Source organism: Medicago sativa, chromosome 4, assembly GCF_051527215.1.
Source record: "Medicago sativa cultivar Bolivia chromosome 4, Bolivia_mono, whole genome shotgun sequence".
Lineage (NCBI taxonomy): Eukaryota > Viridiplantae > Streptophyta > Magnoliopsida > Fabales > Fabaceae > Medicago > Medicago sativa.
Genome location: NC_140752.1, coordinates 39,039,774 through 39,111,862, shown reverse-complemented (window position 1 = coordinate 39,111,862; position 72,089 = coordinate 39,039,774). Strand labels below are relative to the sequence as shown.

At 34.2% G+C, this 72,089-nt stretch overlaps 2 protein-coding genes, 2 long non-coding RNA genes and 1 other non-coding gene across 6 annotated transcripts; all 5 read left to right on the top strand.

Moving 5' to 3' along the window:
- The first annotated feature begins 26,382 nt into the window (after nt 1-26,382).
- LOC146929304 (heat shock 22 kDa protein, mitochondrial-like) lies at nt 26,383-27,371 on the top strand. 2 transcript variants are annotated; one of them, XM_085701261.1, is made up of 2 exons: nt 26,383-26,670; nt 26,772-27,371. In XM_085701261.1, exons 1-2 carry the CDS (start codon nt 26,466-26,468, stop codon nt 27,194-27,196), a joined length of 630 nt encoding a protein of 209 aa, XP_085557387.1. In that variant the 5' UTR covers nt 26,383-26,465; the 3' UTR covers nt 27,197-27,371. The 2 variants fall into 2 exon arrangements, with proteins under 2 accessions (XP_085557387.1, XP_085557385.1); XM_085701259.1 differs by having other exon boundaries at nt 26,383-26,673.
- A 7,051-nt stretch (nt 27,372-34,422) lies between these two features.
- Nucleotides 34,423-35,095, top strand: LOC146929303 (uncharacterized). Its single transcript, XR_015005985.1, has 3 exons — nt 34,423-34,537; nt 34,659-34,777; nt 34,858-35,095. It is a non-coding gene; the product is annotated as an uncharacterized LOC146929303 (long non-coding RNA).
- Nucleotides 35,096-40,309: 5,214 nt separating this feature from the next.
- On the top strand, nt 40,310-41,360 carry LOC146929302 (uncharacterized). The gene is made up of 2 exons (XR_015008255.1): nt 40,310-40,463; nt 41,025-41,360. It is a non-coding gene; the product is annotated as an uncharacterized LOC146929302 (long non-coding RNA).
- Nucleotides 41,361-42,424: 1,064 nt separating this feature from the next.
- On the top strand, nt 42,425-44,346 carry LOC146929301 (uncharacterized). The gene is made up of 2 exons (XM_085707287.1): nt 42,425-42,937; nt 44,224-44,346. The coding sequence occupies exons 1-2, from the start codon at nt 42,425-42,427 to the stop codon at nt 44,344-44,346; spliced, it is 636 nt and encodes a 211-aa protein (XP_085563413.1).
- Nucleotides 44,347-70,282: 25,936 nt separating this feature from the next.
- LOC146929300 (small nucleolar RNA R71) lies at nt 70,283-70,389 on the top strand. The gene has a single exon (XR_015009151.1). It is a non-coding gene; the product is annotated as a small nucleolar RNA R71 (small nucleolar RNA).
- The last annotated feature ends 1,700 nt before the right edge of the window (nt 70,390-72,089 follow it).

The window sequence follows — 72,089 nt, the reverse complement described above, 5'->3', positions numbered from 1 at the left end:
TTGGACTATGATTGTTGTTTTTCTGTTGAGCGTCAAGGAAGAAGTGGTGGTCTTGCTTTATATTGGAAGTCTTCTATCAATTGTTCTATCCTTAATTATTCCAGCAATCATATAGATGCCGAAATTCTTGATGTCACTAAAGGCAGATGGCGAATGACTGGTTACTATGGTTTTCCTTCACATGGGCGAAGAAGAGAGGCTTGGAATTTCCTCAGACAACTTGCAAGTTCTTCCAATTTACCGTGGTGCATCCTAGGCGATTTCAACGACATTCTTTCACCAAATGAAAAGAAGGGAAATAATGAAAGAGCTAATTGGCTTATTAACGGTTTCCGTAATGCAGTTACTGATGCTGGTTTGACAGATGTATTCACTGAAGGGTATTTATACACTTGGTTTAAATGCCTTGGTACTGTCAGGGCTGTGGAAGAGAGGCTGGATCGTGCTTTAGCTTCTGATTCATGGCAAGGACAATTCCCTAATGCGGTTTTAGAAAATTTACCTGCACCTTCATCAGATCATTATCCAATTATGCTTCTTTGTGAACCAGGAGTGCGGCAACACCGTAATCATTCACGGTTCAAATTTGAAAATGCCTGGTTGATGGATCCAGAATTCAAAACCTTTGTTAATAATAAGTGGTCATCGTATGGCAATTTCCCAATTACCGAAAAGCTTGAATTGTGTGCTGAGGATTTAACTAGATGGAGCAGGAATAACTTTCAACATCTAAAGCGTGATATTGATGATTGCCGTAAACAACTTGAGCAGATGCGTGTTCAGGTGGACAGCGACAACATCGATTGTTTTAACAACTTGCGAAACCGTATGAACAGATTGTTAATTCAGGAAGATGCTTTCTGGAGACAAAGAGCTAAAACACACTGGTTGCGGGATGGAGACCTTAACACCAAGTTCTTTCATGCAGCGGCATCCTCAAGAAGAAAGGTTAACAGAATTACAGCCTTAGTTGATGAAGATAATATTCGAGTTACAGATGAAGCCAAGCTCTGTGATGTGGCAAAAAATTATTTTGATAATCTATTTATGCCGCAAGTCAGTGACACCGCTCCTGTTATTGAAGCTATTCATGAAACTATCACCTTGGAGGACAATAATTTACTCACTGCACCTTTTGCCATCGAAGAGTTTAAAACTGCGGTGTTCTCGATGAAACCTGATAAGTGTGCCGGCCCTGATGGATTTAATCCGGGATTCTTTCAAAAGTTTTGGCCAATTTGTGGGGAAGAGCTATTTAATCAATGCTGTAGCTGGTTGACGTTAGGGACCTTCCCATCATCCTTAAATTCGACAAACATTGCCCTTATTCCGAAAGGGGAATCTCAGTCAACAATGAAAGATTGGAGACCAATCGCTTTGTGCAATGTGATTTACAAGATAGTTGCAAAGGTTCTAGCCAACAGGTTGAAGAATGTACTGGATAAATGCATTTCTGTTACTCAGTCTGCTTTTGTCCCGGGGAGATCTATCTTGGATAATGCTATGGCTGCGATAGAAATCATACATCATATGAAGTCGAAAGTCAAAGGAAAGATTGGAGAAGTGGCTTTGAAACTGGATATAAGCAAGGCATACGACAGAATCGAGTGGAAATATCTTAGGGAGGTAATGATAAAGATGGGTTTCTCTCAGCAATGGATCAAATGGATTATGATATGTGTGGAAACCGTTGATTATTCTGTTCTTGTCAATGGTAATGTCACTGGTCCCATTATTCCTGGAAGAGGTCTGAGGCAAGGTGACCCTTTGTCACCATATCTATTTATAATCTGTGCAGAAGGGTTGTCCGCTCTCATTCGGAAAGCAGAATTTAGAGGTGATATCAATGGAGTAAAGATTTGTAATAATGCACCGATCATTTCACATCTCCTCTTTGCAGATGATTGCTTCTTATTCTTTCGTGCAACCCAGACTCAAGCATTGAAAATGCGGGATATTCTCTCTGTTTATGAGAAGGCATCAGGACAAGCTATCAATCTTCAAAAGTCCGAGATATTTTGCAGTCGCAATGTTTCAACGGCTGACCATAATAATATTGCCAATATTCTAGGAGTGAAGGCGGTTCTGGGTACAGGCAAATATTTAGGACTTCCGTCTATGATAGGAAGGAGTAAGAAAGCAACCTTCAATTTCATTAAAGACCGAATCTGGAAGAAAATAAACTCATGGAGTAGTAAGTGTCTATCGAAGGCAGGAAGAGAGGTTTTGATTAAATCTGTTCTGCAATCCATCCCAACCTATTTTATGAGTTTATTCACACTCCCATCATCTTTATGTGATGAAATTGAAAAGATGATGAATTCTTTTTGGTGGGGTCATTCTGGTTCGAACAAGCGAGGAATACATTGGATGTCTTGGGATAAATTAGCAATGCATAAAAATGATGGCGGTATGAGTTTTAAAAGTCTAGGAACATTTAATCTTGCAATGTTAGGAAAGCAAGGTTGGCGAATTTTGACAAATCCTGACACTCTTATTGCAAAAATGTATAAAGCAAGATATTTTCCGAGGTGCAATTTTCTGGAAGCAAGTATAGGGCACAACCCAAGTTTCGTTTGGAGGAGTTTATGCAATGCTAAGTTCATTCTCAAAGCTGGAAGCAGGTGGAAAATTGGTGATGGCACATCTATTCCGGTTTGGAACAACTATTGGATGAAGGATAATGTTACTCTTTATCCTCTTGAGGATGTGGCGTCCACTCTAGCCAACCTTCGTGTCTCAGACTGTCTATTGCCGAACCAGAAATCTTGGAATCTGCCCTTTCTGTGTTCAGTTTTCAATCAGCAGGTGGTGGAGCATGTTGTCAACACACCTTTGTATCCTTCAGTGCGCGAGGATCGCTTGGTTTGGAAAAAGGAAAACAATGGAGAATATTCAGTTCGGAGTGCTTATCGTTTATGTATGAACGAGCTGCTGGACACTTCACACTTTAAAATGCAAGGTGCATGGGATTTAATATGGAAACTCAACGTGCCACCGAAAATAAAAAATTTAGTTTGGCGTATTTGCAGGAATTGTCTTCCCACGCGATGCAGGCTTCGAGATAAAGGTGTTAATTGCATAGCTAGCTGCGCTTTATGCAATTCGAGTGAAGAAGATAGTTTGCACTTGTTGTTTCAGTGCGCTAACAGTCTGTATATTTGGAATAGATGGAACATATTTCCTTCTGTCAGCGCTTTCTTTAGCCAAAATCAAGATGTAAGAGGCGTTATTTTTAGTTCCCTACAGGTATTAACAAGAGAAGATGCAGCTGTATTTTGTTGTATTTTATGGAGCATTTGGAAACAACGTAATAACAAAATATGGAACGAAGTGACGGACACGCAGGCTTTGGTTTTTGATCGTGCAAAGGCATTGATACAAGACTGGAATTCAGCAAAATTAATTCGAGGAGTTTCATCTACCCACCAACAATCAGAGCGTATTTCCAAATGGGTGAAACCGAGTCCAGGTCGTTTTAAGTGTAATATTGATGCATCCTTTTCAGAGGCTTCAAACATGGTTGGGATAGGAATGTGTATCAGGGATGAAAATGGCACTTTTGTTCTAGCTAAACAAGAATGCTTTAGTCCTATTTGTGAGGTGCATATTGGTGAAGCGTTAGGACTTTTGTCCGCATTAGATTGGGTGCATAATTTAAACCTAGGGCCTGTAGATTTTGAGCTGGATGCTAAGAGAGTGGTTGATGGTTTCAATTCCCAAAATTGCGGTGTCACTGAATTTGGGAATATTATTGAACATTGTAAATCTCTCTGTAGCGAATTTTATGTAAACTCATGTGTCGAGTTTGTGCGGAGACAAGCAAACGAGGTTGCCCATACCTTAGCAAAGGCGGCCTTGTTGTCAGCTAGTTCCCAATTGGTGGTAGAAATACCATATTGTATTGAACACATTTTGATGAATGAAATGCTATGACTTTATTTCTCTCAAAAAAAAACATTTATTATTTGTATGTTACTTTTTGTTGTGATTTCTTATGTTGTTATTTTCTATTCATGTTCTCTTTTAAAATTTTCTTTTGGTGTTTGCTTCTATATTCTTTGTTTTTGACCGGATCTCTATTCATGTTTCTATTTTCTTTTGTATATACAAAAAAAAAATGTTTTTATGGCTCCTTTGATTTATTTAAAACAGACAACAACAAAACTAATATTTTATAATTAGAAAAATAGATATTTGAGTGGAAAAAGTTAATTAATTGATGAGCGTATAAATAAAAAACAAAAACAAGACCTTGCGTTAGTGTATAGTGTTTTTGATTTTTTGAGTTTTATTTCCTTCATCTTTATGAAATATTTAAATGAATTCATACTATTATTAAAATAATATTCTAATTAAAGATTATTATATTATTATATTTTTTTAGAAAAAAATATTAATGTTTTATTCAACTCCATATCTTTGTATTCGTTCTTTTTTTTTTTTAAGGAGCATTCATTCTAATATTAAAACTTATAACCACAAATGGTTTAAAATCGACTCCATATTTAATTCTTTCCACAATATTCGTTCATCCTTGACTTCTACGGAAAAACAATTCTTTCAAAACACTTCTACAAACTTGAAAAATTAAAATTGATTAATTTTGAAATTGTAATCATAGTAATTTAAAAAAAAAATACGAAAACCAGGTATTTTGGCTCAAGTTGTTTATGAACTCCATCAAATAATTTTTTTTGGAAAACCCGAATTTTAGTTACTTCGCAGTTGAACTCTTCTCTTAGAAAACGTAGGATTAACAAAAATAAAAATATAAAGACACATAAATACCCATTATTGTTATTTTCGGGAATAAATGCTCATTATCATTTTTCCTAAAAATAATCATATAATATACAACAATATAATTTCCACTAAAGGGTCTTTATTACTTTTCTAAAAATAATAAAATTGAATATGTCATCATATTTTTACAGCTATTCCTTTTTTTAAAAATGATATTGCATAGGTTTGTACTACATACAAATTTGCTTCTTTTTTTTTCATGCTACTAACAAAGATTGATTTTGTTATACAATAAAGGATCAAGCTGCACTAACTTACACAAGTTAAGAGATCAATTTGACTTATATTAAAATTAAGGGACCAAACTGAGATTTTAAAATAAGTTTATGGGCTAAATTGACCAATTTTAAAGGGACTAAATTGAACTTTAAAATTAGTTACAGGCCCAAAGTGACATTTAAGCCAAAGAAAAAAATTAACAATATGGAAAAATCATATAATTATAGAAATAGTAATAACAACAACATTTAAAAGGAGAATTGAATGATGTTATTAGCATTAATATTTGCTATCATGTTTTTTTTTTTAAATATGGTAACATGTCTTTGATTTTTTTTTATTATAAGTTAATACTAAATTACTAATGGTAGCATTACAAAGGAAGGTAGACTCAATTGGTAAAGAATTGACTTAATTGCAAGGTAATGGATTTAACTTATGGTGCCTGCGCAAGGACTTCTTTAGTGAATGATTTACAAGTACCTCTCTAAATGCTCTTTGAGCCATGAGATTTGTTCTGACCCTGATGAGCTTCCGAAGCCTAACTCATCTAAACATTTTATCATTTTTTTTAAATTGTAAATTTAAAAAAAACTAAAAATGAAAAATCTCAACTTTTTGATTCAAAATGAAAGCCTAAATTTTAACATGTTCTAAAAGAAAAAAGATTAATTGAAAACATTTTTTAGGAAAGAATATTCAATAAAATGGAAAAATCATATAGTTATAGAAATAATAATAACAAAGTTTTGAAGAAGAATCGAATGTTACCCAAAATTAATTGATCTAACCGATAATTTTTATAAATTCCAATTTTACTGATTTTCTACAAAGTCTGTATTGCAATTTTTTTTAAAGTACGTTGTGTATTTTAACAGCATAACACATGTAAATGTCTTTTAATAACAATTTTTTTAATGCATTTATGTCTAATTTTATAAATAAAAATGCACATGGGATAACTCTTTAATGATCATTGCACTAACAATTTTTTCGGTATAATATTTAACGAAGTTAATAAAATAAAATAAAAAATCACAATGAATTTATTTTTAATAAAAAAATATGTCGACGAATGTTGATTTTGTGAAAGGTATGAAATATGATTTCATCTATCTTCAATGATACTACAGTGTTCAAAATTCAGAACCTCTAAATCTAAAGTTTGTCTTTTTACTACTAGACTAAACCCTGAGAGTTTGAAAATCACAATTAACTAGACTAAATCGTGAGAGTTTATCATAATGTCGGGATTTCCAATGGAGCCTACATCGGGTTGGGTAATCATGTTAGGCCAATAGCAATCACGCAAGTTAATTTGACACTACATCTTCACGCGGAACCTTAAAGCCCTACCAATCTGATATGATGAGAGAAATGCTCTACCAATCGTAACCTGCTATAGCAAGTAAGTTGTTGAGGTGCACCAATGGTCCTTTCAAATTGAGGTTCATATTAGGGGCACCCAAATAATATATGCCTCATAATATTATTTTTTTTGGAAAGAGTATCAACCAAAATTTTTTAATTTGAAATCGAGTGAAGCTAAATATGTCATCCTTTATGATCAATTTCAAATTATTCCCTTCCATTTAATTTGAGTAATAAACAAGAGAACTCAGTCATAAATGTTGTTTAATTTTCAATTATGTTGATTAATCTCTCATTTATTTTGTGTTTCATGATAAAAAGATCCTATAAAGGAATAAGTTCATTACATCATGTAATTTACATGACTGTATTATTTTTATATTATGCTGAATTGCAAGAATTACGTGAAAAATCTCAATTCGTATAAAAGAATTACATAAACAAAAATATGACTTATCAATTATCTCTCCTCACTCCCTTAAAAAAAATGATCTTTCCTCACTTTATAAATTATTAATAGTCAAATGTAACTGAGATTATGAGTATTTCAAAAAGTTTCTCAGTATGTTAAATTATCAAATTGGTCTCTATTTAACAACTTACTATCAATTAAGTCTCTATATTTTAACAATTTGGTTCTCTATATTAACTTATTATACTATCAAGTTGGTTCTCTATTTATCCACTTACGATCAAATTAGTCCTTAGTATATTCTTTTAGGGTTAAGATCTCCTCCATTCTATTTCTTAAAATAAAAGGAGAGCTCCATTACTATAATTTTATGTGTATAAATCACATAAATGCTTATAAATGTCACATGTTTTAGAAATATGCATGAACAACAGCAAACTCAATCACGAAATCAGAATGAATTGATGAAGATTTGAATGTCATTAACTTAATGAAGGAAGGACTTTCTCTCACAGTGTAAAAAAATTAATAAAATTGTTTAAATAATAAATTACTAACATTTTATAAATTACTCAAGAACATAAGAAAATCGAATAATTATAGAAATAGTAATAATGAATTTGAAGGAGAATTAAAGGATATTAATATTATTAATATGTGCTAGCCTGTTCTATTGTTAAGTATGGTAACATGTCTTTGATTCACTCTTTTTGTTATTATTACTAATAATAACGTTATCAATGAAAGTTGAATCAGTTGGTAATGAATTGACTCAACCACAAGGTCGTGGATTCAATTCCCGCTGTAAGTGTGAGGACCTCTTTGGTGTGTGATCTATAAATACCTTAGTAAGTACTCATTGATGTATGAAGCCTGTCATGACTCTGATGAGTTCCTAGAGCTCAACTCACTTAAATTTTTTATCATAAAAAATGGTTTTATTTGAAGTGTAAATTCTGATAATAGTCATTTAAAAACCTCAATATTTTATTCAAAATGAAAGTCTCAAATTTGACATTTTCTAAAAGAAAAAGATTATTCACGAACAAGGGAAAACAATATAATTATATAAATACTAATAACGACAATATTTTGAAGGAGGATTAAATGATACTCAAAATCAAATTTGAGAAATAACCCAATTATTTTTCAAATTTAAATTTAATTAAATACCTACAAAGGTTGTCTTGAAAAAAAATGAAAGTATGTTATGTCTTTTAATATCATAATGCACATAAATACCCTTTTTTGTTACAATGAAGGTCTTTTAATACAAAAAATATATTTAGTACATTTATGATTAATTTTACAAATAAAAATGTATATGGGATACTTTTTTTTGAAAGAATATGGGATACTTGACAAAAAAATATGGGATAATTTCTTAAAGATTATTGGACCATAATGATTATTGAGGTATGAAATTTAGTGCCTTGAATAAAAAAACAAATCACAATGAATTTCTTTTTGGTAAAAAAAATTAAAGCTGAGAGAATGTTGATTTTGTACAAGGTAGAAGATCACAAACATATTTACCTTTACCTATTTGTCAGGGTACTAGCAGAGCTCAAAACCCATAATGTATATATCCAATGTCTATCTTTTTACTACTAGACTAAACCCTTAGAGTTGAGAAATTGCGATGAACTAGGAAATGAATTTATATATCAAACTAATCATGACAGGTGACCTATTCGTTATACCTGAATAATCTCTCATCTTGATTTTTTTTATCAATAAAATTATCGATTTAATTGTTCTTGCTGATTGCGATTGTTCAGTCAAACACATTTTTCAAAAGTTATTGGTATTTTATTTTTATGGGTTTGTTGAAAGAGTTGAAAATTTCTTGATAATTAATTTACCAAATAACAAAAAAAAAAAAGAAATAATTCATAATAATTTTCGAGTCTACAATTAGAGGTGTCAATATCATGGGGCCTTGAAGTTTTGGCCCCAACCCACATAGTAATGGGGGCTTAAAAATCCACAAGATTAAAAGGCCCACATTCATGCAAGCCCACAAATCAAAAGCCCTCAAGGCCCCAAGCCCCAAAATTTCTATAAACATTTTCTTTTAAAGTTTTTTAAAAAAAAAAACTATTTTTAAAGTTTTTTTTATTCAAAACAACTTATTTATACAAAATAGCTTATTACGATTTCATTTTAAAAAACAACTTATTCAAAACAACTTATTTATGCAAAACAACTTATTTATACAAAAACAACTTATTTATGCAAATCAGCTTATTCGAAACAACTTATTTATACAAAATAGCTTATTTGTGCAAAACAGCTAATTCAAAACAACTTATTTATACAAAACAACTTATTCGAAACAACTTATTTATACAAAACAACTTATTTGTGCAAAACAGCTTATTCGAAACAACTTATTTATACAAAATAGCTTATTTGTGCAAAACAGCTTATTCCAAACTGCTTATTTATGCAAAACAACTTATTCGAAACAACTTATTTATACAAAATAGCTTATTTGTGCAAAACAGATTATTCAAAACAACTTATTTATACAAAACAGCTTATTTTGAATAAATAAGTTGTTTTGAATAAGCTGTTTTGTATAAATAAGTTGTTTTGAATAAGCTGTTTTGCACAAATAAGCTATTTTGCATAAATAAGTTGTTTCGAATAAGCTGTTTTGCATAAATAAGCTGTTTTGAATAAGCTGTTTTGCACAAATAAGCTATTTTGTATAAATAAGTTGTTTTGAATAAGCTGTTTTGCACAAATAAGCTATTTTGTATAAATAAGTTGTTTCGAATAAGCTGTTTTTGCATAAATAAGTTGTTTTGCATAAATAAGCTGTTTTGAATAAGTTGTTTTGCATAAATAAGCTGTTTTGAATAAGTTATTTTTTAAAATTAAATCGGAATATGCTGTTTTGTATAAATAAGCTGTTTTGAATAAGCTGTTTTGCACAAATAAGCTGTTTTGTATAAATAAGTTGTTTTGAATAAGCTGTTTTGCACAAATAAGCTGTTTTGCATAAATAAGTTGTTTTGAATAAGCTGTTTTGCACAAATAAGCTGTTTTGCATAAATAAGTTGTTTTGAATAAGCTGTTTTGCACAAATAAGCTGTTTTGCATAAATAAGTTGTTTTGAATAAGCTGTTTTGCACAAATAAGCTGTTTTGCATAAATAAGTTGTTTCGAATAAGCCGTTTTGCACAAATAAGCTGTTTTGCATAAATAAGTTGTTTCGAATAAGCTGATTTTGCATAAATAAGTTGTTTTGCATAAATAAGCTGTTTTGAATAAGTTGTTTTGCATAAATAAGCTGTTTTGAATAAGTTGTTTTTTAAAATTAAATCGGAATATGCTGTTTTGTATAAATAAGCTGTTTTGAATAAGTTGTTTTGCACAAATAAGCTATTTTGTATAAATAAGTTGTTTTGAATAAGCTGTTTTGCACAAATAAGCTATTTTGTATAAATAAGTTGTTTCGAATAAGCTGTTTTGCATAAATAAGCTGTTTTGAATAAGTTGTTTTACATAAATATGTTGTTTTGCATAAATAAGTTGTTTTGAATAAGTTGTTTTTTAAAATGAATTCGTAATAAGCAGTTTTGTATAAATAAGCTGTTTTGAATAAGCTGTTTTGCACAAATAAGCTGTTTTGTATAAATAAGCTGTTTTGAAGCTGTTTTGCACAAATAAGCTGTTTTGTATAAATAAGTTGTTTCGAATAAGCTGTTTTGCATAAATAAGCTGTTTTGAATAAGTTGTTTTGAATAAGTTGTTTTTTAAAATGAAATCGTAATAAGCTGTTTTGCATAAATAAGCTGTTTTGAATAAGCTGTTTTTAAAATAAGATCATAGTAAGTTGTTAAGAAAAAAATTATAATATGGGGCTTTATTAGGCCCACAAATAAATAGATTTTATAGTGGGCTTGGCCCCAAATAATTCTTTTCAATTAGGGGGTTTTAATTTAGTGGGCTTGGTGGGGGCTTTTTTAAGTGGGCTTTGAAATTTGGGGCTCTATTGACACATCTATCTACAATGAGTTAGATCATTAAATTAGGTTAAGAGGAACCACAGAAGTGAGATTGGAATCATATATTCAACTAAAACCTTAAGACATTAGGTATATTTATTCTCTCATTTATATGTTGGTCAACATCTACTTTTGCATAAATTGTAAAACTTTAACTCACACATGACACAATTTATCTCTCCCTTAAGTGTGAGACTCTACGCGTAAGTGATACTGAAACATAGCCATATGCTAAAAAAGGTGGGTTGGTGGTGGTCAATACAAGAATATTTTTGTTCCCTTCTTTCATGAAAAGAGAAAGGAAATTCAAATAAGGGAAAAGATGAAAAATGAATTAACATGATATAAATGATAAAAAAAAGTGTGTGGTTTGTTCGTAAGAGTATAAAGAATAAAGTGAGTTGCTGGTAAATTTATGTGTTTGTCTAAGGCTCTATTTGCGAAATTGGAGAGGAAGGGAATGAATGAGTTTGATGGGATGAGATTAGAGGAAAAAATGAGAGAATTCTTTCAAAAAATTTGAGCGAGAGTTTTTGCAGAAAATGATAAATTAACACTTATGAGTGTATTATAACAACATAGATTGGATTTTAAAAATTTACCCAAACCCCCTAAAATCCTCCAAATTCATTTTCCAATACAATTTTTTAGTCACCCAAACTTATGAAAATTTTGTATTATGATGAAAACTAAACTCTCCAAAGCTCTCTCCACCCCTCAAAACCTCAAAAGAGAACATAATGAGTTGCAGATTTTTTTTGGTAATTATTTTACCATAAAATTAAACTCAATTAAAAAACGCCACATCATTTTAAAATGTTTAATAAATATTTATTTTGTCAACTCATCATATGTATTTTTTCCAATGTCACATTCTACCAAAGACCAAATGTGTAGGAATTTGAAATAAAAAATGTTTAATAAAAAAATAGCATGAAAAAGAAGGACATCCAAAAACTACATTATAAGATTACAAAATAAAAAAAAATGACACTCAAACTAATCATGAAAAATGAAATATCCCATATACCTAAACAATATCATTGAGAGAAATGATAAGGAAAAAGGAGTATGTGCTTTTTGTTTGAGAGTATAGGAAATAGATTCAGATACTGATAATTACTATTTTGATTAAGGAGTTGGAGATTTGTGAGTAAATATTTAACCAAAAAATGAGACTAAATAAAAAAATGGTGCAATATTTTAGAATTTCTAATAAGTATATATTTTGTCAACTCAATAGAACATGTATGCCTTTTTCTATTGTCAAATTCCACAAAAGACCAAAAGTGAAGGAATTTAAAATAGTAGAAGTTGAATGAAAAAATATAGTATGGAAACGAATGACATCCAATAACTAAATTTGAATATAAAAAAATTAAACAATTGACATCCAAAACCTAATAAAACAACTATCATCATGTTGGCATAATGCTGAGACTTCTGGGCGAGTATTAACTAGGTTGGATGATCATATTAGGTCAATAACAACTTTTAGGCAAATGAGATTGACATCACATATTCACATAAAATTTTAAGGCATTGGGTATTTTGTTCATCTCACTTACATGTCGTTCAAAATATATTTTTCCATCCAATCTATAACGTTAACTCACACTTGACAATTTAATATATCCTAATTAAGTGTGCGACTATCTGCGTCCGTAATTATTTAACGTAATCAAACAAGGTCAGATTGAGGCACAACATGTTCATAAAGGTTGATTGGTGATGATTTCATGGAGGGAGGTTTATGTTCCTTTCTTTCATAAGAAGAGAGAAATGCAACTAGAAAGAAAGAAAATACGAATACAAAATAAATTTGAACATGAGAGAAACAATAAGAGGAAAATATGTAGTATATATTTTATCCGTGAGAGTATAGAATAGATTGACTTACCAATATTTATATGTTTTTGTTGAAGAAGTTGAATATTTTAAAATGTCTAATAAGCATATATTTTGTAAACTCATCATAACTCATGTGCATTTTCCATTGTCACATCCACAAAAGAGCAGATGTGAAGGAATTTGAAATAATAGAGGTTGAATACAAAAATAGAAGGAAAACTAATGACATCCAAAAATAAAGTTTTATAAAAAAAGGTTAATTAAGTAAATATTCTCTTTAAATATGAAGATTTTTTGTTTTAGTCCCTAGAAATAAAATCACATTTTTTAATCATTTTAACATTTTCTTTTGAAGTTTTTATGGAAAAAATTGTTGACAAATTTTTTTATAGGACTAAAAATGCTGATAAAAAACTAAACAACGACTAAAAATGGTGATGAAATTTTTTACAATGACCGAAAAATGTGATTTATTTTTGTAGGAATTAAAAATGACAATTTAGTTAATTAACTTTACAAAAAATAGCAAATGACATCCAAACACCAACAAAATAGTTCATCATAATGTTGAGTGTACAAAGGAAGCCTACATTTGGTTGGAACATCATATTAAGTTAAGAGGGATCACACAAGTGAGACTTACCATATCTTCACTTAAAATGTCTACTAAGTATGTACTTTGTCAACTCAACATAATTGTGTGTACCATTTTATAATCTAAAATAATAAAGGTTGACTAAAAATATAGCATCAAATCGAATAGCATCCAAAATGTTGTGAATTCCAGTGGAGCATAAGCTGAGTTGGTCAATCACATTAGGTTAAGAGAACCCAAAAAAGTGAGACTAACATCACACGTTCATTTAAAACCTTAAGACATTATGTATATGAGTCATCTCACTTATATTTTTCTCACCACCTACTCACTCATACATGACAAATTAACTTCTCTCTTAAATGCGAGACTCTCTACATATGTAATCTGGTAACATAACCAAATAAAGTTATATTGAGGCACAGTACGGTAAAAAAAGATAGATTGGTGTTGGTTCCATGAAGTGATGTTTATGTTCCTCTCTTTCATGAGTATAAAGAAAATAAACCAGAAAAATAAATAAGAGGAAAAAGAAATTTTAACATGAGAGAAATAGTAAGGAAAAAAAATAAGGAGTGTGTGCTTTGACTGTGAGAGTATATGGAATAATGATTGTTGTTGGTAATTTTGCGGGTTTGTTGAAAAATTTGGAGATTTTGAGGTAATTATTATACCACAAATTAGACTCCATTAAATAATCGCAACACCAATTTAAAAATTCTATTAAGCATATATTTTGTCAACTAAGCAAAACACAGGCATTTTTTCATTATAAAATTCTACCAAAGATCAAAAGTGAAGAAATTTGAAATGAGGAAGGTTGAATAAAAAAAATGAAAATAAATGATAACCAATAACTAAAATTTAAGATAAAAAATTTAAGGGAAATGTTAATTTGTGCCCTCAAGGTACAAGTTAAGAAACTAAATATAGAAACTTTTTATTGGAAATTGTGCATTTCATGTTTTAGAAATTTAAAGTTTTACATTTTCAAGACAAAATTTATACTTTAATTCCATTTTTAACTTCTTAACTTGTGCCCTTAGGGCACAAGTTAACATGACCCAAAATTTAAATAAATGAGATCTATAAGCTAAAAAAACAATTTATCTTAGTTTTGGGACTTTCAAGGGATCCTACCTTGAGTTTTATCGCCACATTAGACTAAGAGACAACACACAAGTGAGATTGATATCATATATTCACCCAAAACCTTAAGCCAATAGGTATATGGGTCATCCCTCATATATGTTGTTCAAAATCTACCCGTCCATCTAATATAAAATTTTAACTCATATTTGACATATTAACACCTCTTATTAAAGTTTGCAACCCTCTCCGTGTCCATAATTAAGTGACATAGTCAAATAAGATCAATGGAAGATGTAATATGTTTAAAAAAGTTTGTTGGTGATGGTTTCATTGAAAGAGGTTTATGTGCATTTCTTACATGAGAAAGGGGAAAGGAAATTAGAAGCAAAAAAAAAAAAAAAATACCAAAAAAGAATTTGAACATGAGAGAAGCTAAGGGAAAAAAATAAGCAGTATGTGTTTTGTTTGTGAGAGTATAGGAAATAGTATGAGTAGTCGATAAATCTATGAGTTTGCTGAAGGAGTTGGAGATTTTTAGATAATTATTTTAACAAAAAAAATTGATTCAATTTAAAAAACCCACATAACTATAAATATCTAATAAACATTTGTTTATCAACCTGACATAACAAATCTTCGATTTTCCATAATCATTTGCCATTATCAACCAAAAGAAAATAATTTGAAATAATAGAGGTTAAATGAAAAAATTCACAAGAAAGAGAATAACATCCAAAAACTAAATTTTAAAATTGAACTATTAAAGACTTAATTGCAGTTTTAGACTCCTATTTTTAGTAACTCGCGAAATTGGTCCGTTTATTTTAAAATTACTCAGTTTGGCCTCTTTCTTATATCATTGTATAAAATCCAATGACATTATTGTTGTGCAAAGAACAGGCCGAGTGATCTATTTGTTATAGGGACTAATATGTTATACGGAGTAATATTTTAATCCCTTTTTGACAATATTTTGATCTCATATACCTTCAGGTGCTGGTTTTGTGCTTCAAGTGATGTGGTATCATTCTGATGTACACAGACTGACTTTAATGGAATTTCTATGGCATTCAAATATCATTGACCAATTGCAATAGGTGCAATGCATTCTCTCCGGCTCCAAAATTAACACTGTCTGATACAGTAAGGTGTTTATCTGCTGAAACTTCGGTTTTTCTATTATCTGATAGAGCAGCTCCAATATTCGCATACTCGGATTAATTTTATTTATAATGTCAGTATCCTTCTGATCTTTCTCATTTTTCCTAATGTAAGTCGTAACTCTTTCAGTGACCATATTATCGGCTATATGTTCTGCTTCATTCTTGATACAATATGTTATATATCCATCTTTTTTTTTCTTGGATCTTTGGAGCACCTATGTCTATGTCTATGTGCATGCACATGATAGTTTTGTAGTCTCTTTTTCAAGCATATTCTATTGTGTTTTTGGTGATGGGTTATTTTATAATATCCTTAGTTAAAAAATGTGATAGATAGTTGGTGTCTTTGTCGCTGTTTGTTATGCTTATTTGTTACATAATTGAATAATTAAAAATTCGTGTTAATTGTTGTATAGATGAAGCAAGTGTATGCATAACATTAACTTTGTATATATAAGGGTATCCGCTATATAAATCATGGAATTTGAAGGGAAACTATATATAAGGGCATCTGGTAGAGACGATTTGTTAGATAGGGACAATTAATTGTATATGTAGTGGTTGCCCTCGAAACTGCAACACCCCCAGTTATATGCAGAACATAAAAAAAAAAAAAACTCATGTCTCCGCGATCAATTTTAGTCATCCGAGAAAAATATTCCAACGTTAAATACTAATATTTCGACTTTACATCCGTTAAATCATTCCTGTTTAACGATAGGAGAATCCAATTAATTATATACACGATGATATTTGTATATAATATGCAATAGAAAATACGATAACGATGCGTTCTAATGATATATTGTGTATAAAATATTCAATTTGCCGATTAATTAGATTTTATAAAATAAAAAAGTAGTCGTAATTCTAGCCCGTGCTTGGCACAGGTTTCCAAACTAGTTAATATGAAATGAAATCTCTCTAAGCGGGTGTATTGGATTAGGATTCTGAGGGATTTTAAAAGACTTTTTAATTATGAAAAAGTCTTGTGGTATTCAATCAAATCTCTTTGCAATTTAAAAAAAGTCTTGTGGTATTCAATCAAGATTATTTGTCATTTTAAAAAAGTCTTGATGTATTCAATCAAGACTTTTCATCACTTAAAAAAAGTCTCATGGTATTCAAATTTCAAAGGATTGTTTAATAAATTAGATTTTGATGGATTTTGTGAGATTGTCTAGTGAAATTTTAACAAAAAAAGTGTTTCATGTAGACATAAGATTTCTTGGGATTGTTTTTCTTTAAAAGTTTTTACTATCTTTTTCTTATCCCTTCTTCCTTCCATCTCTCCTCTCTTTTCTCCCTCCCCTCTCTCTCTCTCTCTCTCTCTCTCTCTCTCTCTCTCTCTCTCTCTCTCTCTTCTCCCTTCTCTCTCTCTCTCTCTCTCTCTCTCTCTCTCTCTCTCTCTCTCTCTCTCTCTTCTCCCTTCTCTCTCTCTCTCTCCCCTCTCTTTTCTCCCCCCTCTCTCTCTTCTCTCTCTCTCTCTCTCTCTCTATATATATATATATATATATGGGTTATGTTACAAGACACCTTCATAAAAAGTAGTGTGGTGTCTTTTATCAAGTCACACCTCAAGGTGTGATTTTCACTTTTTTAGTTATAACTTTGATAAAAGACACCTTCATAAAAAGTAGTTGGTGTCTTTTAACAAATGCTCATAGAGTAACTTGATAAAAGACACCTTCACAAAAGGTGTCTTCTATCATAACCCTATATATATATATATAGGCCAAAATAAATAGATATAGAGATCTATAGAGAGAAATAGAGGAGGGAGGAGAAGAGAGGAGATAGAGGGAGAAGATATATATATATATATATATATATATATATATATATATATATATATATATATATATATATATATATATATATATATATATATATATATATATATATATATATATATATATATGGGTTATGATAGAAGACACCTTTTATGAAGGTGTCTTTTATCAAGTTACTCTATGAGCATTTGTTAAAAGACACCAACTACTTTTTATGAAGGTGTCTTTTATCAAAGTTATAACTAAAAAGTGAAAATCACACCTTGAGGTGTGACTTGATAAAAGACACCACCAAAGGGTGGCTTGTAACATAACCCTATATATATATATATATATATATATATATATATATATATATATATATATATATATATATATATATATATATATATATATATATAGGGTTATGATAGAAGACACCTTTTGTGAAGGTGTCTTTTATCAAGTTACTCTATGAGCATTTGTTAAAAGACACCAACTACTTTTTATGAAGGTGTCTTTTATCAAAGTTATAACTAAAAAAGTGAAAATCACACCTTGAGGTGTGACTTGATAAAAGACACCACACTACTTTTTATGAAGGTGTCTTGTAACATAACCCATATATATATATATATATATATATATATATATATATATTTTCTCCCTCTATCTCCTCTCTTCTCCTCCCTCCTCTCTTCCCCCTCTCTCTATCTCTCATAAAAATAAAATAAAAAAATAAGAGTATGTATTCAAAATATTATGATAGAGAGTGTGTTGTAATCATTTCTTTTCAATGAGTCCTTAAAATTCATAAAATCTTTTGAAATCTTATAAATCCATAAAATCCTTTAAAATCCTTTAAAATCTTATGATGTAAATCCATTGAAATCCAAATTTAAAATCATGATTGTCTTTTAAAATCATAAAAGTCATTAAAATCGTACAAAATCTTTTAAAATCTTTGAGACTTTTTTAAGCAAAAATTGTCCTTCAAAATCCTAATCCAATACACATAAAAAAAAAAGTTGTAATTAGGTCCTAAACTATTTTATTTTTTTAATTAGATCATTCTGTTAGAGGACCATTAGACGACGTGACATACTATTTAAAAAAGTTTCGGAACTAATTAAAGTTTTTAAATAGGTCCTTGAACTAATTTACATTTTTAAATAGGTCCCTAAGAAAATTTAGACATGTAAAAGTTGGTCAATCCTTTTTTGGTGGTGTCCGGAGTTCGAACCTTGTATATATTACGTGTTGCATGGACCTTGTATATATTACACGTTGTAATTATCAACTGAGTTAATCTCACGTGGACAAAAAAATTGGTCAATCTAAAATGAACTTGATGGACAAAAAAATTGGTCAATCTAAAATGAACTTGATCACCCTAAATACTAATAAATAAATAAATAAAAAAACAGGGTTAAATCTAAGTTATAAAACAAACTAACTAAAATTGATCGTTCCTTAAAAAAAAAAAATTGATTGTAAAAACTCTTCACGAATATCTCTAACATTTTCGTCACCTATAATGAGCTCCATATGTTGATTCTCATTTCTAATAGTCACAATCCAAGAATCAAGCACTATAAATCATATTTTCCAAATGTCCATATCCATTTTGAGATTCTTAATGTAGTCTCTTGACATTGGAAACAGGGGACGGACCTGGACAAGGTCCGGTGTGGCAAGTGACACACCAGCCCATACCCAATTATTTAAAAAAAAAATTGATACAGAAGCAGAACAAAGTGCACACTTTCCTTTCCTTCAATTTCTTTTCCTTCTTCCATCTCACTACATGCGCATAACACAAACCGGCCACCTACGACAACCCCTTACCGACGTCTGCCCCTGATCGACCACCACCGTCCACCAACTGCAGAACCATAACAACACCACCACCATCTCTATTTTAGGTCATATCCACCGTCTGCCCCATACATATTGGATTACGAAAAGGCCATTGTCAAGGGTAAAATGGTATTTTGTATGCACATTACTTTGATAGATTGAAAGTGTCCGTCTTGGAAGGAGAAGCAATGGCCCTATTGGAGGCAATCAGGTTTGTTAGCAGCAAAGAATGGCACAATGTCATCTTTGAGTCAGATTCGTGCACTCTTGTGAATTCTTTACCGTCTCGGTGTAGTGGAGTTTTTGAATTTTATATCATACTTTCGGTTATTAATGACCAACTATCTCTAAATTTCAACTTCGATGTGAAGTTTATTCGGTGACAAAAGAATATGGTTGCTCACTTGTTAGCTAGGGCGACCAGTTTTTGGACTAGTCACCATGTTTTTGAGTTTTCTCCTTTTTGTATTGAACCCTTTCTTATTAATGATATGAGTTAATTTTGCCTTTGTAAAAAAAGGGATGTGCATGAGTTGAGTCAACCCAAAAATTCCGCTCAAACCCACCCAAGAAACCCAACAAAAATGTGTTGGGTAATTGAATGAACATGATTTCTAAAAATGAAAAACACATAAAAAATAAATGGGTTACCGTTAAAACCATTCCTAGACCCAAAAAATCCATTTATTCAATAATGTCAACATTTTTTTTTATTTTCATAGAGAAGAAAGAAAATACGAAAGGTTTTGGTCATAAACCAAGTCATATTTTCAAAACTATCGTAGTGCACCCTATATATTGAAATTGAAAATCAAAACATGTTATAGTTATAAATTAAGATGTTGCACTTTTTAGTTATTTTGATGCTAATGCAATTATATGTCATACAACTTTAGTTTGTAGCAAATATTTCATGATGAAGTTTATTATTTGATATTATCATGCTAAAAAAGAGTGAAAATAAGTTACACAATTTTTTTAAAAATAAAAAAGTAGAGCAATTTTCACTCCCTCAATCAAAAGTAGAGCAATTTTTATGAAAAATTATGCGAACTCATCATTATTAATTTAATTTTAAAATAGAATTTTTTTTGGTAACCCACTATCCAATCCAATCAAATCCAAAAATTAAAGGATTTATCCAAACTGATCCAATATATTATAGGTGGTTATGTTAACTTATCCAAACCAGAGTAACCAATTCAAACCGACGAAGGGTCTGTTTGGTAAGCCATTAAAATGAGCTTATAGCTTTTAGCTTTTAGCTTATAAGCTCGTTTGACAAAAAAAGCTCTGTTTGGTAACACTTTAGCTCTGTTTGGTACAACGAGCTTATAGCTTATTTCAGGAGCTTATAAGCTATTTTTCAGAAGCTACTTCGGCTCTGTTTGGTAAAAATAGCTGATAGCTTATAGCTGATAAGCTAATTAAAGTGTTTGGTAAAAATAGCGGTTGAACTAGCTGATAAATGTAAAATTACATAAAAGGACATTATTAATTCATATAAAATTTATACTACTATAAATTAATATTTAAGATATTTAATAATTTAAATTAATCAATTTAATATATATATATTTTATATATTAATAAATTAATATTTTATTTTTTGGTCAAAATACTTAATTTCTTTTTATTTTAAAAACAAAAAGAAAAATCGAATCCATATGTTAAAAAACAAAAATATTAAAAGTGAAGAGGAAGAACAACAACAAAAAATTTCCTCAAAAAAAAAAAACAACAACAAAAAAAAATCAATTGGATAATTATTATATTCGTGTACTGATGAAGGACGGAAATTGTATAGGAATAAAAGTAAAATAAAAATATGGAATTGGGGAAAGGAATGGTAAAAGAACGCGTCACACTCACTTCCAATCCAAGAAGGAATGCTAAGCTATGAAGAATCACCACAACGGTAAGGAAGCCATTGATAAGATTCGATAGACAAGTTCTAATCCAAGAACTCAAAGAGGAGAAAACTCTCACTCAAAACACACATAGTGTAATTTTTATCAAAATTCTACATATCTTATTTCATAGAAAAAGTTACAATTTATAGAGTTTTGGCTCTAATAAACTCAACAGTCCCTAATTAATTCAAATAAAACTTATAAATTAAATCCTAATCTATATGGCATATAATCAGCCTTACAAAAGTATAGCCATCAAATAATTCACGTGACTTGCTTGTTGTTATCTTCATTTCCAATTGATAGAAGCTGCTCCAAACAAATTCCAAAACCGCTACAAGCTGCCACCTTTAAATGTAATTACTATTAAGCTGCCACCTTTTAATTCTAAAACCGTTACTTCCATAGAATTATTCTCAACTGATGAAAATTGGCTTTTCAGTAGTGAATGAGAATTACACTTCTAATGATTATGATTAAAATTTGTAATGCATGTGTGGTCCTAAATATATGAAGTGCCAAATAATTTTTCCAAATGATGTGCAGCGCTTCATCATCACATAAAATCATAGTAGTAGTAATAAGCCACTTGATTAACAACCAAATTATTATATTTGAAAAAATAACATGCTGACTTGGAATTAAAATGAATAAAATATTCATTTTTCATGCATTTTTTTTTATAGGTTTCCTTCCACATGCTTAAGGAACTCATGATCACATCATTCACCCTCTCTTCAAAAGGATTTTCCCTCAAATCCAAACCTGCATACAACGAGAGTGAATCATGTAAAAATGTTTTTCCTTTTTTTTCTCCACTTGGTTTTTTATGGTTACCTCCTTCATTTTCCTTATTCATAAAACCTTCATTTTTCTCAACAATAAATCCATTTTGACTATCCTTTTTCTCTTCCTTTTCCTTCCCACTTTCATTTTTCTTTTCCTTTTTCTCTTTTGTTCCCTCACAATTTTCATTCTCCTCTACTTCTTTCTTCTCACTTTGTTTTCTTTCTATTTCTTTCTTCTTTTCTAATTCTTTTCTTTCTTGATCATATTTTTCTCTCAATTTCTTTTGATCTTCTCTCACCTCACTAGGACTCAATGGTGCAAGAATAATCTTTTTTCCATGATAAAGAAATGAATATTTATTTAAAAATCCATCATGACTAGTCTTTCTATCAAATTGCCAAGGTCTCCCTAACAACAAGTGACTAGCCTCCATTGGTACTACATCACACAAAACAACATCTTCATACTTACCAATTTTAAAACAAACCTCTACTTGTTTATCAACAAGCATATCCACACTTTCACTAAGCCATTGAAGTTTGTAAGGTTTGGGATGTGATTTAGTCTCCAAGTGAAGTTTAGTAACTAAACGTGTGCTAGCAAAATTACTACAACTCCCACCGTCAATAATTAAAGCACATACCTTTCCTTGTACTAGACATCTTGTTTGGAAGATATTTTCTCTTTGAGTTGTATCATCCTCCCTGACTTGGCTTCCCAAGATTCTTCTCACCTTGAAGCATTCTCCACTTGCAATTTCTTGAGACATTTTTTTTTTCTAGTTTTTTTTTCTACTCCAAAGAGAAAATGAAATGAAGGAATGGTAATGGCAACAATCAGAAATGAAAAGAATTTCAAATTTGAAACAAAAATTTGTCCCAAAACGAAACTGTGCTCTGAATACCAAATGATGAAGGACGGAAATTGTATAGGAATAAAAGTAAAATAAAAAAATGGAATTGGGGAAAGGAATGGTAAAAGAACGCGTCACACTCACTTCCAATCCAAGAAGGAATGCTAAGCTATGAAGAATCACCACAACGGTAAGGAAGCCATTGATAAGATTCGATAGACAAGTTCTAATCCAAGAACTCAAAGAGGAGAAAACTCTCACTCAAAACACACATAGTGTAATTTTTATCAAAATTCTACATATCTTATTTCATAGAAAAAGTTACAATTTATAGAGTTTTGGCTCTAATAAACTCAACAGTCCCTAATTAATTCAAATAAAACTTATAAATTAAATCCTAATCTATATGGCATATAATCAGCCTTACAAAAGTATAGCCATCAAATAATTCACGTGACTTGCTTGTTGTTATCTTCATTTCCAATTGATAGAAGCTGCTCCAAACAAATTCCAAAACCGCTACAAGCTGCCACCTTTAAATGTAATTACTATTAAGCTGCCACCTTTTAATTCTAAAACCGTTACTTCCATAGAATTATTCTCAACTGATGAAAATTGGCTTTTCAGTAGTGAATGAGAATTACACTTCTAATGATTATGATTAAAATTTGTAATGCATGTGTGGTCCTAAATATATGAAGTGCCAAATAATTTTTCCAAATGATGTGCAGCGCTTCATCATCACATAAAATCATAGTAGTAGTAATAAGCCACTTGATTAACAACCAAATTATTATATTTGAAAAAATAACATGCTGACTTGGAATTAAAATGAATAAAATATTCATTTTTCATGCATTTTTTTTTATAGGTTTCCTTCCACATGCTTAAGGAACTCATGATCACATCATTCACCCTCTCTTCAAAAGGATTTTCCCTCAAATCCAAACCTGCATACAACGAGAGTGAATCATGTAAAAATGTTTTTCCTTTTTTTTCTCCACTTGGTTTTTTATGGTTACCTCCTTCATTTTCCTTATTCATAAAACCTTCATTTTTCTCAACAATAAATCCATTTTGACTATCCTTTTTCTCTTCCTTTTCCTTCCCACTTTCATTTTTCTTTTCCTTTTTCTCTTTTGTTCCCTCACAATTTTCATTCTCCTCTACTTCTTTCTTCTCACTTTGTTTTCTTTCTATTTCTTTCTTCTTTTCTAATTCTTTTCTTTCTTGATCATATTTTTCTCTCAATTTCTTTTGATCTTCTCTCACCTCACTAGGACTCAATGGTGCAAGAATAATCTTTTTTCCATGATAAAGAAATGAATATTTATTTAAAAATCCATCATGACTAGTCTTTCTATCAAATTGCCAAGGTCTCCCTAACAACAAGTGACTAGCCTCCATTGGTACTACATCACACAAAACAACATCTTCATACTTACCAATTTTAAAACAAACCTCTACTTGTTTATCAACAAGCATATCCACACTTTCACTAAGCCATTGAAGTTTGTAAGGTTTGGGATGTGATTTAGTCTCCAAGTGAAGTTTAGTAACTAAACGTGTGCTAGCAAAATTACTACAACTCCCACCGTCAATAATTAAAGCACATACCTTTCCTTGTACTAGACATCTTGTTTGGAAGATATTTTCTCTTTGAGTTGTATCATCCTCCCTGACTTGGCTTCCCAAGATTCTTCTCACCTTGAAGCATTCTCCACTTGCAATTTCTTGAGACATTTTTTTTTTCTAGTTTTTTTTTCTACTCCAAAGAGAAAATGAAATGAAGGAATGGTAATGGCAACAATCAGAAATGAAAAGAATTTCAAATTTGAAACAAAAATTTGTCCCAAAACGAAACTGTGCTCTGAATACCAAATGATGAAGGACGGAAATTGTATAGGAATAAAAGTAAAATAAAAAAATGGAATTGGGGAAAGGAATGGTAAAAGAACGCGTCACACTCACTTCCAATCCAAGAAGGAATGCTAAGCTATGAAGAATCACCACAACGGTAAGGAAGCCATTGATAAGATTCGATAGACAAGTTCTAATCCAAGAACTCAAAGAGGAGAAAACTCTCACTCAAAACACACATAGTGTAATTTTTATCAAAATTCTACATATCTTATTTCATAGAAAAAGTTACAATTTATAGAGTTTTGGCTCTAATAAACTCAACAGTCCCTAATTAATTCAAATAAAACTTATAAATTAAATCCTAATCTATATGGCATATAATCAGCCTTACAAAAGTATAGCCATCAAATAATTCACGTGACTTGCTTGTTGTTATCTTCATTTCCAATTGATAGAAGCTGCTCCAAACAAATTCCAAAACCGCTACAAGCTGCCACCTTTAAATGTAATTACTATTAAGCTGCCACCTTTTAATTCTAAAACCGTTACTTCCATAGAATTATTCTCAACTGATGAAAATTGGCTTTTCAGTAGTGAATGAGAATTACACTTCTAATGATTATGATTAAAATTTGTAATGCATGTGTGGTCCTAAATATATGAAGTGCCAAATAATTTTTCCAAATGATGTGCAGCGCTTCATCATCACATAAAATCATAGTAGTAGTAATAAGCCACTTGATTAACAACCAAATTATTATATTTGAAAAAATAACATGCTGACTTGGAATTAAAATGAATAAAATATTCATTTTTCATGCATTTTTTTTATAGGTTTCCTTCCACATGCTTAAGGAACTCATGATCACATCATGTACTGTTTTTTGTTTAAGAAGTTTAATTCATATTACGATTCATATTACGTAAAACTCATTCATTGCAAAGTGTCGTAAAAAAAGTTACTTATATTGCTAAATGAAAAAAAAATCATGTGACAAAAAAATGGGATTGAAAATTGTTTCAGCATTAACGTAAAAATATTTCAGATTGTAATAAATTATAAAGGGTAAAAAGGGATTTTAGATAAAATAGCAAGGGCAAAAGTGGAATAAAATACAATAAGCTATAAGCTATAAGCTCAAACGCTACTTGAAGTAGCTTCTGAAAAATAGCTTATAAGCTCGTGGAAATTCGTGAAATAAGCTATAAGCTCGTGGTAAAAGATCGTTACCAAACAGAGCTTTTTTTGTCAAACGAGCTTATAAGCTATAAGCTATAAGCTCATTTGGTGGGCTTACCAAACAGAGCCTTCAAGTAGCTTTTGAGCTTATAGCTTTTAGCTTCTCATTTTTTCTTCCATATTTACCCTTATTATTCAAAGCAAAAGCTATCAGCTAATTTTACCAAACACTTCAACTAGCTTATTAGCTAAAAGCTATCAGCTAGCTTATCAGCTATCAGCTAATTTTACTGAACAGAGCCATAAGCTCAATATTTTTGGGAGGAAGATCACATTAGGCATTGGCAAAACATGGCCACGTGAGCAGCCATTTATTAACTCTTGCTATCCAATCCATTAGTAAAAAAAAAAAAAGAAAAAAAAAACTTCTATCCAATCCAGTCTAAAAAAAAGAAAAAGAAAAAAGAAATTGACTTGCTTCCCAAGTCTGTAGATCTTTCGAGAACCTCTCACAAGTCACAACCGAATATTTGAGCTCTGGAACCTTCCAGTCATTTCTCCAGTACCTTCTAGCCTCTCCGATTCCCTCCCTTCAAATATCACTCCTCTCCCCTTCGATTCTCCACACATACAAATTTTCACTATTCACTTCACTCTCTACTCTCAAACAATCGTTCGTCAATCAATCACTTCCTTCCAATCTCCCAATGGCTTCTTCTGTTGCAGTCAAGCGAATTTTCTCCTCCGGCCTCCTCTCCAGGTCTCTCCGTCCTGTTGCCTCTTCCGCTTCCCGTTCATTCAACACCAACGCCATGCGCCAGTACGACGAGCGCTCCGATGAGTCCAACGTTGCCGATCGTCGCGGTGCCGATCGCTCTTTCCCTCGCACTCGCCGCGACGATTTCCTCTCAGGTAGTTGTTATCGCTCTTTCACTCAATCAACAATTTCACTATTTTATTTAATTGATTTGATTAACTAATACTGACTAAATACTAAACTCTTTTGTTTTTAGATGTGTTTGATCCGTTTTCTCCAACTAGGAGTCTGAGTCAGGTGCTTAACATGGTGGATCAGTTAATGGACAATCCATTCCTTTCTGCTTCACGTGGAATTGGAGCTGGTGGAGCTCGACGCGGCTGGGATGCGAAAGAGACAGAGGATTCTCTGCTTCTTCGTTTGGATATGCCTGGACTTGGTAAGGAAGATGTGAAGATCTCTGTTGAACAAAATACCCTTACCATTAAAGGTGAAGGTGGTAAAGAAAGTGAGGAAGATGAAGAAAATGCGCGTCGATTCTCTAGTAGAATTGATTTGCCTGAGAAGCTTTACAAGATTGATCAGATTAAAGCTGAGATGAAAAACGGTGTGCTTAAGGTTGTTGTGCCTAAAATGAAGGAAGAGGAGAGGAATGATGTGATTAATGTCAATGTCGAGTAGGTTAAGGTTTTCTTTTATTGGTTATTTTCACCAAGACATTTTGTTAGTTGTGAACTAGTTGATGGATCTAGGTTTTGTTGGTGAGTTATGTTGCTGTGTTAAAGCTTTTGAGACCTTAGCTTTTCATTGTAATAATCGTTTGGAAAGTAACGAGTTTGAGTTTTTCTTTTGTAAATCTGATTTTATATTTGCATTACAACCTTATTTCTCTGAGAAAGTCGTGTAATGATATCTAGTCATGTATAATGTCGTGATGCTATTCCAACTATGATCATACCAGCTTATAAAAGTTGGACTAATATGAGTCTCGTTGAGTATTTGGCTATGTTTCGAACCCTTACCCCATTAAGTGAAAGGGCTGGCACAGCACAAGTCATAATTTTGAGGGATTGCAATCGCAAATTCATTGATAAAAATTGTTTCTAAGTTTAGGATTTAACATGTTTCGAATTGCTTGATTACGAGGATTACAGTTAATCTTGGATACATTTTATACCATCTTAGAATCTGGCGTTTTGAGTGTGTAGGATTTTGCTTGAAATTGTTGAGGGATTTAGTTATTCTCATTTCTTGGTGAATTTGTGGAATACGAGTTCTCCTTGTCACACAGTTGGTGAGTCACAGGATTAATTCTGCCAAACAGGTTTTGCAGGGATTTGTTACACTTACAGTGTGTGACGGCTCGATATCAGAGAGTTTGAGCATTGTGTCTGAACTTGTGTTTCTTGATGCTTTTGACAGCAATCTTTAAAGCATGGTTTTGATAAATGATCAAAAGTGATCTTTAAAGCATGGTTTTGATAAGTGATCAAAAGTGATTAGTGTATGCAAGGTGTGTAATGGATGCAAGTTACATTGAGTTTGGAAAGTAACGAGTTGAGTTTTTTTGTAAATCTGATTTTGTATTTGCATTACAACCTTATTTCTCTGAAGAATGTCATGTGCTGATATCTGGTAATGATCATATCAGCTTATAAAAGTTGGACTAATATGAGTTTGGTTGAGAATTTGGCTTTGTTTCGAATATATTCCCCTTACCCCAACAGCACAAGTCATAATTTTGAGGGATTGCTATCGCATATATGTTGATACTTGTCTTGAAATTTGATCAATTGGGTCTTATACCTATAATATATCAGTAGGATTAAGACTATAGACAAATTGTTTCTAAGTTTAGGATTTAACATGTTTCGATTTGCTTGTTTACGAGTATTACAATTAATCATCTTAGAATCTGGCGTTGAGTATCTTAGTGTAGGATTTTGCTTCAAATTCCTGAGGGTTTTGGTTATTCTCATTTGTTAGTGGATTTGTGGAAGACAAGTTCTCCTTGTCACACATGAGTGCTTGTCACACAGTTGGTGAGTCACAGGGTTAATTCAGCCAAACTCGTTTTGCAGGAATTTGTTACACTTACGTTTCCCAATTTGACCGACTGAGGAGCATGTAGGGAATGAACATAGTGTGTGACTGTTGGAACATGTGCGGAAATTGAGTTAAAAAGACTAAACACAAATTCCCATGTTGGGTAGAACTAGTGTTGTGTGAATTGAAAAAAGTGGAAGTCCCACATCGGATGGAACACACACATTAGTAGTGTTTATATATTGGGGGTGTACCTCTAATTAATGGGGGTACATAAGCACTAGAGAAAAAAAAATATATATTGATATATATTTTATTATTTGGAAATGATAAATTTAATAATTAATTTAATCATTATTAGAAAGTGTTTTCTTAGTCCCCAAGTTTTGCTAAAATATTTTGGTACATAATATAATATATTTTTGTACTAAATTTAATATATTTTATTACTCAATTGAGATATTTTTGTACTAGATCTAATATGTGAATTACTTAATGACAAAGTAATGTATTACTTGTTCCCAAAGTTTCTCACTTATTAGTTGTGAGTTTTCCCTATAAATAGAGAACTCACATAGTGCATTCCACACACCGAAAAGAATTTCATTGAGTTGTCGGGAATTCTTTTCTTCTCTTCTCCCTCCGACTTGTGTTAACAAGTTTCTTCTGCTTCTACTCCGTTCTGTCCCTTTCGGTTTCAAATAGTGCGCTTACGCACCGTATCGAGTGGCTTCGATCAATCGATTGAACCATATTTTAAGAGTGTTCTTAAGACCATAGTCCCTTTTCGGTTTAATGTCCCTTCGGAATTAAGAATGGTCTTAAGTTCATAGTCCCTTTCGATAATATATGTCCCTTCGGAATAAAGAGTACTATTAAGATCATAGTCCCTTTCGTAATAATAATGTCCCGTCGGAATTATGAATGATCTTAACAGTATATAAATTATTTAAATATTTTTCTATTTGAGGAGAAATGGTGGTATCACCATATTTGAGTGGTCGTAGTATCATATTGAAAGTTTGGAGAACTTAAAAATTAGAATGGTGGAAACACCATATTTGAGTGGTCTTAGCACCATAATAGAATGGTAATAATACCATATTAAAGTGGTTTCAGTATTAAAGAGTGGTCTTAGTACCATATTTGAGGGTGTAATTCTCGAACGATTTTCTACAGTGCAGTAGTTAATCGAACAGTTGTAGCTGGGCTTGTTTTATCCTGGAGGCGGCGTGGTTGATAGTCTACCTTGCACAATTTTGGGTAGTGCCACGAAACGTCTTAAAGAGAGCGACCTGGTCGTGACTCAACCTAGTAACAACTTCGGTAGATAATAAAATTTGGAAATTCAAATACAACAGTTTGAAAATCCAAAAACGACAATTTTAAGACGTTTCGATATGCTATGTCTACCGAAGAAGTTACTTATTGAGGTTAAGTTGTCTCTAAATACAAGAAGGATAAATCAAGCTATAGAAATACATCTTTCGACTGAAACGAAGAAGTGTTTGTTGTTATAACAACAACACTAAGAAATTCACATAGGCGACTTTGAAATTTATTTTCAAAAATCAGTGAATAGAACCTTGAAGTGTTGTTGCATCGTCCTTAATCTTCTACTTGATCCTTGACAATTGACATAGACAAATATTTAGCGTAACAAACGGTTGATCGGTGGGACAAAATTATTTGTCAAGTATTGGAAATTTTTGGACAATGCAATAACAAGTGAAAAGGACGTAAGGTTTTAATTGAAAATTGAGTGTACCTGGTTAGAAGCATCGTGTCCCTACTCTACCAAAAATTGCTTCAGTTCAGCACATGAACTAACTAATTTACTTTTGGTAAATTAAACAAGAACATATATTTATGTTATTGATTATAAACTATTAGCTGGAGCACCAATTTTTGGTATACAGATATAAACTCGAGCACTCAATTATTTTAGGATGTTCATCCTATAAGAACATGTCTAGTGACTTGTACTCTATGCATTCTTATGAGAAAAGACTGCACTTTGATGGCATGATCAAAATTAAATTCTGCTTCTATTTTATTAGTTGTGTGTTTTTAATATTTCACATATCAAAATTGATCACGAACAAGTGTTTAAAAACTTGAGTAACTTGGAATTAATTCTAAAGTTATATGATTGAACAATTTTATTTATTGCAGTCAAGATATATGAACCAAAAGTTCATATAAATCAGAATTTAGAGAATATGAATCTCTAAACATAATAAATTATGAAATGTGTGAATTTGATGACACATAAATTAGAAATGATAAAATGATGTTTTTATCATATTTATTGATGACTGTGAATTTTGAAAAATAAAATTGATATGCTTGAATGTTCAATTTTTATAACGAAAATTGAAATTTATGTTGGCTAGAGTACCAAAGTCTAAGAACAAAAATTCTAATTAAGAAATTTTTGAAGAAAAGACAATCCAACTTGTCTTATTTTTGAACTTGGGATTGTCCGGACTATATTTGGCTTCAAGACCCCAAGAGAGTTAAACTCACTAGTAGAGCCTATGAATGTGTATTCATTAGGTATGTTATAAATAACGAAGCATATAGGTTTTAGGACCTAAATGTTAAAGTGATCATAGAATTAAAAGATGCTGATTTCTATGAAGTAAGTACCCCTGTAAATTAAAGAATAGTGGGGGCACTAGTGGGGGTAAACTAAATTCCCTTCTAAAAATTAAGAACTAGTGGGGGCACTATATCTAATCACATTCATGTAATTAGAAATAGTTATGAAAACATCATACGAGATGTTATAGAACCTCAAGGAGGTAAGAAAGCTAAAAATGCTAAAGAGTATGAACTTGGTTTATACATTGGAAGAAGATCCATTAAGCCTTAAAAAGCTATATCCTTAATGGATGCTGAATTATGGCAAGAAGCAATAAACGATGAAATGGATTTTCTAGAGTCTAACAAAACATGACACTTGGTTGACTTGTCTCATAGTTGCAAAACCAATCGGTTGTATTTGGATTTGGAAAAGGAAACTAAAACCTCATGGGACGGTTGATGAATACAAGGCTCTCCTTGTAGTCAAAGGTTTTAGACAGAGAAAAATATAGACTTCTTCGACATTCATTCACCAGTCACGAAAATCATATCCATAAGAGTACTAGTCCCTTTAGCCGCCGTTCATAACTCGATAGTACTCCAAATGGATGTGAAAGTTGCCTTTTTTATGGTGAATTTGAAGAAGAAATCTATATGAAACAACCTGAACGTTTTGCGATTCATGGACAAGAAAACAAAGTCTGTAAGCTAGATAATTCTTTGTGAGGTCTAATATAAACTCTTAAGGAATGACATGAAAAATTTGGCATTCTAATGCTATCGAATGAGTATAATGTGAATGAAAGTGACAAATAACATTTGCACGATCATATGTCTCTATGAAGACGACTTGCTCATATTTGGTTTAAAGATTCATGTTATGAATTATGTGAAATCATTGTTTATCAACAACATTGATAAGAAAGACCTAGACAAAGTTGAAGTAATTCTTGGTTTCAAGATTACTAGATCATAAAAGAGAACTTTTTTGATAAATCTCACAAAGTTGAGAAGATCTTAAGGAAATGTAACTATTTGACATCCTTCAGATGAGTCTTAAAGCGACCAGTGACTGCATATTGAGCATCATTGGAGGAGTTATTTGTTAAAACAAATGATATTGACTCAGTCCACTATGGAATGAATCTGAGATGAGAACACTAGAGAAAACTAGTGGAGAAGCAAGTTGACAAGATGCTTGCTAGTTGAGATCCCTTAGTGGATAAAACCGTTTCCAGAAGTGTTAAATCATTGTGATAGTCTGCAGCTATTACAAAAATTAAGAATCGTTAGAGACGATAATTAAGGCATGAACACATAAAGGATTAGAGAGCTAGCTACTCTCAAAAGGAACGGTTAAAGTAGATCATGTACGTACTGATAAAGAATTAGTTAATCCTTTGACGAAAGGAATTACTAGAAAGAAAGTCCTAAACACATCCAATAGGATGAGACTAATGCCCAAAGGTCACAAGTGATGGTAACCCGACCTACATGACTGGAGATCCCAAGAAATAGGTTCAATGGGTAATAACAAGTCACAAGTGATAGAACATGCTATGATAAAAGTAAGAAAGCATGATTCCTGCAGTGATAGAAGGATGAGATAATAGAAACTCTTAATGAGATCTATACTCTATTTGGAGTGGAGTACATAGCTACAGGAGTACTCTTGATAGACTCACCTATACGAATGTGGAACTAAGGGCCGGTTCCTATGGGATTCGGGGCAGAATACCTAGAGCGTTCGTTAAAACCGGGATACACGTGCAAGGCCATAAACGCACGGGCTTTTAGAATACACCTTATGAAAAGGTTTGTGTGTGGGTTCTATGTCTGAGATAGAGTTCAATGCTGTAAGCAACTCTTGTTAAATCAGAACATTATCCGCTATGCAAAGGTTCAAGTTGTTGGCGACACCTTTGTTTACTAGCAAATCTTATTGAGACGTTTTTGACGTTATTTATGAAACCATTTTTTAAATTCAAGTGGGGGATTGTTGGAACATGTGTGGAAATTGAGTTAAAAAGACTAAACACAAATTCCCATGTTGGGTAGAACTAGTGTTGTGTGAATTGAAAAAAGTGGAAGTCCCACATCGGATGGAACACACACATTAGTAGTGTTTATATAGTGGGGGTGTACCTCTAATTAATGGGGGTACATAAGCACTAGAGAAAAAAAAATATATATTGATATATATTTTATTATTTGGAAATGATAAATTTAATAATTAATTTAATCATTATTAGAAAGTGTTTTCTTAGTCCCCAAGTTTTGCTAAAATATTTTGGTACATAATATAATATATTTTTGTACTAAATTTAATATATTTTATTACTCAATTGAGATATTTTTGTACTAGATCTAATATGTGAATTACTTAATGACAAAGTAATGTATTACTTGTTCCCAAAGTTTCTCACTTATTAGTTGTGAGTTTTCCCTATAAATAGAGAACTCACATAGTGCATTCCACACACCGAAAAGAATTTCATTGAGTTGTCGGGAATTCTTTTATTCTCTTCTCCCTCCGACTTGTGTTAACAAGTTTCTTTTATTCTACTCCTTTCTGTCCCTTTCGGTTTCAAATAGTGCGCTTACGTACCGTATCGAGTGGCTTCGATCAATCGATTGAACCATATTTTAAGAGTGTTCTTAAGACCATAGTCCCTTTTCGGTTTAATGTCCCTTCGGAATTAAGAATGGTCTTAAGTTCATAGTCCCTTTCGATAATATATGTCCCTTCGGAATAAAGAGTACTATTAAGATCATAGTCCCTTTCGTAATAATAATGTCCCGTCGGAATTATGAATGATCTTAACAGTATATAAATTATTTAAATATTTTTCTATTTGAGGAGAAATGGTGGTATCACCATATTTGAGTGGTCGTAGTACCATATTGAAAGTTTGGAGAACTTAAAAATTAGAATGGTGGAAACACCATATTTGAGTGGTCTTAGCACCATAATAGAATGGTAATAATACCATATTAAAGTGGTTTCAGTATTAAAGAGTGGTCTTAGTACCATATTTGAGGGTGTAATTCTCGAACGATTTTCTACAGTGCATTAGTTAATCGAACAGTTGTAGCCGGGCTTGTTTTATCCTGGAGGCGGCGTGGTTGATAGTCTACCTTGCACAATTTTGGGTAGTGCCACGAAACGTCTTAAAGAGAGCGACCTGGTCGTGACTCAACCTAGTAACAACTTCGGTAGATAATAAAATTTGGAAATTCAAATACAACAGTTTGAAAATCCAAAAACGACAGTGACGATATCTGAGAGTTTGAGCATTATGTCTGAACTTGTGTTTCTTAGATGCCTCTAAAAGCAATCTTTAAAGCATGGTTCTGATTATCAAAAGTGAAGTTAGTGTATGCATGGTATTGGATGCAAGTTACATTGAGTCATTGTTACTTCATTGACTGTTGTTTGTATGGCTAATATATATATTGTTAATTTTTCATGTGCCTTTTTGTTGATGTATTGTTTGTGTCTTGCAAGTGTTATGCTAGAATTCTGCAATGGAAATTCATAATGGCTAGTAGTGAAAAACGGGAGGGGAAATGCTACAGTTGTTTTTTTCAGGTGTGTTTCTTACGGATATAATAGTGACAGTCCAAGTGAGTTGAACAGTCACAGCGATTATTATCCTAACTCTTTTCATGTTTTGGAAAATCTTAATTTTAGTTTTAATGCACAGAGCACTCAATTTTACTCCATCCGGCTGGTTCCCATTTTGTTTTGTCATAACTAGATGTTTTCTCTCAAGGGAACTTTTGGATCAAGTATCACGTTAGAGGTGGTTAGACATCTAAAGCAATCGCTAGTAAAACTAAGAATTCACTATGACGATTGGGGAGTACGTGCATGAACCAGATCTTACAGGCCATGATGGATCATTTATATGAAGTTGATGAAGTCAAATTTTTGATGTTCAATCCGTATTTGGTTTGTACAAAAGAGTTGCTTGTTCATTGTTTGCATGAGATTGGGTAATGTTGTATCGGTGTGTGTGTGTCTATATATATATATATATATATATATATATATATATATATATATATATATATATATATATATATATATATATATATATATATATTTTATTTTTATTTTTGAATGGCAAAACTTATTAATAACCACTTCTTTGCACAAGACAAACATGGATCAACAGGAGAAAGTATAAAACAAAGGCGTTGTATATAGCGGAACACCTAAATGAAAACTCTTACAAACATCAATTCATAAACCATCTAATTGAGGGCTGCTGCCAACATCAATAATAAAAATTAACCACCAAAATCAAAATCAACACTTAAATCAAAGCCAATCTTCCACACTTCATCGCGAAAGACCAGAGAAACAAAATTCAATTACCTAATGATTGCTACACACCAAACCTCATGTCCTTCTTCTTAACCAACAAAACTGGAGCACCCCACGGAGAAACACTCGGCCTGATAAACTGCTTCTCAAGCAACTCTTCCGACTGCTTCTTCAATTCACCCAACTCTGATGCTGACATCCGATACGGCGCAATCGAAATAGGACTCGTTCCTGGTACCAAATCAATTGCAAACTCAACTTCCCTCTCTGGCGGTAACTCGGTAATGTCGTCCGGAAAAACTTCTGGAAACTCTTGCACTACCGGCAAATCACCAACTCTTTTCTCACTACTCTCCTTCAAGGAAGCAAATATCATGAACACACTAGCTTCACCGTCCAAAGACTTCTTCATTTGCTCTGCGGTCAAGAACTTCTCACCCATCTCAGCTACCGGCTTAGAAAACGTTACACTCTTGGTCAAACAATTAACGTTAACACCAAAAGTCAACATCCAATCCATACCAAAAATCACGTCCATATGCTTCAACGGAAGACACACAAGATCCAACTCAAAATCAACATTACCAAAGCTAATAGGACACTTAGCACACACTAAGGAAGTAGTCACCGAACCACTAGCCGGGGTGTCGATAACCATCCCTCGCGACAACGGAGTCACAACCAAACCCAAACGCTCAACACAACTAACAACGATAAAAGAATGAGTAGAACCAGTATCAATAATTGCAATCAAAGGAGTACTATTGATAAAACACATACCTCGGATGAGATTATTCGGATGCTCCACCTCTTCCGCATTCAGTGCAAACACCTTCCCCGCCACCTTCTTTGGCTTGGTACACTTAGTACTAAGATGACCCTCTTCACCACAGTTGAAACAAGTAATATCCTTCTTGCACTCAAACGCCTTGTGACCCTTCTGCCCACACTTGTAGCAACTTTCTCCCTTCTTGCAATCACTAGAGTAATGACCCAAGATTCCACACTTGTAGCATCTCACCTCAGCAACATTCGGCTTAGAGCCTCCACCAGATTCCTTTTTCTTTCCTTTGTCCCTGTTGTATGGCTTCCCAAATCCATGACCCTTTCCTTTCTTCTCATTCATAGCCTTATAATGATTCACCTTGACCTTTCCAGCTTCATCAAACATGCGACACTTGTGCACCAAAATGTCAAAATCTCGGATCTCCTGAATACACATATACTGATAGATATCGGGCCTCAAATCGCTCTCGAACTTCACACACTTAGAAACCATATCATCCTCCGCATTGATGTACGGACAAAACCTCGAAAGCTCCTCAAACTTTGCAGCTTACTCAGCCACTAAACGGTTCTCTTGCTTCAAGTTCAAGAATTCCACTTCCTTTTTGGCCCTCAAATCCTCAGGAAAGTACTTCCTCAAAAACTCAGTCTTGAACCTAGCCCAAGTCACAACTTCACCACCGACCTCAAGTCTCCCCTTAGCATTGGTCCACTAATACTCAGCCTCCTCAGCAAGCATATGAGTAGCCATCCTGACCTTCTGATCCTCGCTAGTCACCATAGCATGAAAGATCCTCTCCATGGCTTGCATCCATGTCTGAGCTCCATCCGGGTCATACCTACCCTTGAACGTCGGCGGACTGTTTCGCAAGAAACGATCAAGCCTCCGGTCCTCAGCTTCTCCAAGATCACGATGACCAACCGCCGCCTGCTCGTTAGCTTGAGCCAACGCCTGTGCCATTGCAGTCAAAGCCTCTGCAATCGCTCTATCATCTCTACCACCAGCCATCTCACTTCTACACAAAACCAACCAACAAATAAGAACAACAACACAACAAACAAGTACCGAAGGTATCTCATTACCATTCGCGTACAACAGGAAAATTCAACGGATGCTAGTCCGGACAAGACTGACCACAGCTCTGATACCAACTTGTAACGCCCTATTTCTATTAAAGCGATAAAACACGCGAATATAACAAATATTCAAGAAATAGACGCTACGTCTCAACAAAACTCCAAAATGATCATGCATATATAAAACATCTCGACAGTCACAGCGGATACAAATCATATATCTCTAACATATACATGCCATGGTCAAAAATACATCATCATATAAAAATTCTCCTAGTCCAAACAAGTGGACAAATCTCAACAAAATAAAACAAATCCGACAATAAACATAAGACACGACAATCCTAATCAGAGCCTAAACCTACGACTCCAAACGATAGCGGAGATAGCTCCCGCTATCCAAGCACTCACCAAAGCGACAACTCCTACACAACGTCTACCCATCCATACAGACAGGTAGGCGGTCAAAACCACTGGAGGTTAACATTACATTAATCATAATCAATACAAATAACTAGATACATTTATATATATCATTTCAATTCTTCACTTAATAAATGAATAATTAACCTCCACATATTCATTCACATAACTTTCTCAATAACACAAATATATGCATTCATCACACATACATCAACTACACCTTCATCACATTCATCATTAAATGCAACATTCAAGACTCATGCTATAATGATATGCGCCTAACTCGACACATATATGCATGTGGTACCAAATCTCCTCAAGGTCGTCACCCATGATGCAACAAAAACATCATTATCAACGGCTATAGTCAACGACAATATGGATATAACACCCGACACGACATATGATGCATGAACATATGACTCAATCCACTATGCATATGTTCACAACAATTCAATGACTATATTCAACGGCTATAATCAACGGCTATCATCAACATTCAACTTTATCATAAAGTTCAACAACTCCATTTAATACAACACATGATAACAAACATCATATTTTTCACCTAACAATTATTCAAACATCTTCTTACAACCATATCAAACTATCCATAGAGGATTTATAAAGCATTCGGCTCATAAAACCATTTTCATCAAAGTTCGTCTCTAACTTCACCATTTTAGAATAATTGAAGCTTTTGAACCAAAACCAAGTAAACAAGATTCAATGCCTTAACTAAGTATTCCTCTAGACCACATATAAGTGCAATAGAGCATACAATTGCGTTTCACCGGCTAAACACGACGAAATCATGAAATTCCCAAAGTTCGTCTCTCTTTGTCATTTTTACAAAAGAATCCCATTTTCAAAGCAAAACATGTTAAGACTTGATGAAACCAATCACAACCATTTTTAGAAATCATATAAACATTATACAAACTTAACCCTACTTCAATTTCACGAGAAAAGCGAGTTTCCAGAAAATTGACGTTTTGGACCATTTTTCAAAAGTTAACTGAATTTTACAAAATCAAGTCCAATTTGATTCAAATGAAGTTCTAGTAGGATTAATTGTATAAACAGAGGTTAAACAAGTCAAAAGAAACATTTTAGAAAGCCCGGATTGGTCCCTAAGTGCACGAAGCGAAGAAATAAAAATGGCTGAACTGAGTGTTGCACGCTTAAGCGTCCAACTTCCAGTAGCTTCTGGGAGTTACTCGCTTTTGGTACGCTTGCGGCACGCTGGTGTAGCTCGCTTAAGCGTCCTCTGCACGCTTAAGCGTCCTACACCAGAAGTTCAAAAACCAGTTACGGGTTCCAACCCTTTTTACCCCAAAATCCCCTTTTTGATCTTTCCAAACCCCAAAACTTAATCCCAAAGATGTTTATAGGTCTTATACACTTCAAAACACTTAAACATACACAAGTTTTGAGATTAAAACATCAATTTAACAAAATTCATCAATTCACCAAAACTTCCACAACTTTCAACAACAACAACAAAACCTCATCATAATCCACCAATTCATGATACCCGATGTATCTATTCATCAACAACGCATTCAACAACAACAACAACAACAACAACATTTGAACATGAATTCATCATCAATCTAACAACCACAACATTATTCATCATCAATTTCATACAAAAACTCATCATGTTCATATATACCCACTTTGACATACAAATTCAACAACAACAACACAATTATCATTCAATTCATGCATATAATTATATCATCAAAATTAAGCACGAATTTCTACATCTAAAATCAAATTAACCACTTAACCACAATTATGCAAAGAAATAGGGTAGAAATTAAACTACTAGATTATGATTAAAGCCTAACCCCCTTACCTTAATTCTTCACAATCAACACTAAGGCTTCACTTTAGCTCCCAAAGCTTGAATCTCTAGCTCCTCTAGCCCTCTCTAAATCTTCCTCTTCAAACCCTTATCTTCTCTCTATCTCTATCTCTTCTCAATTGAAAAATGAAAAATGATGGTGTAAACCCTATTTTCTCTACAAACTAGAGTTTATATAGGTTCCACCTAATTGGGCTCAACTCACAATGCCTTAATGGGCCTAACCTATTTCTATTCTAACCCAAAATGTTACTACTCACTTAACGGTAAAATGTAGTACTAACGGTCACCTATCGGTAATAAAAACAATTCACTACAACTCCCTAGCACTTAGTAAAATAATACTAGCTCTCACTAAGTACTAAAAATAATCCTCATCAAAATTACTAAATTACCCCTACTCACAAAATGACCAAAATACCCTTCTAACACCGAATTCTACAATTCCTGATCAAAAATACACACAGAGGCAAATAATCACATAAGAGCACATATAACACACATAAATAAATAAATAAATCTAACGAAAAATCGGGCTGTTACAAAAACCTCGTCCAATGTTTACATTAAGCAAATAGTTTTTAACAACTATTTGGTTTCATGAAATTCCTCAATAAATTAGAATAGTTATTAGATGCCACAAAAGTAAATTTTGTATCATGTTTGCCCCTTTAACCAATATAATAGACCTTACATAAAATGTTGCTTGTAATTATAGTGAAAACATAGTTCTCAATATTTAATCATTTTTTATTACTTATCTAGCATTCAAAAACATGCATACATGTATACATACATGTCGTGTGTGACAATTCTTCCTGGTATGTATATTTTTATGATTTTTTCTTTAATCATGTTAGTGTTCTTTGGTCATTAATTAATTTTAGGATTAATTTGATATATTTCTTAGATTTTTTATTCATGAGTTTAATAATATGTTTATGCTTTCATATCCTTAAAGAACCATATAATTTTCATAATTTGTTTTTCATTGGTTTAACATAGTGTTGAGATTGTTGGCAAATCAACAAAGCCTATATGGGGTTTTTAATCACAATTTTTTTGGAAAAGAAGTTACGTTGAGATTATCTTGTGATCACATTATGAGCTAGTAGATTTGAACTCACAATATTCAATCAAATTTTGTAGTGTGATATATTGAACAACTTGCGGTACGATGAATTTCTGTTTTAGACCATATAAGTAGTATTACACTATTTTTAGGGTTTTAAAATCAAATGAGTTAGAGAAAAATAGTATAAACACTTGAAAAACCATGAAATGAGAATTAAACATTGGAAAAGAGATATTGATATTTCTTTCATTTTCATCATCCCTAATATCGTTATCTCTATTGTTTTTATGTCAATTTCAATGAATAGCTAAATCCTTTCCGCTAAGGTTAAGGTGAACATCTTTTGATCTATTTTTAATTAAATTCACGTGTGATTTATGCCATTGATTTTTTTTCTTCATCTTTTGTCTGTATTTGTGATTAATTTTTCCTTGATCAATTCGAATTTCTTTCAGGATTACTTCAATATTGAAAACCTGTTAGTAATAAATTGTACTAAGTATACTTATTAGATGGCACTAATAATTAGATGTTATTAAAGTCTATTTATGCATCACATTTGTCCGTTTAGTCCACTGAATACATCTTAATTAAAAATGTTGCGTGTAATTATAGTTCAAACATATTTAGCAATATTTCATTATTTTGTATTTCTTATATAGATGTTCATAATGTGTGTGTGTTGTGTGTGTGTGTGTGTGTCTATATATATATATATATATATATATATATATATATATAGAGAGAGAGAGAGAGAGAGAGAGAGAGAGAGAGAGAGAGAGAGAGAGAGAGTAACTCCTTAATAAGTTGTCTAGAATTCTTACTATAGTGTTAAAATTTCGTATAGGATGCATTAAATTACAATACATAATTGAAGTCTGAAATAAACTGATAGCATACATATGTCTCAAATACATGTTAATACATCTGAAGTACATAACTGACATAAAGGAACATGAACTAACTAGCAAATTATTTACAAAAGAAAACAACTCAGCACAGCTCCACTTGGTCAGAGATCTCATGGAGAATCATAGCAAGGAATGGAACCAAATAATAATAGCAAGCAATCTTCCGGAATTTGAGGGTGATCAAATTACCCAAATCCCTCTTATTCAGGAACATATAAAGGACAATCTTATGTGGCTGCATTCTAAGGATGGCAACTACTCAGTTAAGTCTGGCTACAACCTTATCAGAGAATGGGTTCAACACAAGGAACAAGGATCCTCCAACACTACTAGTATGCAAAAACTGTGGAAAACAGTATGGTCCCTTAACACCATACCTAGACACAAGGATTTCCTATGGAGAGTTCTCAATGAAGCAGTGCCTGTAAGACAACAATTACACAACAAAGGATTGACACTCGACATGTTTTGCCCCAGGTGTGTAAATAAAATTGAAACTCTAAACCACAGTTTTATGGAATGTTCGTATGCTAGAAAAGTATGGTTTGGTTCAACTCTCAATATCAAGTTCCCTGATCACACTGAATATAACTTCACTGATTGGCTCCTAAATCTTTTCCTCACACAAGATAACAACACTCTTATTTATACTGCTTCCCTCCTCTACAACATATGGTATGCGCGAAATAAATACATTTTTGAGGAAAGAAGCATCAACGAGGAATAAGTAATAGCAAACATCAGCAAAAATATTCAAGAGTACAACGCATGCAATTCTATTATTTCCAGATCACAAATGTGTCAAAATACTAGATCTCACCCTCAAGCAAAACAAGACAGAAAAACAATTTGGAAGAAGCCCGAACCAAATTTCTATAAAATCAACACAGATGCATGTTTAGCTGAAGACCAAACCTGGGGTTTAGCAGCTGTTTGCCGCGACGAAACCGGAAGTGTCCTCGCTGCAGCTACATGGAGTCGAAAGGGATTCAAAGATCCAGCATCAGCAGAAGCTTACGGGATGTATTTGGTTATGGACTTCGCTGAGCAGTGCGGGTTCAGGGAGGTGATCTTCGAATCAGACAATGAAATGCTTGTGAAGTCTCTCAAAGCAAAGGAGCAGAACATAAACCTCTATGTCGGCAACATCATCAAAGGGATCAATTTTAGACAGCATAGGTTTAGAAAGGTAGACTTTAGTCATGTGGGTAGGAAGGGGAATGGCCCAGCTCACAAGTTGGCCCATCATGCTTTGTCTGAGCCCAATGAAATCTGGCTGGAGGAAACTCCCTCTTGTATTATGACTGAGGTCCTTAGGGATATGTTTAATCAATAATAAGTCTTCTCCTTTTTGTCAAAAAAAAAAAACTAGCAAGTACATAATACCAAAAATATAGTCTGGATACATAAGTACAACATGATATACATGAACGAAGCAAATAACATAACACTAAATACATATAATGAGACATAAACATAGGAGCTGTACGATTAAACAGTAGCGTTCTCCTTATGTTGGTCTATATGGCCAATAAGGACACGCGCTAGAGGGGGGTGAATAGCGAAATAAAAGTTTTCTTTTAACAACTCCGTTTTGTTGAGGAGTTCCAGAACATGATAAATTATGTGAAATGCCAAACTTATCACAAAATTCTTCAAAGTGGTGGTTAACAAACTCACCACCATGATCACTTCTAAGAGATATAATTTTCAAGGAAAGTTGATTTTGGATAACTTTAGCAAATTTAGCAAAGGCGTCAAAGGTATCATCCTTGCTAAACAAAAATAAAGCCTAAGTAAATCTATAAAAGTCATTAACAATTACAAAACCGTAGTAATTTCCACCTAGAGTTTTTGTCCTAGAGGGACCAAAAAGATCAAGGTGGAGAATCTCTAGAGGTTTTGAAGTAGAAACAATATTTTCGGGTTTAAAAGACACTCTAGTTTGCTTCACCTTTTGACAAGCTTCACATAATTTATCATTTTCAAATTTAATTTCAAGTAAGCCAATTACTAGATCTTTGGACAATACTTTGTTTAGAAAATCAAAGTGGACATGGCTAAGGCGTCTATGCCATAACCAAGAATCTTCATTCTTAACCATGAGACACTTAGCCCCACTTAATGATACATCATCTAAATCAAGGACATATACATTATCAACACGCAAACCCTTAAACATAACATCCTTATCATTATTATGTTCAATGATGCAACATTCGGCATTAAAAGTAATTGTAAACCCATTATTATTCTTAAGCCCATCGACTAACATAACGTCTGTTCTGGACCACTCACACGACTACACGTGTGCAATATTACGCCGCCTCAAGGCTTCATACTCAAATAAGCACGCCAACTCGCCTGCGCCTTGCCATTCTGGAGTACACCTCCTTGCCGGGATCACGCTACACGTGTCCACTCCAGTTCCTAATCATACACCACATAATCCGGAGACAATTATGCCAAGAGCACGCTAATATAAGGGTGAACTTGCTTCACCTTCAAGGTACACATCACTTTTCACAACTCTCCTAAGACTTTTCTCTTACTTCCGTTACTGATTTGATTGTCAGAGTGCTAACGTTCCTGCAGGCACCTTTCATTCCACCGCAGATACGCTTCGTCGCCGCACCAGAAGCCATTACTGATCATCGGAGAATTCTTCACAATCGTTGCAACTCAACTGTTCTCAACGGACAGATCATTTGGCTTTAGAGGGGGGATCGTTCGCTAAACCGCCTCAAACCAACGATCCTCCTTTGTAATCATTTTCTGTTATGCGCATCTCTGCCGTAACCGTTTTCGGATTACACGTTATTCTACCGCAATGATCGACAATTACTGTTCCTACATTCAAAATCGTGACCAAAATTCGTGGAAGAACCACCGCGAGTCATCCATCCTTCAATCGAACACCACGCACGACGCGTCAAGTTCTTCGAAGTCAAGCAAGCTCGATTCGCGAAATAGTGAATCCAAACAAAAACGATGCTACTTTCAACGCCGCCACGACTGCCTCTGATTCAACGATCCTCCCTACGTCTCTGCCAAGAGAGAGTGGCATCCCTTCAAGGATGCTCCCTCATATTTGACCATCATCCGAGACAAAAGAGTTACTGGTGAACCTGCTCCAACAACATAACGATCGACTCGAAAATGAGGAAAACAACCGCAGAGGAACATCGAAGAAGATTCCTGAGGGGAGCATTAGAAGAATTTCGTCGATCCCTGAAAATAGTCTTAGGAGTTTCAACGCTCTCTCTGGCGATCCTGATTTGGAGTGCGAGAGGCTCCTTCCTACGGCGTCCTTCACAACGACTAGGCAAAGTACTTAATTGCTGGAAGACTCCGACACGCCCTCGGCCACCTTGGGAAACAGGGATGGAACATCGCAAACCGTACGCTAACGAAAAAGAAAGAGAGAAAATCTCCAGAAGGAAGACATGTGAGAAGAAAAAGCTAGAAAACTCTGAAGACGCCACCAAGAGTGGTGCCTTAGGCTGGCGGATGATCCAGCACAGAAAGGGAACCGAGACGACAAGGGATCCGCGCGTTAATTGTCGCAGCACCCGTAAAGAGAAAGGACCACTCAGAGCGGCCTACGATGGAAAACCGCGCCACGAGAACACCAATCAGCGAGGGAGGAAATTCACTGCCCTAAACTCGTCACGAGAATCCATCCTCCGGGAATGCCTTGATAAGGAGTTTAAGGAGGAAGGCATCATGCCGCCAAAACCATTAAGAGAAACTGCAAAAACAGACAGGACCAAGTACGACCTCTATCATCAATCTCGCGGCCACAACACAGAAGATTGTACCAACTCCGTGAGGCGATCAAAGAAATCATCTCGGATGGAAAAATGACACGGTTCACTGCAAACAAAATCAAGTGAATATCTTGACGTTTCAGATTATTATGAAGTTTGACAAATTAAGACATTTTTATGTATCATATCAATGAACAATCATGCATCAACATTTATGATTAAACATAAATCTTCCTATGAATTATTAACAACAATGATGAATTAGTTTGCAGCTCATGTCAATAGCTCAGATAGAAATGCATAAGAATAATTTATTTCAAATGTGAACAGATAAGTATTCATAAAATGATGTAACACATTTAACATTTAACATGATAATTAAGAAGGGATTTGGGGCAAATAATGAGATAATATTATGCATGAAATTATACATAACAGAACCAACCCCTTGTTCAATTATAAGAACACTAATTTATTTTAAATGCACCCTTAATATATCTTGTTAAAGCATAAGACATCATGCAATGATTTAAATCATCAATTATGACTTGTGCAGTTGCAAATGAGTATCATACCATCATGAAAGAAGTATGAACAAAGAGTGAAAAAAATTATTGCCTTTTAAGGTTAAACATTTGATATATGCACATATTAGATATGATAGAATTTGATGCATTCAATCATCATATTTATTATAGTGCAAATAAATGCGTACCTTATATGATGATATCCCTCACTTTGAGTTTCAATGAAGAGAGCATGTTTCTCTTCATTTGAAATACTTTCTCATCTGGATGGAGAAGTCCAAACAACAATAAGCATACCCTTCTGAAGCAATTTAATCATCAGTAGGTTTCTCTTCTTCTTGGTCTTTCCAGCTTTCTGATTTGTGTCTCTTTTAACATATCCATATGTTTCAGGATCTGCAGACACATGGTCAATGATAGGCCAAACCGCAAGTGCACGGTCTATCGAAGTAATAGTAGTAAGAAAGAGTATCGTTCCGCTAGGGAGTTGTGAATTCAATTAACTTTTAGAGAATGATTAGAAGAGAAGAAAGATTATAATATAGTAGGTTAATTGCTGAAGGTAAATAACAATAATAATAAAAGAGCCTTGGGATCATTGGTTCGTCATAATAACAAACCCTTCACTAGACAAGACTTTAACTTCTAATTTCATGGTTTACACCTTAATTTCTAAAGACCGGTTTCCCTTAGCCCCTCACCTTTCCGATGAAAGTCCGGTGAGAGTTTACTCCTAGTAACCAAGCCTATTTCGCTGACTTGATTTCTAGAAGATGCTTGTAAGGATTGAAACTACTTGTGTCTCAATAATTGCAAAGACTATTTCGCTGCCTTTGCAATTATTGTCTAGATTCACTTGTTCCAACATCAAAGCTCCGCTCTCGCTTTATGAATTGATGTTTGGGATGATGGATTAACAATTATCAAACCCCCCACTTTCGCTTCTACAGTTTGATAATTGTTAATTCATGTTATAACGGTGAAAATAAATTAGAAATTACGATTACATAAAATTAGGGTTAAAGCTTGGTTCGATTAGGATTATGTCATTAGACTTATCCAATAATCCCAAGAAAAGAAAAATCTACTCGCTAACGTTCATCGTAGACATGGGGGAAGAAGAGAGAAAACAATAAAAGAACAATAATATAAAAGTGAACTTTTATTCCAAGAACAAAAGATGAATGTTTATGATGGAGAGCTACTCTATTTATAGTTTTACAATTGAATTAAAATCTAAGCAACTATAAGGGCTAATCAGTAAAACTACAATAGAGTAACTTGGGCCCGAAGAAAAAGCAGCAAAAGAGCATCTGGAGGGTGGCACGGCCGTGCCACATGTTGGCACGGGCCGTGCCAAGCTTCTGACTTGGTGGAGACATATTTTTGTCCCGTATCTTCGTATTTTCGCACTGTATTTGCTCCAGTCCTCTTTCTTTTGCTCCAAGACACCTTCCATCATATATTCTTTCCTGAAATAAAATAAAATGCAATTTAAAGTAAAATATTCAAAAAGGAAATAAAACTAAAATAAAATAAAACTAAATCTAAATAAAACGGTATTAAATAAAGCATTAAAATAGACTAATATATGACTCATCAAACTCCCCCACACTTGAATCTTTGCTTGTCCTCAAGCAAAAGGCAATGGACATAGCAGCAACAAAAAAATTAAGAATGGCAATGCAATTAAAAACAACATGTCTCTTTGAAGGTTTTGTTTCAAGTACACTAATCAAAATTTCAAACATTCATCGTGAACCTATTCAACCCAACATCAAGTCTCAAGTGAGTGTGTGTGTGCAGTCCAACCTTTTTCTTGCTCCTGTATAAGACATATATTATGAGGAACAGGTTCTATCCTTAATGCTAAAGTAACCGAGAAAAGTCTTTTCTTCATTTCATATAAGAGTGATGGGAATTTAAGTTAAAATTAAATTAAATTAACAATTAAGCACAAAGGGGCTGCAGATGCTTAGGGGCTATCTATCCTCATAGGAAGTCTTCTCGGATGTAATTGTCCTTTCCCCCTAGATTCAAAATCACCCTAAGCAGTGCTGCAAAATTATTTATTTATTTCATCTCCGCTGTTACACCCTAATTTTGGACCTAAAAATACTTGTTCAATTCTTCTTTTCTTGCATTTCAAATCATTTGAACTGTCTCTGATCAATTGCATCTTTCTCTGCATCTTATTTCAATATTGTTTGCAAAATTCATGAAAAAGGGCATTTTAGTCATTTCCTATGTTAAAATTTCTTTCAATCTTTGAAAAATTGTTTGAGTCTTTTCAACTGGTTTGAATAAGTCCTTATTTCAATTCTATGTCAAAATCCATTTTTAAAATTGCATTTGAAGTCATTTTGAGTCAGTTTAGCCCCTAGGGGCACTTTAGTCTTTTCATGTGTTAAAGCCCTGTTTAAATTCTAAAAATTGTCTCTGAGTCTTTTAATTTGCTTGTATAAACTCTTGCTTCAATTCCATGTCAAAAAACCATTTTAAAATTGCATTTGAGTCATTTTGAGTCGTTTTAGTCCCTGAGGGCATTTTGGTCGTTTCACATAAAATTTCTGATTCATTTTTGTTGCTTTTAATCGTCTCGCTTACGTTAATTTTCAATTTACTTTTTCAATTCAATTTTAGTTTTAATTTTCATTTTGGTCCTTGTACTTTTGTTATTTGCATTTTAATCCCTTTTTAAGTTTGTTAAAGTCAAAGTCAAGGTTTGTTACAAGTCAAGTGCCACATGGCATTGTTTCATTGGTCCAAGCATTCCCACATCATCTATAAATAAGTCAAGGTCATGGTCAAATAGAAAAAACAAATCATTTTTTTTCTTTCACCAATTTTATTTTCAATTTTTTTCCACAAAATACAAAAAACCACAAAATCATTTTTCTCTTTTTCCCTCTTCTCTCTAACCGCCCCCTTTTCTTCTTCTCCCACCACAACCAACTTTTTCCACCACCTCTAACCACCCTAACTAACTTCCTCCACCACAATCTTCATCTCTAACAAACTTCCACCACCACCAAACTTCCATAACCACCACACCTCCACCATAATCCACCATTATCGATCCATTTTGTCACCATATTCAACAACACAAAACCTTCACACACACTCCTATAAGCAATTCGGTTGCAACCTGCAACAAAGTCATCAACACAATCGCAAATCGACACCAAACCAGCGCAATATCTGAAGCAAACCGAGCTTGAACATAGCAAAAACGAAGAAGAAGAGAACCGAAGTTTCAAGGTTCGAACAACAACGAGAGCAGCAGCGCTTCTGGACCTCAAAGGAAGGAAGCAAATCTGAACCAAAAACAAGCTCGGATCCATGAAGCAAGAACGTGAAGGAGGAAACTGAAACTGCACCCAAGCATTCAAACCGTCCAGAATCAAGAAAGGTAACGCTTCATCTCTTCTTCTTCGTTGGTTTATCTGTAGATCTAGGCTTTTGTATTCACTCTCCTTGGAAAAATGATTTGAAAGAATAAGTTTGAAGTAGATTTTGTTTGTTGTTTAAGTTTGTTTTGCCTCTAACAAAGTGTTTTGAAAAGATGAAGAAAGAAAGAGAGAGCAGCACCGTTTTCATGTTTAAGAGGAAGAAGATTTAGGACTGGTTTTGGTTAAACTATTGCTGGACCGGTTCGGTTGAACCGACCCGTTCCTGAACCGGTCCAGTCTTCTTTGACCCAATCTAGATCCATATGTCTTGGTGTTGGGCCCATCCCACTTGCTGAAGTGCTGTTTCTTCTTACTAATTGTTATGTATACACCCTTGCAATGCTTGCTGCATCCCCTGCTTAATTGAATCTTGCACTAGTTTTTTTCCTAAAAAATTGCGATGTTTGTGTCTTGTTAATTCTAATTGTTTTTAGCATTGATACATGATTAATTTGGATCTAAAAAATATATGAAGATATATTGATTTCTTTGTCAATCCATTGATTTTCATTTTTGTTAAAGTGTTGAGAAAAAACTCCAAATTAATCATGTTTTTTTGCATAGTTTTTTTTTCTTGTGTGTGTTTCTTGAATTTGTGCATATTAAATTTTACCTCCAAAGCATGAATTATGTATGTGAGTTTCATTCTTGTTTGCTTGTTAAATTTGCACTTGAGTCTTGATAAAAAATGTGGGAATAAATGTGATAACTATGCTTATAGGAATCATTATGAACTTTGTGAAATATTAGTCCTTTTGATTCTTGTATCATGACTGAAAATTTGGCTATGATGTTAGAATCATTGGATTCACATTTCACAAGGTCCATAATGATTTATTTTAGGCATGTTATTATGTCGATCCCTTGCACTTTAATCTTTTCAATTGTTCTTGGTAAATTCTTGGCTTCAAAGTGTGTCAAAACATATGCTCATAATCTCTTGGTTATTTTTATGTCATTACCCTATCTTTTCTATGATCTTTACCCTTTCCAAAATGTCTAAAAAATGTCAAGTCTCTTTTATCACTTTTAGTTAATTTTGCTTGTTACTTCATTTTCAAGTTACATTTACTTTACTATGCCTTTAGTGTGTTGTTTCTATTTCATTTGTGCTACTAACTCCTTTTTTTTCATGTCTCCTACCCCATAGCATCTTGCATATTCACTTTGCATATTTCTCTTTTTTCTTTCTTTCTATATTTCATGGGCAAGCAAATAGAATGTAAAGTTAGGGTTTTGTAATATTTTACTTCGTGCCTTTAAATCTCTTGCAAGACTATAGAATGTATCTAGGGTATGATGTAATAAGGACAATAGACTCTAATAATGTACACCGACACAAGCACCGACACATGCACACACATCACTTTAGGTATATGGCTAGGATATGCATGTTCAGATGTATGTTTAGGATTGTATGTTTAGATGAATGCTTAGGATTTACACTTAGAAAAATCAATTTTCCAAAAAAACATGAACAACATCACTCAAATTCTATTTTCTTAATAAACCTTGGGATCCAAAATCCCATTGTATTCTCTTTTATTTTCTTAATCAAATTTTAATGAATTTTAATCATACTTTGACTTTCATTTTCCAAAATCATTAATCAAACCTCACAATTTCACAATCTTATGCCCTTGAGGCCTCTTTTCCCATTCTTCAAAATCCCATTTTCAAACTTAAAATCAATCAACAAAAACAAAAATATTTTTGAGAGAGAACTACGGTGGATTTGATCCCTTAAAAGGGTACGTAGGCAAGGAATCAAAATTCCTTCAATTCAAATAAAATAAAAATTCAAACACATTCTTCTCCCTCCAATTCTTCACTTAGAAAACTCTTAGGTGCAAATATCATTTTTCAAATAGCATTTAAAAATAAAGCGCGCGCGTAGAAAATAAGGACGGTTCCTATAGGATACTATAGTCGTTATGGGTGCCTAACACCTTCCCGTAGCGAAAACAACTCCCGGACCTCGATTCTCAAGGGTTTTGCTTACTTTTTCCCTTCCCAAGAAAAAATAAGATATCACCGGTTAAAAAGGTTCAAACGTAATCAATGTTTGACACCCGAAAACCAAGATAAAACAGCTGGCGACTTCACTGGGGAGATTCGAGAGTTACGCCTAGTCTTTATTTCCACGCTTGCGCTTTCGTTTTTGCTTGCTTCTTTTTGCTTTCCTATGTGAATAAATGTTTAATTTCTTGCAAACGTGTGGGGTGAGAATATCAAAAGTCCTACACCCGGGCTGAGTGAACTTAGGATTTAGGGGGGATATAATCGACAATTCATTCCGGGGGTTGCCTCGTGTTTTGGATTATGCGATCAATCCCACATAGCTAAGGCATTTTGGGAGTGATGTTGTCGGCGCGTGTTGTCGCGTTTAGGCACTTTACTTCTAATTGTTCTATGACGCTATGAACCGTAGATAACCAAACCCATCCATGGCCATTTTCTAGGATGTAGTGCGGAGGCTAAACCGAGTGTTGTCTCGAGTTTTAGTCGTCACGCGATACTACACTCAAGTTAGACCTTCTTATGTATAATCATGGAGCGAGTGTTGTCTCGTGACACCGTGATATACGTTGGAGAGGTTGCAACTTGGGAACTTTTTAGAACCCGGTTACTATTTCCTAATGCCCTAGTTTCACCGGACACCGTGTCCACCCTTGACTCCTTGACTTTGAATCTTAACCCTCCATGTTTTCTCCGAAATTGAACATAATCATGCATACATGCATAAACTTTTTTTCCATGCATTTATCGGAGGACTTAGACAAGTCATCTTTTGAACATCACGGATGTGAACACCAAGTGATACCATCTCAACTAAACTTCTAGTTTTGCTCAAGATCTTCAAATAAAATCGTGTTTTTCCGTGATTTTTCGTTCACAACCACTTTGACAAGTCTTCTGACAAAAAAAAAAAGAGTTTTTTTGCATTTGCATATCATGCATCATATGCATCATTCATCGGTCACAAATGGCTTCCCGTGCTCATTGTCTCCTGGTTCTTCTGCCGCAGTCTGAAAAGTGGCTTGTGCTCGCAAGATTCACCAACCAGATAGAGTTCATCAGACAAGATTGTACAAGAGAAGAAACATGGCTAACCTTGAGGAAGAGAATGCCAGCCCCTCGGGCCAGCCCATTTAAGAGTCTAATCTGGACGAGATTTTGAGGCTTATTAAAAAGAGCGATTATAAGATTGTTGACCAGCTGCTGCAAACTCCGTCAAAGATATCCATCTTGTCTCTGCTCTTGAGCTCAGAAGCTCACAGGAAAGTGTTGATGAAAGTACTGGAACAGGCCTATGTTGATCATGAAGTCTCCGTGGATCAGTTCAATGGAATAGTGGGTAACATTACCGCTTGTAATAACTTGGGGTTTGGTGATGATGAGCTCCCCGAAGCAGGAAAACACCACAACTTGGCTCTACATATCTCGGTGCACTGCAAGTCTGACATGATATCCAATGTACTGGTGGACACTGGATCATCTTTGAATGTAATGCCTGAGTCTACACTGAGACAGTTGAGTCATCATGGACTCTCCCTAAGGGGAAGTAGCTATTTGGTTAAGGCTTTCGATGGATCTCGCAAAGATGTTCTCGGGGAGGTAGATCTGCCAATTACCATTGGTCCTGAGACGTTCCAGATCACTTTCCAAGTCATGGACATCAATGCTTCTTACAGTTATCTCCTCGGAAGACCGTGGATTCACGACGCTGGGGCAGTAACTTCTACTCTGCACCAGAAACTCAAGTTTGTGAAGAATGGTAAGCTTGTCACTGTACATGGTGAAGAAGCGTATCTGGTTAGCCAAGTGTCATCTTTCTCTTGCGTTGAAGCAGGGTCCGCTGAAGGGACGTCATTTCAAGGTTTGACTGTTGAAGGTGCAGAACCCCAGAGGGCTAGTGCTAGTATGGCTTCGTTGAAAGACGCCCAGAAAGCTGTTCAAGAAGGGCAAGCTGTTGGCTGGGGCAAAGTGATTTAGATTTTGGAAAACAAGCGCAAAGAGGGCCTTGGATTCTCCCCAACATCAGGCGTTTCAGCAGAAACTTTCTATAGTGCTGGGTTTATCAATGCCATTGCTGAAGATGCTGCTGGAAGTAATTATGTGCCTACATTTGTTATACCAGGAGGCACTGTGAGAAATTGGGAGGCCATTGATGTTCCTTTAGTCATGCATGCTTCCATGTAATGTGTCTTGTTGCTCATGTTTTTCTTTGTTTTCAAAATAACAATCCTTTCGCTCTGCCCAAGGCGAAAGTGATATCATTTTAAGGGCGTGTTTGTTTCGGCATTGCCGTTATCAATAAAAGTTGTCGTTTTTCCCACGACTCTTTGTTTTTTACTTTTTAGTGCCTTTTCTTGGAAATAATGGTAATGCCAGAAAAAACCAAAACATCTGTATTTTTCTTATTAATTTCAAAAATCTGCATGAAAAACTTTTTCTAAAATCATCCCAATCATATTATGCAGATTGAACCACAATAAACCCGCTGAACACAGTGACCCTATGGTTCCTCCAAATTTTGAATTCCCTGTATATGAAGCTGAAGATGAGGATGATGATGAAGAGATACCGTATGAGATCACTCGACTGCTTGAGCAAGAAAGAAGAGCCGTTCAGCCTCACCAGGAAGAAATTGAGCTTATCAACCTGGGTACTGAAGAAAACAAGCGAGAGATCAAGATTGGTGCTGCACTTGAGCCAGAAGTGAAAAAGAAGATCACTCAGCTTCTCCATGATTATCCAGATGTCTTTGCATGGTCCTATGAAGATATGCCGGGTCTAGATCCCAAGATTGTGGAACATCGGATACCGACAAGACCTGAGTGTCCTCCTGTCAAACAGAAATTGAGAAGGTCCCGTCCAGACATGGCTCTTAAGATCAAGGCTGAGGTACAAAAGCAAATTGATGCGGGCTTCCTCATGACAGCTGAATATCCTGAGTGGATTGCCAACATTGTACCAGTACCAAAGAAAGATGGGAAAGTTTGAATGTGTGTTGATTACAGAGATCTGAACAAAGCCAGTCCAAAAGATAACTTCCCATTGCCTCATATTGATGTACTTGTTGACAGTACTGCTCAATCCAAAGTGTTCTCTTTCATGGATGGTTTCTCTGGTTATAATCAGATACGAATGTCACCTGAAGATAGAGAAAAGACGTCCTTCATCACTCCGTGGGGAACGTTCTGTTATAAAGTGATGCCTTTTGGCTTGATAAATGCAGGTGCTACCTATCAAAGGGGTATGACCACTCTGTTTCATGATATGATTCACAAAGAGATTGAAGTATATGTTGATGATATGATTGTGAAGTCAAGTGATGAAGAGCAGCATGTTGTGTATTTGAAAAAGATGTTTGAAAGATTGAGAAAGTACAAGCTGCGGTTGAATCCTAATAAGTGCACATTCGGTGTACGATCTGGAAAGTTGCTAGGCTTCATTGTCAGTCAGAGAGGCATTGAAGTTGATCCTGACAAAGTCCGAGCCATCAGAGAGATGCCAGCCCCTCAAACTGAAAAGCAAGTCAGAGGTTTCCTCGGACGTCTGAATTATATTTCAAGATTCATATCTCACATGACTACTACTTGTGGACCAATTTTCAAATTGCTCAGAAAGAACCAGCCTGTTGTATGGAATAATGAATGCCAGGAAGCTTTTGATAGCATTAAAGAATACCTGTTGGAACCACCTATCCTTGTCCCGCCAGTGGAAGGAAGGCCTTTGATTATGTATCTGTCAGTGTTAGATGATTCTGTGGGCTGTGTCCTCGGTCAATAAGACGAGACTGGAAAGAAAGAACATGCTATCTACTATCTGAGCAAGAAGTTCACTGACTGTGAGACTCGGTATACAATGCTTGAAAAGACTTTCTGTGCTCTAGCCTGGGCTGCCAAACGCCTGCGTCATTATATGGTGAATCATACAACTTGGTTGATATCCTGAATGGATCCAATCAAGTACATCTTTGAAAAGCCTGCTGTTACTGGAAAGATTGCACGTTGGTAAATGTTGTTGTCTGAATATGATATTGTGTACAAAGCTCAGAAAGCAATCAAAGGAAATGTCATTGCTGAGCATCTTGCTTGTCAACCTCTTGATGATTATCAGCCGATTAAATTTGATTTCCCTGATGAAGAGATCATGTATTTGAAAGCGAAGGACTGTGAAGAGCCACTGATCAATGAAGGGCCGGATCCCAATAACAAGTGGGGATTGGTGTTTGATGGTGCTGTTAATGCTTATGGTAAAGGAATTGGAGCCATCATTGTAACTCCGCAGGGGCACCACATTCCTTTCACCGCTCGAATAACTTTTGAATGCACAAACAATATAGCTGAATATGAAGCATGCATCTTGGGCATTGAAGAAGCCATTGACCTGAGAATTAAACACCTTGACATCTATGGAGATTCTGCACTTGTTATTAATCAGATAAAGGGTGAATGGGAGACTCATCATGAGAAGCTGATCCCTTACCGTGACTATGCAAGACGTCTGTTGACATACTTTACAAAGGTCGAGCTGCACCACATCCCTCGGGATGAAAACCAGATGGCTGACGCTCTTGCTACTTTGTCTTCCATGTTTCGCGTGAATCACTAGAATGATGTGCCCGTAATCAAAGTGCAGCGTCTTGATAGACCCGCTCATGTGTTTACTATTGAAAATATGCCAGATCAAGCTGATGAAAGTGTGAATGATAGAAAACATTGGTATTACAACATCAAACAATTCTTGCAAAATCGTGAATATCCACCTGGTGCTTCCAACAGGGATAAAAAGACCTTGAGAAGATGGACTAGCAAATTCCTTCTGGACGGAGAAATCCTATACAAGAGGAACTATGACATGGTCTTGTTGAGATGTGTTGACAAGCAAGAAGCTGAGAAGTTGATGCATGATGTACATGACGGTACTTTTGGGACCCATGCTTCGGGTCATACTATGTCAAGGAAACTGTTAAGAGCCGGTTATTACTGGATAACTATGGAACATGATTGCCACAAACATGTTAAAAGATGCCACAAATGTCAAATTTATGCCGACAAGATTCATGTGCCTCCACATGCCCTCAATGTTATCTCTTCCCCATGGCCTTTCTCTATGTGGGGCATTGACATGATCGGAAGAATTGAACCAAAAGCTTCCAATGGACATCGTTTCATTCTACTTCACCAAGTGGGTTGAAGCTGCTTCCTATGCAAATGTGACCAAGCAAGTGGTAGTAAAGTTTATCAAGAATAACATCATCTGTCGATACGGTGTTCCCAACAAAATCATCACTGACAATGGTTCCAATCTGAACAATAGCATGATGCAAGCTTTATGTGAAGAATTCAAGATTGAACATCACAACTCTTCTCCTTATAGACCTCAGATGAATGGTGCAGTTGAGGCCGCTAACAAGAACATCAAGAAGATTGTTCAGAAGATGGTCACTACTTACAAGGACTGGCATGAGATGCTACCTTTTTCCTTGCATGGTTATCGTACTACGGTGCGCAGTTCAACCGGGGCAACTCCTTTCTCTCTTGTGTATGGTATGGAAGCAGTTCTCCCTCTGGAAGTGGAGATTCCATCTCTTCGAGTAATCATGGAAGCAAAGTTAACTGAGGCTGAATGGTGTCAAAGTCGGTATGATCAATTGAATCTGATTGAAGAAAAACGTATGGATGCTATGGCTCATGGACAGTTGTATCAAGTGCGAATGAAGAATGCTTTTGACAAGAAAGTCCGACCTCGAGAATTCAAGGAAGGCGAGCTTGTATTGAAAAGAAGGATAAGCCAGCAACCCGACCCAAGGGGCAAATGGACACCTAACTATGAAGGTCCTTATGTTGTCAAGAAGGCTTTCTCTGGTGGTGCTTTGATTCTTACACACATGGATGGCGTTGAACTCCCAAATCCTGTTAATGCCGATATAGTCAAGAAATACTTTGTCTAAAGAGAAAAGAACAGCGTGGTAGGTCGAAAACCCGAAAGGGCGGCCTAGGCAAAAATGCGCTTCCCGGTGGATCGAAAACCCGAAAGGGCGATCCAGGCAAAAGTTAGGGACAAAAAATGAATGAATATGAAAAAGCTCGCTGAGATTGTACGCAACTCAGGCAAGAATGGGCGCCTCGATGAGCCGAAAACCCGAAAGGGCGGTTCATGCAAAAATGAGGTTGACAATAAAAAGACAAGTAACTATATCTGGCAAATCACCATCACCCCTTAGGGCATCTGCAACTGTCAAAGATCGTCTTCATCAGAAGCTTCTGTACTTGTGAATTCAAAATTTCTATGAAATGTAGCGGTCATCGTGTTCAATGTATCACTAATCAATAAAATTACCATTTTCCAAGCTTTGTGAATCCGTGAAGTCATGCCTTTGGCTAATTTTCACTCTTCTACAACAATTTGAGCCTTTCTATTGTTTGAAATTCTGTTTTCCTTCTACTTTCAATGCTATATACAAAATATTTTCCTTCTATTTGATAATGTCAATGTTTGAAACAAACATTTTTGAAAATTGAAAAAAATCTTTTCCTGTCCATTTTGAAAGCAAACTTGAGCAATAGGGTACATTTCAAGGAAACATGCATGAATAAATGAGTGTCAATGTCTATTTCAATACATGTTACAAGAGGGTTACTCCCCAGGATGATCTGTGGTCAATGGCAAGAATGAAAAAAAACAGAATGAAAATGAAAAAGTGAAAAAAATACAAATGAAAAGCTCGCTAAGTTGAAAACCCGAAAGGGCGGCTTAGGCAAAAATGAGCACCCCGCTGATTGACAACCTATGAAGGCAATTCAGGCAAAAATGGGGCAATGAAAAGAACTTTATTCCCCGGTGAATCGAAAACCCGAAAGGGCGGTTCAGGCAAAAATGGGATTGAAAAATGAAAAGAATATAAAAGCATTGACCACAGATGCGAACACCTAATGTTTACCCAGCACTGACACGCCTAGCAACGGCGACCTGTATCCAAGAACTTTCCAAGGGTCCCTCCTTTACAAGTTTTAGTGCCCTCAGCCATGGTTTCGATACGTCTCTCAACGACGGTCTCTCCAAAGAGGTTCTCCCCTGTGAATATGTTGCAGCACGAGCCACTACGTGCCCAACCACCTTCCAATGTTTTGTCTGTCTCTGTGAAATTCCTCTGTCAAACTGCAAACCAATCATGCATTTCAAGCATTCATACATGTATAATCATGCATTTCATGTGCTCATACATTCAATAATCTTGTTATACCATACATACATGCTGCATTTCCAATTTCAACTTTCAGTCCAACTCAGTTTCCACTTTCAATTCAGTTCAATTTCCACTTTCAATTTGAATCAACATTCAATTTCCAATTCAACTCAATTTCAATTTCCAAATCAATCTAATTTCAATTTCAACTCAATCCAATTTCAACTGTCAAACTCAATTTCAACTTCCAATCCAATTTCAATGTCAATTTAATTCAATTCAATCTCAACTTTTAATCCAATCTCAATTTCAATTCAATCCAATTTCAAATGTTAAATTCAAACTCAACTTCAATTTCCAATCCAACCCACTTCCAATTTCAATCTAATCACAATTTCAATTTCAACTATCGAATTCAATTTCAATCTCCAACTTCAATCCAATCACAATTTCAATTTCAACTGTTAAACTCAATTTCAATCTCCAATTCCAATCACAATTTCAATTTCAACTGTCAAATACAATTCAATTTCAACCTTCAATCCAATTTCAATGTCAATTTAATTCAATTCAATTCCAATCTCCAATTCAATTCAATTTCAATCTCCAATTCAATTTCAATTTCAATCTCCAATTCAATTCAATTTCAACTTCCAGTTCAACTCAATTTCAATCTTCAATTCAATTCTATTTCAACTCTCAATTCAATGTCTATGTCTATGTCTCTAATTAATCTCAATTTTCAATCTCCCTTTCAAATCTCAAGCTTTCAATTCAATGTCTAAATCAATGTCAATTCACTCTCAATTTGCTTTTGGGCCAACAAAAATGGTCATGTCTATCTTCAAATCAAGTCAATGACAATTTACCCTCAATGGGTATCTTGTTAAAACAGACTTCCAATTTGTATCTTGTTACTGGTCAAGTGCCAAGTTCGATCCAAAGAACAACTTGTACCTGCTTATATACCTATACTTCCGGACAAACGACAAGTTCGATCCAAAGAACAGTTTGTACCCAGCTTATGCTTTGTTATTAGTCAAACGACAAGTTCGATCCAAAGAACAGTTTGCACTCACTTACATGATGTGGTGATGATCCAACAGCAAGTTTGATCCAAAGAACAGTTTGTATCTACCCTTTTGTCTATATCTCCAGCCAAACAGCCAGTTCGATCCAAAGAACAGTTTGTACCTGTCTATCTGTTTGCATCTTCAATCAAGTGTCAAGTTCGATCCAAAGAACAGCTTGTATCTGCCTATATGTCTATGTTTTCGGTCAAGTGCCAAGTTCGATCCCAAGAACAGCTTGCACCTATCTCTTGTCTTGTATTCCTTGGTCAAGTGGCTAGTTCGATCCAAAGAACAGCTTGTGCCTTATTTTCTACCCCCTGGTTGGTCTACCCTGTCAATGTCCACCTGGATCCCCAGTGACATGACATGCTCCATAGACTCTAGTCGTTTGTCTTGCATTCATAATCAAAATATTGCATGGCATTCATGATTCTGAAAATCCGAGAGCGTATTTTAATGTCCAAAAACAGTGCAAATGTTAATATTTAAGTATCTTCGTCCTGTCAACTCAAAGACTTCGTCTCTTGACTCTCCGGACAAAGAAACTTAAATAGGGGCAGCTGTTACACCCTAATTTTGGACCTAAAAATACTTGTTCAATTCTTCTTTTCTTGCATTTCAAATCATTTGAACTGTCTCTGATCAATTGCATCTTTCTCTGCATCTTATTTCAATATTGTTTGCAAAATTCATGAAAAAGGGCATTTTAGTCATTTCCTATGTTAAAATTTCTTTCAATCTTTGAAAAATTGTTTGAGTCTTTTCAACTGGTTTGAATAAGTCCTTATTTCAATTCTATGTCAAAATCCATTTTTAAAATTGTATTTGAAGTCATTTTGAGTCAGTTTAGCCCCTAGGGGCACTTTAGTCTTTTCATGTGTTAAAGCCCTGTTTAAATTCTAAAAATTGTCTCTGAGTCTTTTAATTTGCTTGTATAAACTCTTGCTTCAATTCCATGTCAAAAAACCATTTTAAAATTGCATTTGAGTCATTTTGAGTCGTTTTAGTCCCTGAGGGCATTTTGGTCGTTTCACATAAAATTTCTGATTCATTTTTGTTGCTTTTAATCGTCTCGCTTACGTTAATTTTCAATTTACTTTTTCAATTCAATTTTAGTTTTAATTTTCATTTTGGTCCTTGTACTTTTGTTATTTGCATTTTAATCCCTTTTTAAGTTTGTTAAAGTCAAAGTCAAGGTTTGTTACAAGTCAAGTGCCACATGACATTGTTTCATTGGTCCAAGCATTCCCACATCACCTATAAATAAGTCAAGGTCATGGTCAAATAGAAAAAACAAATCATTTTTTTTCTTTCACCAATTTTATTTTCAATTTTTTTCCACAAAATACAAAAAACCACAAAATCATTTTTCTCTTTTTCCCTCTTCTCTCTAACCGCCCCCTTTTCTTCTTCTCCCACCACAACCAACTTTTTCCACCACCTCTAACCACCCTAACTAACTTCCTCCACCACAATCTTCATCTCTAACAAACTTCCACCACCACCAAACTTCCATAACCACCACACCTCCACCATAATGCACCATTATCGATCCATTTTGTCACCATATTCAACAACACAAAACCTTCACACACACTCCTATAAGCAATTCGGTTGCAACCTGCAACAAAGTCATCAACACAATCGCAAATCGACACCAAACCAGCGCAATATCTGAAGCAAACCGAGCTTGAACATAGCAAAAACGAAGAAGAAGAGAACCGGAGTTTCAAGGTTCGAACAACAACGAGAGCAGCAGCGCTTCTGGACCTCAAAGGAAGGAAGCAAATCTGAACCAAAAACAAGCTCGGATCCATGAAGCAAGAACGTGAAGGAGGAAACTGAAACTGCACCCAAGCATTCAAACCGTCCAGAATCAAGAAAGGTAACGCTTCATCTCTTCTTCTTCGTTGGTTTATCTGTAGATCTAGGCTTTTGTATTCACTCTCCTTGGAAAAATGATTTGAAAGAATAAGTTTGAAGTAGATTTTGTTTGTTGTTTAAGTTTGTTTTGCCTCTAACAAAGTGTTTTGAAAAGATGAAGAAAGAAAGAGAGAGCAGCACCGTTTTCATGTTTAAGAGGAAGAAGATTTAGGACTGGTTTTGGTTAAACTATTGCTGGACCGGTTCGGTTGAACCGACCCGTTCCTGAACCGGTCCAGTCTTCTTTGACCCAATCTAGATCCATATGTCTTGGTGTTGGGCCCATCCCACTTGCTGAAGTGCTGTTTCTTCTTACTAATTGTTATGTATACACCCTTGCAATGCTTGCTGCATCCCCTGCTTAATTGAATCTTGCACTAGTTTTTTTCCTAAAAAATTGCGATGTTTGTGTCTTGTTAATTCTAATTGTTTTTAACATTGATACATGATTAATTTGGATCTAAAAAATATATGAAGATATATTGATTTCTTTGTCAATCCATTGATTTTCATTTTTGTTAAAGTGTTGAGAAAAAACTCCAAATTAATCATGTTTTTTTGCATAGTTTTTTTTCTTGTGTGTGTTTCTTGAATTTGTGCATATTAAATTTTACCTCCAAAGCATGAAAAATGTATGTGAGTTTCATTCTTGTTTGCTTGTTAAATTTGCACTTGAGTCTTGATAAAAAATGTGGGAATAAATGTGATAACTATGCTTATAGGAATCATCATGAACTTTGTGAAATATTAGTCCTTTTGATTCTTGTATCATGACTGAAAATTTGGCTATGATGTTAGAATCATTGGATTCACATTTCACAAGGTCCATAATGATTTATTTTAGGCATGTTATTATGTCGATCCCTTGCACTTTAATCGTTTCAATTGTTCTTGGTAAATTCTTGGCTTCAAAGTGTGTCAAAACATATGCTCATAATCTCTTGGTTATTTTTATGTCATTACCCTATCTTTTCTATGATCTTTACCCTTTCCAAAATGTCTAAAAAATGTCAAGTCTCTTTTATCACTTTTAGTTAATTTTGCTTGTTACTTCATTTTCAAGTTACATTTACTTTACTATGCCTTTAGTGTGTTGTTTCTATTTCATTTGTGCTACTAACTCCTTTTGTTTCATGTCTCCTACCCCATAGCATCTTGCATATTCACTTTGCATATTTCTCTTTTTTCTTTCTTTCTATATTTCATGGGCAAGCAAATAGAATGTAAAGTTAGGGTTTTGTAATATTTTACTTCGTGCCTTTAAATCTCTTGCAAGACCATAGAATGTATCTAGGGTATGATGTAATAAGGACAATGGACTCTAATAATGTACACCGACACAAGCACCGACACATGCACACACATCACTTTAGGTATATGGCTAGGATATGCATGTTCAGATGTATGTTTAGGATTGTATGTTTAGATGAATGCTTAGGATTTACACTTAGAAAAATCAATTTTCCAAAAAAATATGAACAACATCACTCAAATTCTATTTTCTTAATAAACCTTGGGATCCAAAATCCCATTGTATTCTCTTTTATTTTCTTAATCAAATTTTAATGAATTTTAATCATACTTTGACTTTCATTTTCCAAAATCAATAATCAAACCTCACAATTTCACAATCTTATGCCCTTGAGGCCTCTTTTCCCATTCTTCAAAATCCCATTTTCAAACTTAAAATCAATCAACAAAAACAAAAATATTTTTGAGAGAGAACTACGGTGGATTTGATCCCTTAAAAGGGTACGTAGGCAAGGAATCAAAATTCCTTCAATTCAAATAAAATAAAAATTCAAACACATTCTTCTCCCTCCAATTCTTCACTTAGAAAACTCTTAGGTGCAAATATCATTTTTCAAATAGCATTTAAAAATAAAGCGCGCGCGTAGAAAATAAAGACGGTTCCTATAGGATACTATAGTCGTTATGGGTGTCTAACACCTTCCCGTAGCGAAAACAACTCCCGGACCTCGATTCTCAAGGGTTTTGCTTACTTTTTCCCTTCCCAAGAAAAAATAAGATATCACCGGTTAAAAAGGTTCAAACGTAATCAATGTTTGACACCCGAAAACCAAGATAAAACATCCGCGTAGGAAGTTTTTTTGGATGTAATTGTCCTTTCCCCCTAGCATTGATGAATTTATTTCATTTAAGTTCAAATTAGGGAGTCACCACCACAATTAGGAAGTTAGAGATTGTCCTTTCCCCCACATGTTGGTGCCATTCTCCCGCCCTATTTATCATTAACAATTTAAGAAGAATATAACAATTAAGAACAATTTATTATTTTCCCACACAAACTTATACTACTTTTACTCTGAAGACTTTAAAGGGTCTAAGTTAACACTAAAGATAGAACGTGCTCCTTAAAATACTTATTCATACACTTGCTCAAAGATTGCAACCGGGTGCTTTTCTCATTGGAGATTTTCACAATAAAACAAGATGTGGGTATAACAAGAACAAAAGGAACACAATAAACTACTTTCATGTACAAGAAACAACCTTTAAAGAAGAGACAAAACAAAAAATTTCATGCCATATTTTATATTAAAAACAAGCTACTAGTTATGCCTCTTGCTATAAAAACAAAACAAAAGAATAAAGTTCAAGGGAGTTTGGGAACACTACGACTCTAGACACTTTATTAGGCCCCCCCCACACTTAGAGGAAGCATTGTCCTCAATGATTCAAAAAGAAAAGAAAATTAAAAGAGAAGAAGAAGAAATAAAGGAAGAAGAAGAAGGAGTAGAAGAAAGAGTAGGAGAAGGAGAGAAGAGATAAGGGAAGATAGGAAGAGGAAAGCTCACAATTGTTCATTGAGGTCCATAAGGTGGACTTTGGAGGGTGAAGGTGTTGTGTCATGTTTCGGAGCATGTGATTATTTTCTTCATTTATTCAATTGCTCCTTTGGACATTGTTCCTTTCAACACCTTGTCCTTGTTTCTCAGTGCTTATTCTTTGAACTTTGGTTTGCATCTATGCCCGCCGTTCATCATTATAGCTTCCACCGGCTTCTTGTTCATGGTGCAAGTTTGCACCTACCTCCTCTTCATTACCATCATCATCACCATCATTATGTACCTGTGGGTTAGTACCAACATAAAGCAAATTTTCCACCACCTCCGGATTAGTTATGTCCGAATTAGATAGAATAATCAAACAAATTCTCCATTCATATTGGTAATTGTGAGTAGTCCCATGGGATCTAAGGAAGGACAAAGTAGTGATAGTATATAATTTTAGATAATAGTTTATCTCTATCCCCTTGATCCCTTGTTTCATACTCACCCCAAACTTTCTAATAAAAGTGATGATTGCACCTACCATTATATCACCCTTATGATCCTGTTTCTTTTTAGCAATTGAAACAAGATAATCAAGCAAATAATAGCAAATGTTAACAGGATGGTTATAAAGCATAGCCTACAACATGAATAATTCATTAGTCCTCATCATTCCTATCTCTTTCCTAGTCTATCCATAGCATTAACATCAGGGTATCTACAAGCAGAAATAAGTTTTAGAGATAAGAGATTTATACCTACTCCTTTGCTTGTTATCTTTAAAATGGATGTCATGGTTGTGGAGTGTTGATTTCTTCCTTCTTGCATCATCATCTGAGCCAGCAATCTTCTTCCCTAATTTTTTTTAATATTTTTTTTAAAAAAAAAATTTCTTAGGCACAAATTTTATTTTATTTTTTTCTAAATTTTTTTTTTCAATTTTTTTTTCTTTGCATCATCTTGGACAAGTACCTACAAAACAAATTTAAATAACACAAAACAAACAAAATAAAAGCAATAAAAGTCATGGGTTGCCTCCCACGAAGCGCTCGTTTAGAGTCATTAGCTTGACGGTTTAGAAAGTGGTTTATCTATCCTATACCCAATCTTTCAGAAAGGGACAATGACATCAAACTAACATTCTCTCCCAAATCACACATGGCTTTGTCTATAGTTTCAGATCCTATGACACAAGGTAGGGAAAAGCTTTCTAGATTCTTAAGTTTAGGTGGCAATTTGCTTGGAAGTATTTCAATAATATTCATAAACTGCTCATCTAACTTGGACTCATTAAACCCTTGCGTTAATGGAATTTCATGCTCATGAGATGGTGAAACGAATGGCTTTTCATTCTCTCCTATGACTTTCTCACTTTGAGGCTCATCACTCCCTATCTCTCCTTCATTGTTCTTAATTTTCACAACGGGGTCCTCTAATTGTTTACCATCCCTAAGAGTAATAACACTTATATGGTTTTTGGGGTTGGTTTCGGTTTGGTCTAGGAGGACTTTGGAGGATTGAGAGGAAGTAGCCACATGTTGGGGCACTTGAGAAGTCTGAGTCTCAAGCATCTGACTGTGAGTAACTATGGAGTCTTCTTTTGATGTAAGTTTGGCAAGAGAGTCCTTCAAAATTTCAGTTTGATTTTTAAGCTCTTGGAGCTGCTCGGATTGATTTATACAAAAATTTTCTAAAAAAAGTTTCAAGCTGGATTTTTGAGGGACTCTTTGGTTGTTTGCATAACTGGGTGGTGTTGTTTGTTGTCCAAAAAGATTTTGAGGGGTTTGAAAAAATTTTTGGTTGTTTCTAAACCCTTGATTATATTGAGCATAGTTTACTTGCTCAGGACTTTTAACAACACTACCTAGTTCGCAATCAATGCCAATATGGCCAAATACACCACAAATTTCACAAGAAGGAGATGCAGAAGAAGAAGAAGATGAGATGACACTAACATTTTTGTTTTCAAATTTTTGGGTTAATGTATCAATCTTAACGGCTAGGTGATCATAGTGTTTTATCTTGGTTTTCGGGTGTCAAACATTGCTTACGTTTGAACCTTTTTAACCTTTGATATCTCATTTTTTCTTGGGAAGGGAAAAATAAGAAAAACCCTTGAGAATCGAGGTCCGGGAGTTGTTTTCGTCATGGGAAGGTGTTAGGCACCCATAACGACTATAGTATCCTATAAGAACCGTCTTTACTTTCTACGCGCGCGCTTTATTTTTAAATGCTATTTGAAAGTGTTATTTACACCTAAGGGTTCGCTAGGTCAAGAATTGGAGGGAGAAAAAGGTGTTTGGATTTTGTTTTATTTGGACTTGAGAAGTTTTGACTTCTTGCCTACATACCCCTTTAAGGGATCAAACTCCATGTAGTTCTCTTCCAAAAGTGTTTTTGTTTTTGTTGGTTGATTTTAAGTTTGAAAAATGGACTTTTGAAGAATAAGAGAGAGAGGCCTCAAAGGCATAAGATTTGGAAAAATGTGAGGTGGAATTAGTTATTTTGCAAAAGAAGTCTAAGTATGATTAAAATTCATTAAGGTTTTTGTTTAAGAAAATAAAGGGAAAATTCAATGAGATTTTGATCCCAAGGTTTCTTTGGGAAAAATATTTGAGTGAAGTTGTTCATGTTTTTTGAAAGGAGAATTTTTCTAAGTATCGTGATTCCTAAGCATACATCTAAAGCATACATTCCCTAAACATTCATCTAAAGTATCCATGTGATGTGTGTGCATGTGTCGGTGCTCGTGTCGGTGTACATCATTAGAGTCCATTGTCCTTTACATATACCCTAGTTTACATTCTATGGTCTTGCAAGAATTTAAAAGTATGAAGAAGATTACAAAATCCCTAAGCTTTTACATGCTAAGTCTTAGCAAAATTCAAAGTAATAAGAGCTAAGAGTATAAGATGGAGAATGGGATGCTTGTAGGATGTATGAAACATGAGATGAAAATGTTAGTAGCATAAGGTATCAAAGTGAGATATAGGCAAAAAAAATGCATAGCAAGGTGACAAAATTAACAACAAAAGAAAGCATCAAAACTTAACAAAAAAGAAGCAAAATACATCCAAGAATGTATCACAAAACAAAGCAAATTCATGCCCCCTAATTCTCACATCATAGCAACTTTTCAAAGGTTTTGTTTCAATCATAATCATGAGAATTAGGAGAGCGTATCAAGCCAAGAATTATAACACATTCATAGACATATTTTGCACTTTATTTTCACAAACAATATCCACATAACTTGCAACACAAGAAATTAACAAATTGCATTCACAAACAGTAAAAAAGGACACAAATCAGAGGCAAACATATCACAAGATTACACAACAAGTACAAGTATCAATTTGACAAAATATCATATCAAAACATAGCAAAAATTCACAAGAAAGACAAACAAATCACAAGTGATATCATGTATATTTTTTTATCAATTTTTAATATGTAAAACATTCACAAAAATATCAAGAAACACATTAAAAACACATAGGAATTTTTCTAGGATTTTTATCAAAGTTTTTTAGGCAAGCATTGGTGTAAACAACAACTTACAGTGTCCAAATAGCAAGAAAAAAGAACAAAACGAAAATTTGCAGGAAGACTAGGCCCAAGCCCAAGGGGAAACGGATTCTGGATCATCCAAACGCTTCAGGAGCGTTGGATTGATCCAGATCAAACTTAACCTAGATCTAAAGGCTGAGAACAAAGCTGAGGTGAACCAAGGTTGATTCGGTTCGGTTCAGGGGTCTATATAATAGCCTTGAGACCGGTTCAATTCATTTTCCAACTTTCTTTCTCTTTCTAAGTCTTCTCCCTCTCTCTCTAACATCATCGTTGCTCTTTTCTTCTCACCGGTTTCTGGAAGAAACTGGTCGGAGAAGATGAAGACCGGCCAGAATCTTCATGATTCCGCCGGAATCTTCATCAGACCCGCCGTGACTTCCAGATTCCGGCGAGGTCCAACTCTCACCGTTTCACACAAAACAAAACCCTAACCTAACATACTTTTCATGCTGATTTCAAATATGAGTCCAGATTTTGCATATAAACGATGAATCTTAGTAGATCTACATATTAAAGCTTCGATTTTAACGTTTTTCAAAGTTTTTCGAGGAAAAAGACTTCAAATCCACAGATCTATTTCGATTCATCGTTTAATCTTTCATATAAGTCTTCGATGAAGTTGTAAAGCGAGAACGAAAAGGTTTTGTGAGTTTTACCTGAGTTTAAACGGTGGTTTGAGCGAGACGATGAAGAAAGACCTTGCGAATCTTCTCTGAGCCTCTGGTAAGTGTTGAACCGAAAATAAATTGGTGATATCTCTTCTTCTTCTTCTTCACCGGTTCAATTCCTCTTTGATCCTTCTTCTTCTCTTCCTCAAACTTCTTCTTGTGATCGTTTTATACTTGAATTGCAAGAAGAGAGAAAACAAAACAGTTCGATGATGAGGATTTTCACAGAAAAATCACTGAGAACTTAGTGCGAATTCAACTGAATTTGATTAGGGTTTGTCGAATTGAAACAATTTTGATTTCGATTTTCTGGAGACTGGTGTTGATTTTGTGTAATAGATGATGAATTTGGTGGAGAATTGAGTTGGTTAGGGTTTGGTGATGATGAATATTGATGAAGTTCTTGATGAACTTCAACAATGTTCTTTGATTCTGTTGAATTTCGATCTAACTGCCAAGAGAGAGAAAATCTCTTTCTGTTTTTGTGATTTGATGAGTTGGCGAGTTGTGAATGGAATTGTTGCTGTGCAATTGGTGATGTGACCCTTATATAGGTGACATGTGGACCTGAGACCCAATGAATTGTTGACACCTGTGTTTGGACTTGAGAAATTCGACCTTGGACTAAATTTGGGACATAGGGTCCTTTCTGCAATTTTGAAGATTAGAAGGACCAATCTGCAATTTTTTAAAAAAAGACTAGAAACAAGGACTTGAAACTTAGAGGACTGTTCTGCAATTTTTAAAAAAGGATTAAAAAACGAATTTAAAACCAAAAGGACCTAAATGCAAAAAATAAGGACTTAAATGCAATTTTTAAAAGTTTGGAGGACTAAAATGCAAATTAAAAATAAAATTGGGTAAAAATGTAATAACGTAAAGTGAAACAAATAAAAAACACAAAATGGACTAAAATGAACCAACTACATAAATGAGGTACTTCAAAGTAACCTCTCTCTGTCAAAATTTCATGTGAAAAGACCAAAATGCCCCTAGGGACTAAACTGACTCAAATATCTCAGATGCAATTTTGAAATGGATTTTGGCATGGAATTAAAGCAAGGATTTATACAAACCAATTGAAAAGACTCAGAGACAATTTTCAAAGGTTAAAAGAGATTTTTAACACAAGAAATGACTAAAATGCCCCTTTTCATGATTTTTGCAAATAATATTGAAATAAGATGCAGAGAAATATGCAATCGATCAGAGACAATTTCAAATGACTTGATATGCAAGAAAAACATTTGGATGGTTTTAAATGCAAGAAAACATAGACAAATACACAGTTGAAGAGATTTTTGAGGCAAAATTGGAAGATAAAGCAGGGTAAAATATCAATGTAAAATAATAGCAAACTGGCAATCTCCCAAGGGTCAAAGACACTCATCAGAGATGAAAAAATATTTTGAGCAGGTATTTTTAGGTCCAAAATTAGGGTATAACACATAGTTAGAAACTTCATACATACTTGCCTCCTTTTTGGAGGGTGAAGAATTAGTGATGGCTCTCTCGTTGGTCCACTTGTAATGATTTTGAGCCATGTCTTCAATCAAGGCGTATGCTTCTGTGTAATTCTTGTTCATTAAAGCTCCACCTGCAGCTGCTTCAACATAAATTTTTGTGGTATACAAAAGACCATTATAAAAAATGTGAATAATAAGCCAATTCTTTAAACCATGATGGGGACAAAGTCTAAGCATTTCTTTGAAACGCTCCCATGCATCGTAAAGAGATTCTCCATCTTCTTGAGTGAATTGTGTGATTTGAATCCTTAATTGGACGGTTTTAGAATAGGGAAAGAATCGGGCAAAAAAAACTTGCTTCATTTGTTGCCATGAAAAGATAGAACCAATTTCCAATGAATGAAACCAAGCACTAGCTCTACCCCCTAAGGAGAAAGGAAAGAGGTGCAGCCTTACGGCCTCTTGGTTTGCATTCAAGGTTCCACTGAGTCTGAAAAAGGTTGAAATATGAAAATTCAGATCCTCAGTGGGTGATCCGAAAAATTGATTTTATTGCACTAAGTGAACAAGTGCAGGTTCTATTTCAAAATTGTCCTCAACCGTTGGGTACACAATAGCATCGTATGACTCATTTGAAGATGGGATTGCATACTCTTTGAGAGAGCGTTCCTTAGTCATATCGTTATTATCTTCCCAAGAAGTTAAAGGAAAAAGAAGAAATAGAGAAAGAAAGAAATAAAATAAAATAAGATAAAGCAAAAGATTTTTTTTTATTTTATGGAGAGAGAGAGAGATATTTTTTTTTTCTAAAATAAAAGTAAAATAATAATAAAAGAGGAAATAATATATTTTTATATATATATGTTTTTTTTTAGAAAGAAATATAAAAAGAAAAATAAAATAGGATAAAATAACGAAAAAGTTTTTTTTTTTTAGTCTAATCGTTAAAAAAAAGTTAACCAAATTGCAATAACTCTCCGGCAACGGCGCCAAAAACTTGATAGGCCAAACCGCAAGTGCACGGTCTATCGAAGTAATAGTAGTATGAAAGAGTATCGTTCCGCTAGGGAGTTGTGAATTCAATTAACTTTTAGAGAATGATTAGAAGAGAAGAAAGATTATAAAATAGTAGGTTAATTGCTGAAGGTAAATAACAATAATAATAAAAGAGTCTTGGGATCATTGGTTCGTCATAATAACAAACCTTTCACTAGACAAGACTTTAACTTCTAATTTCATGGTTTACACCTTAATTTCTAAAGACCGGTTTCCCATAGCCCCTCACCTTTCCGATGAAAGTCCGGTGAGAGTTTACTCCTAGTAACCAAGCCTATTTCGCTGCCTTGATTTCTAGAAGATGCTTATAAGGATTGAAACTACTTGTGTCTCAATAATTGCAAAGACTATTTCGCTGCCTTTGCAATTATTGTCTAGATTCACTTGTTCCAACATCAAAGCTCCGCTCTCGCTTTATGAATTGATGTTTGGGATGATGGATTAACAATTATCAAACCCTCCACTTTCGCTTCTACAGTTTGATAATTGTTAATTCATGTTATAACGGTGAATCTAAATTAGAAATTACGATTACATAAAATTAGGGTTAAAGCTTGGTTCGATTAGGATTATGTCATTAGACTTATCCAATAATCCCAAGACAAGAAAAATCTACTCGCTAACGTTCATCGTAGACATGGGGGAAGAAGAAAGAAAAAAATAAAAGAACAATAATATAAAAGTGAACTTTTATTCCAAGAACAAAAGATGAATGTTTATGATGGAGAGCTACTCTATTTATAGTTTTACAATTGACTTAAAATCTAAGCAACTATAAGGGCTAATCAGTAAAACTACAACAGAGTAACTTGGGCCCGAAGAAAAAGCAGCAAAAGAGCATCTGGAGGGTGGCACGGCCGTGCCACATGTTGGCACGGGCCGTGCCAAGCTTCTGACTTGGTGGAGACATATTTTTGTCCCGTATCTTCGTATTTTCGCACTGTATTTGCTCCAGTCCT

Bases quoted from the DNA above. Each gene is read 5' to 3' on its own strand.
- LOC146929304 (XM_085701259.1), top strand. From the start codon at position 26,466: ATGGCTTCTTCTGTTGCAGTCAAGCGAATTTTCTCCTCCGGCCTCCTC. The intron at 26,674-26,771 runs GTTGTTATCGCT...TTTTGTTTTTAG, and splicing joins CGACGATTTCCTCTCAGGTA to ATGTGTTTGATCCGTTTTCT.
- LOC146929301 (XM_085707287.1), top strand. From the start codon at position 42,425: ATGTGTCAAAATACTAGATCTCACCCTCAAGCAAAACAAGACAGAAAA. The intron at 42,938-44,223 runs GTCCTTAGGGAT...ACGTTCCTGCAG, and splicing joins CCTCTTGTATTATGACTGAG to GCACCTTTCATTCCACCGCA.